At 43.6% G+C, this 72,089-nt stretch overlaps 3 protein-coding genes and 3 long non-coding RNA genes across 9 annotated transcripts; 3 read left to right on the forward strand and 3 right to left on the reverse strand.

Annotated features, from left to right (window-relative positions):
* Positions 1-3,101: 3,101 nt before the first annotated feature.
* LOC143306711 (uncharacterized) lies at positions 3,102-4,287 on the reverse strand. The gene has a single exon (XM_076693087.1). The coding sequence runs from the start codon at positions 4,274-4,276 to the stop codon at positions 3,104-3,106; it is 1,173 nt and encodes a 390-aa protein (XP_076549202.1). The 5' UTR covers positions 4,277-4,287; the 3' UTR covers positions 3,102-3,103.
* Positions 4,288-17,116: 12,829 nt separating this feature from the next.
* LOC143306714 (uncharacterized) lies at positions 17,117-24,922 on the forward strand. Its single transcript, XM_076693090.1, has 7 exons — positions 17,117-18,120; positions 18,440-18,767; positions 18,893-19,650; positions 19,721-19,982; positions 20,141-20,257; positions 20,390-22,677; positions 24,832-24,922. The coding sequence occupies exons 6-7, from the start codon at positions 20,399-20,401 to the stop codon at positions 24,920-24,922; spliced, it is 2,370 nt and encodes a 789-aa protein (XP_076549205.1). The 5' UTR covers positions 17,117-18,120; positions 18,440-18,767; positions 18,893-19,650; positions 19,721-19,982; positions 20,141-20,257; positions 20,390-20,398.
* An 8,391-nt stretch (positions 24,923-33,313) lies between these two features.
* Positions 33,314-34,727, forward strand: LOC117611131 (uncharacterized). Its single transcript, XR_004583081.2, has 4 exons — positions 33,314-33,669; positions 33,754-34,171; positions 34,239-34,513; positions 34,586-34,727. It is a non-coding gene; the product is annotated as an uncharacterized LOC117611131 (long non-coding RNA).
* A 3,365-nt stretch (positions 34,728-38,092) lies between these two features.
* LOC143306709 (uncharacterized) lies at positions 38,093-40,933 on the reverse strand. Of its 4 annotated transcripts, XR_013064049.1 has the most exons (3): positions 40,494-40,933; positions 39,395-39,613; positions 38,093-38,856 (listed from the first exon to the last, which is right to left on the reverse strand). It is a non-coding gene; the product is annotated as an uncharacterized LOC143306709 (long non-coding RNA). The 4 variants fall into 4 exon arrangements; XR_013064050.1 differs by having other exon boundaries at positions 38,093-39,613; positions 40,497-40,933; XR_013064051.1 differs by lacking the exon at positions 40,494-40,933 and adding an exon at positions 40,194-40,443 and having other exon boundaries at positions 38,093-39,613.
* Positions 40,934-41,145: 212 nt separating this feature from the next.
* On the forward strand, positions 41,146-43,123 carry LOC117611474 (uncharacterized). The gene is made up of 3 exons (XR_013064053.1): positions 41,146-41,733; positions 41,807-41,963; positions 42,072-43,123. It is a non-coding gene; the product is annotated as an uncharacterized LOC117611474 (long non-coding RNA).
* A 1,640-nt stretch (positions 43,124-44,763) lies between these two features.
* Positions 44,764-52,687, reverse strand: LOC117611395 (uncharacterized). The gene is made up of 3 exons (XM_076693091.1): positions 50,915-52,687; positions 47,661-50,847; positions 44,764-44,795 (listed from the first exon to the last, which is right to left on the reverse strand). Exons 1-3 carry the CDS (start codon positions 52,685-52,687, stop codon positions 44,764-44,766), a joined length of 4,992 nt encoding a protein of 1,663 aa, XP_076549206.1.
* Positions 52,688-72,089: the final 19,402 nt, after the last annotated feature.

The following is a 72,089-nucleotide window of genomic DNA, read 5'->3' on the forward strand; positions in this document are numbered from 1 at the left end:
TTTTTCTTTTATTGTTCTTCTTGTTTACTACTTCCTTCCTGTTGTTGTTGATCTTTGTCTATTCCTCTCTAACTCCTCCTTATCCTTTAGTGTCTTTGTAATATACGCTAATACTATATTCCTGGATTCCTCCTTCTTTAGGAATTTCATAAGATTCTCCTTGCAGAAATCTCCCTGTAGGGTGGTATCCAGTTCTTCTCTCTGTGGCGTCCACTTGTCGCACTCAAACAGAAAGTGCATGGGGTCGTCTATTGATCCTGGGCAAAAACAGCAGCTTGGCGACTCCTTCTTTTTAATCTTATATAGGTATGATTCAAAACAACCATGCCCTGTCAAGATCTGTGTTAGGTGGAAACTTAAAATACTTGGGCCCCACTCGATCCAATCTGCAATTTTTGGGATCAACTCATGTGTCCACCTACCTTTATCCGAGCTGTCCCATCTCTCTTGCCAGACGTCCATGGTGAATGCCCTGGCTTTTCTCTTGAGTCTGCCAGCTGTTCCCTCATCTTCGATCTCTTTCGCCATAGCTTCTCGCTTGTTGAAGAGATATTCTCTTTCCTTAGCGACCAGGTCTAAAGGCACTTGACCTGTCAGCACACACAGGGCATCCGCAGATACTGATCTATACGCGTGTGCCACCCTTAATAGCGCCGTTCTCTGTGTACTTGTTAAGATACCCACGTTCCCTTTGTTCTCCGTACCGATTGCCCAAATCGGCGCTGCGTATAATATCACCGACTCGATGACTCTGTAGTACAGCTTTCTGGCTGCATATCCCGCACCCCGCGTGTTCGGCATCAGCAGTGCCAGCGAGTTCGCGAATTTCAGAGCCTTGTTGCACACTGTAATTATGTGTTTTTTAAACACCCTATTCATTTCAAGTGTGACACCTAGATATTTAACTGCTTTTGCCGTTTTTATGTCCACTTGCCCGCATTTGATTTTCAGCCCCCCAGCCACCTTTCTGCCGGTCAGCAGGATCGCCTCCGTCTTATGATGAGCCAGGCTTAATCCCTCCTTCTCATACCATGTTGCCATGTCTCTTATTGTTAGTTCCACCACTCTCTTTATTTCTCCTATGTCATGGTCTACCACAACTATTCCTATATCATCGGCGTATCCTACCAAGTGAACATTTCCCCTTGTATTCATCCTCAGTAGGCCGTCGTATACCACGTTCCATAACAACGGGCCTATCACCGACCCCTGTGGTACCCCTCCAAATACCTGGTATCTCAGCTCTTTGTCTTTTCCATTAAAGATAATCCAGCGGTCCTGTAGGTAGCTATGCACGATATTGATCAGTTCTGGCGGGAAACCTCTTTCCTTCAAGTTTCTTACGATGCTGTCCCACCTGACTGTGTTGAAGGCATTTTTAACGTCCAGTAGCACAAGAAGACAATGCCGCCCGTACTCTCTTGCCTTCCGGCAATGCTCCATGACCAATTTCATCGCATCCATGGTGGATTTCCCCTTGCGGAACCCGAACTGGTTTGGGGCAAAATCATTTCCCTCCAGTGCCATTAGCAGTCTATCTTTAACCGCATGTTCAAAAATCTTAGCAATGCAGGAAATTATTGTCAACGGCCTATATGCCTTTTCCGAGGCGTTTGTTGTTTTCCCCTTTGGCAGTAGTACCAGTCTACCGGTCTTCCACTCGGTAGGCCAATACCCTCTACTGTAGCATATATTAAAGATATATGCTAGCCATCGCGAAGCGTTTAGCCCAATCTTTTTGGCTGCCGCTGACGTAATACCATCCGGTCCCGGTGCCTTTTTTGCCGACATCTTTTTCGCTATCTTGAATACATCCTCTTGTGTAATATACACGTGATATACGGATGGTGTGGGTTCCCCTTGATCCTGTCCCCCCCTCTGTGTCTCTTCTACAATATCGTCGCCTGCATTGCTTAATATATCCCCCCAACTCGGTCTTAAGATAAACAGTTCTGATACCACCCCGTCCACCTCTTCGGGGGTTAATATGTCTGGCTTAGTCGTTTTGCCCTTAACTGTCCTCATGATTAACCTATAGGGCCTTCCCCATATGTCCTTATCTACCTCCTGTAGCAAGTTGGCCCAGCTGTTTCTCTTTGCCCTTCTAATCTCTGTGTTAAGATCCAATTTACACTTCTTGTACATCCTTTTCGATTCCTCTATAGCTTCTTGGTCCATTCCAGCCCTATCTCTCGTCAGCCTCCTCCTGGCTTTTTGCGCTATCTTTCTTTTCTCCGCTACATCCTCATTCCACCATGGAACCGGCGTGCGTCCGTTTTTGAATCCACCATATCTAGTGTACCGGTTTACTAACCTGTTTACCTCCTCTATGAACTTGTCCACTTCCAATGTGGTATACGTACGTGGCCGTTTAACAAAGTTTTCATCACCATATTTCTTTACAAAGGCTTCCACGAAACCTTCTTCATCGAGCTTGCCTTTTCCTAGCTCAAATGGTGCTGCACTTGCTCCTTTAGACTGGACCCGCTGGAAAGTATGGACTATGTACTTGTGGTCGGACGCCGAGTAGTCTTCCACGACCACAGATTCTGCCAACTCCTGTAGGGCTTTTTTATTGCAGGACATGATGTCAATTTTTGTGCCTCGTCCGCGGTCGCATGTCGCTCCTCCCTTCGTAACTACCGGGAAGAGATCTACCATGTTGCAAAACTCAAATAACTTTCTCCCCCGGTTACACCATATATCCGCGCCCCACAGGGGGGATTTTGCATTGAAATCTCCCATAATGATTTTCTCATCTGTGCTGTTATTTAGGTTCTTTATTTCTTCAGCCAGCGAGTCCAGCAGATCTTCGTAGTCTTGTGCGGTGCCGTTTGGTGATGCATACACACTAACTATGTACATATTGTTATATTTGATGATCACAAAACCATTCCCACTTCCAATTAGGGAAATGTTTTTTCCCGCAATTATTCCCTTGGTTGTAATGAATATTGCTGCCCTGCCTGTGTTGTCCACAAACCAGTTTTCCGGCACACGGTATGGTTCCGACACTACCACTACGTCCACTTCATATATGTCCGCGGTAGTTATTAATAGGTCCTGAGCAGTTCTGCAATGGTTCGCGTTTATTTGTAGGATTCTAACTTTGCCTTTTGATTTTTAGGGCATCCTTATATCTCTGGCACCTTACTGAAGCTGCCACATGGCCAACCATTTCTTCCGGTAGCTTGTCCGCTACACAGAGCCTACATCTAGGCGCTTTGCCGCATTCCCTCATCTGATGTCCCAACTCTCCGCATTTCCTGCAAAAGCCCCCCCCTTCTTTACTACTTTTGCAGTTTGTGGCCACATGTCCTAATTCATGGCATCTGAAACAGCGAAGTAGGCGTGGGATCTCCTTTACCAGGACGATGGTCCACCCTATCTTTATCCTTCCCTTTCTTATCAATTTGACCATGTCCGTCGCAGGGCCCTCTATCACCGCAATCTTATTTAGTCTTGGGTCTACACGTAGGACCTTTATCCTTATATCTGAGGCCTCGTGCCCCAGTTCTTTACTGAGCGCCTCTACCACATCCTCTTTTTCCACAGAGGGGTCAATTCCTCTCAGTTCCACGTCTATCTTTTGTTGTAGCCTAGCTACCTCCACGTCCGGTCCTAGTTTACCGTCTATTTTCCTCTTGAAACCATCTAGATCCGCACCGGGGGTAAATTCTATTAAAAGATTTCCCGCCCTAGTTTGTTTGACTGTCTTCACCCCCTCAGGGGAGGAGCCAGCCGCCCCTTTGACTTTCCTCAGTATATCTGCAAAAGACGTGTCCTTTTTGAATCTCACCGCTATAGCTTGAGGCTTTGCCGGCCCAGGTCTTCTTTTTGGAGTACCTTTTACCCCCACACTGTCCCCTCTTGACTTCCCGTCCATCTTTTTTCTTTCCTCTTCCCCTCTGTCTTTATTCCTTTCTTTATCGTTTCTTCTCCTCCTGGCCTGCACCAATTCCCATTCCTGGTCACTGGGCCCCCTATCTTCCCTTGGGGTTTCATCCTCTCCCTTCCTCCTCCTCGTATTTCCCTCCGGTGTTCCTTCCGTGCTTGACAGGAAAAACCTCGTCTTTTTCCCCGCATTCTCCGTAGGTGGGGTGATCTCCTTCCTCTTGTGTCGGCTGGTCAGTAAGGGTGGGAAATCCATATCCCGTTCATCCGCTGTCTGAGTCGCCATATCCTTATACTGTCTCTTCTTTTCTTTTTCTTTTTCAGGTACAGGAACAGGAACCTCATCATGGTCCGTCCCCGTCGTCTTCATCCCGGGAACCATCGCCTCCTCCTCACTGGTAAGTATATCTGTGCTCTTTGTTATACCTTTACCTTTACCTACTCTCGTCTTCATCTTTTGCTCGGTCTGGACTTCCTTCATGCCATCCACCGCATCCGTCACGTCCTCTAGGCAACATCCCATAGATATGAACGCATCCCTTATTTCCGGGGCCACACTTTTATTCTTTAAAATATGCTCTTTAATCACCATGTTGTGATCCTTGATCACTTCTAGCATCCTCGATATCATATTGATGCTGACGTCGAGCTTCTCCTCCACCGTCATTACCTTATTACTGGGCTTTCCTTTTCTCTTGTTTGTCGACGTAGCTACTTGGGGGATAGCTTCTTCCTCGTCGCCGGTGAGATCCACCGAGTCCAAACAACCTAGCTGATTTACCGTATCCATACTATATCTGCCCATACCGATTGGTGATCGCGACAGCCTTGGTTTTCTGGAGAAGACCTCGTCCTTTCCAGCCGCACTCAACCATCCGTCCATTTCTTCGCCAGTAGCTTTTACAGTCACAGCGGCCTGGCGGTCTGCCGTCTGTGATGCACAGTCGTCGGATAACGACGCGGTGGGGCCTGTACACACACCCCCAACCGCGCCGGTACTGGAGCTTCCGAGCACTCCTGCACCGTAACCTTTATATTTCGATTTTGTGTTGTCCATATTTATTTTTTATAGAATAGTCCTTTTGCGTACCTAACCTAACCTAACCCTAACCTAACCCTAACCGTAACCCTAACCTAACCCTAACCCAACCCTAACCTAAACCTAACCCTAACCCTAACCTAACCCTAACCTAACCCTAACCCTAACCTAACCTAACCCTAACCCTAACCTAACCCTTTTTTTTTTTTTTTTTTTTTTGTTTTGATAGAAGAGGAAAATGCTTTTACGCACGCGCAGGTTATCCCCTTGTCGCACTATTCGGCTAGAGGGGGCCCGGGCAGTGTGGGACTCATATCCCCTGAAGGGGGGCCTGGCTCCCGTTGGTGAGGGCAAACCCAAAGAGGCAACCCAGAAGGGGCAACCTGATAGCCCAACCCTAAAGGGTGGGCACAAATGATAACGGTCACAGCCCGGAAGGGGCGACCCTGCGGCGCCCAGAAGGGGCATCCGCGGCCTGATATACTACCCACTAAAAACCTCTCCCCTGACGTAGGCCGCCGGTACCCTTTCATCCGTTGAGGATATCCCAGTTGTACCGGCGATAGCCGCGACGGCGCTTTAGCTCCCAAGCTTTCATGTTTGCTTTCGTCTACCCTCAATCCGCTATGCGCTAGGCACCACAGGGGATTGAGGAGCCACGCCGTAACACCTCCGATCAAGCGGTAGGATATTTTAACCTGCACGGTTTATGCGCAGGATTTTTCTTCGGCCACGACCAGGAACCGGAGCTCCTGCTCAACGGGTGATCGCGCCCCTACTTCACCTGCCTGCCATTAGCGAGGCCAGGAAACTTTCTCTTCGGCCACGATCAGGAACCGGAGGACTTTCCCACTCATCGGGTGATCGCGCCCCTACTTCACCTGCCTGCCATTAGCGAGGTCAGGAGCTTCCTCTTCGGCCACGACCAGGAACCGGAGGACTTTCCCACTCAACGGGTGGTCGCGCCAAATTTCACCTGCCTGGCACTACCCAGGACAGGGCTTCTTCTTCAGTCGCAATCAGGACCGGGATATCATATCACGCGGGTGACCGACCAATCTTCGTCCACCATGGTAGGTTGATAATGATGATGTGGCTTATCCTTGAAGTCATCACGCCCACCTGACCTTCCACGAGGACAGGCCATTTTTCTTCAACCACGATCGGCACCGGAGGACTTTCCCACTCATCGGGTGATCGGGCCGTGTCTTCACCAGCCTGCCATAAGCGAGGTCAGGAAGCTTTCTCTTCGGCCACGACCAGGAACCGGAGCTCCTGCTCAACGGGTGATCGCGCCCCTACTTCACCAGCCTGCCATAAGCGAGGTCAGGAAGCTTTCTCTTCGGCCACGACCAGGAACCGGAGCTCCTGCTCAACGGGTGATCGCGCCCCTACTTCAACTGCTTGCAATGCGAAGACAGGGCTTCTTTTTCGGCCACGACCAGGAACCGGAGCTCCTGCTCAACGGGTGATCGCGCCCCTACTTCACCTGCCTGCCTTTAGCGAGGCCAGGACTTTCTCTTCGGTCACGATCAGGAACCGGAGGACTTTCCCACTCATCGGGTGATCGCGCCATGTGTTCCGCCTGGCATATATGTGAGCACAGGGCTTGTTCTTCGACCACGGTCAGGAACCGGGAAATCCTTTCCCCGGTTGACCGCGCCATGTCTTGGTACGCTGCGACCCTCGATGACTTGTCCCATACGTACTCCAGACACACACACACCGCTCCCAAACATTATAGCATCGAAGTCCGAGCAACCCAAGCAAGTAAAGGAGGCATGCAGAATACCCATGAAGAAAACAGGCACATAGAGTAGCCGTTCCCTACCCAGGTGTAGAACGAAAGTGTAAGAAACAGACTCAGACTCCAATCCTATCGCATGAGTAAGATAATGTAGAAGTAAAAATTGCTGTTGGCAAGAGTGGTAAAACAGGCAGCTGTAGCAGAAAGAGTAGAAAAGAAAGAAAAGTTAGTTAGGGAAGTATAATAGTAAATGTTAGCACACACAATCAACACCCAAACTAAATTAACCACACAACACTGCGTTGAGCTCTACTGCATTGAGTAATAACTAAATAAATAAGCAATGAAGTAAACCGATAATCAAACAAAAGTGTCAAAAGGAAAAAGGAGTATTCCATTAGGGCGCCTTGAGCAATAACAATTCTTATCAAAGTATAAACAAACATTGCTGCGCTCACTTACTTTATTAACAACTGAGCCATATCAAAATGGGTAGAAGAAAGTGCAAAATTATACATACAGTATTGTCAAAGCCGAACTAAGTAGATGTAAATTTGTAATATATAATTTGTATATGGATTAATATAGTCAAGACACAGCATAATAGTGACACCTAAGTCATCTCATAACACAATGCAACAGAAAACGCAGGATCAAACTGTCCTTAAAATATATATGAAGGTAACGCAGCACAATGAAACGTACATAATATATGCATTCAAACAACAAATCCGTATAAACCAACTCTACCAAATTCTAATAGATTCTAGTGAATTCCATTGAATCCATTATGTTCAGCATGCAATAAGGCCAATTAAACTACACTAAGGCATATAGACATATGTCATCACATAATAATGTAAATATGTAAATACGGCAGGTATGGTGAAATAAAATAAAACAAGCACTTATAAAGTCATTTAATTAATTTAACCTAATTTATTCAATATACCATATGTCACCGCTAATCACCCCATTTGCTTATTCACTCAATTATAGTAATATAAAGAATAGGAGATAGGGAGTTATATAATACAATACAGTACAGTTTACAGTGTAGCGCAAAATACTGCCTAAGTATAACCTAATGTAACTGAAATAACTGAAATGACTGAATATAATCCAAAATCTGAGATAATCTGAGATAATAATATAGTAATATAACATATTCAATACTTTATTCAATACATAGATTGAATTGAACGGAGGTAGAAGGTAATTGAATGTAATAAACATGAATATAAATATAAATATGACCATAATATAAAATAAATAATATAATATAATATATTATAATTTGCACAAAACGGAGTAAATAGCACCACTTTTAAACACATACACTGCAATGGAACACAATGCATCATGGTGGGGCGCGCATTTTCACCACAATCACCTTTGCATCGATTAAATTTTCATTTAAACTTAACTAGCAGAATTCAGTAATTAATTTAGTTATCACTTCACATCACAGATCACAGACGAGTAAATAATGCACAAGTTTGCACAATGCCCGGAGAAGGGAAGAGTAAACACGCGTCACCGAAAACTATGTCACCTAAGACTGAAAACCGGGCCGAGTAAAAGAGCGAGAGCGAGACCATAAAGCATAAAACATATAGAGATAGAACCTAGTGCTCATAAAATTCCCTGGTTCACACCATAATGGTTATCAACCGTAAATTATCCATCAAACCATCAAATTAAGTAATTAAGTAATTATAGAGAATATATAAGTGCTCATAAGCGAAAAGCGAAAATGCATAAACAAAACAGTTTGAACAAATCAAAATGACCAAAACCAAAGACAATGTACCTACAAAAGATGGCCATACGCCGCAAGCTATGCCTAGTTGGTAATCAACCGCAGTACCAAGGATATTACCAGCAACAAATATTCCATTTACCAGACAGTGATACTCGGCCGCTCACTCCGTAACGGCTATCCACAGGCAAATTATCTGCCGCGCAGTAGTTGCCTACCACGCGCCAATTACCAGTTACACAGTTACCGACTGCAGAACTGTCCATCGTGCTGCCGCGCAATCCTGGGAAGGCGTACTTACCATCAGACTTACCATCAAAGATAAGTCTGGTATACAATACTATAATCGAAAAGATAATTATGCTAAATCAATTGAATCAGAGATAAACTTCAGACGGGCCAACATCAGGCATTAATTAATTAATATATAAAGAAAGAAATAAGTCAATATTATGATTATAAATACATTACCTATATAAAACATCATATAAGTTTGTGATAAAATAAATAAGATAGAATATAATTATAGTTAAAACGCATAAAGTAGCCTGACACGATGTAAGTCAATAAGATAATTAGAAAAATAATAAAAAATAATAAATCATAAAATCAGCCCGAATAAGTCCCGCAGATTGCGGGACGCACTGCGTTACTGCATGATCACGTCGCAAAGAAACAAATTATACAAAAGGCAATGAAGATAAAGGAAAACAACCGCCAAGGAATGAGAGGCCGAATAAATAAATAAAATAAGGCCCTAAACCAAAGCAGAATCAATATGAAACGCATATAGTCAGGAAACACCCATGGAACCATTCAAACAACACCCAGTCAAATAATATTAGTTAACAAAATAAATAAAACCAGAATAAAATCAAGGCAACAAGGCAACAAGCAACTGGCAGAAAGGAAATATGAATCAGAAAATAAATCAAAATAAATCAAATCTAATCATTGTATAACTATAATCAAACAACATCAAAATGAATAATGAATAATAAATGAATGAATGAATACTGAATGCGAGAAGAACAGCTGAAGATATTCACAAACTGAGGGACTACAGAAAATGAAAGTGTGTAACGCCTAACAGACATAGCCGACATAAGGTAGTAATGCAAAATAGTGTAAAAGAAATTAAGATAAATACAACAAGTGAGTTATATTCTAATTAAATATGACCGTAAACATTATTGACTCCATTCCCACTACTTTATAAATTAGATTATAAATTGTAAGTGATTATGTCCATGCAAATGCAAATAGAAGGTAAAAATTTATAACCGACTGATGTATAAAGATAAATAGTAAATATAATGACAAATAAAAACTAATCAAATATAAGATGCGTGGTTCAATTAGACACCACACCATTACATAGTAAAAGAATAAAATAAGAGAATAACAGATAAATAAATAAATAAGCAAAGAAGTAGAGTATTTGAAATGAAATTCAAATGGCGTGATTATAACAGAAGCCACGCGCTGTCAAGCATTTGAATGGACAAAATCATCTATCCTCTCAAGAAAATTAACCGTACTTAAATCCAAATAAATCTAAATAAATAAACAGTGGATAATAAGCGAATGAATGAATGAGTGAGTGAGCAATAGAGTTATTAAAGAAGTTAAGCAAGTTAAGGCAAATAAAGGTAGATAGAGAGAGTAAGGAAAGTAAAGAAAGTGTAAAGTATAGTATATAGATGAACGTAACTGTCACAAAATAAAATAGAATAGAATAAGATACATTGAAGTGTATTCCACCAACAAGCATATCCATACACTCATTCATACATCGCACATAAACGCAGTCGTCTAGTGAGGCTAAATCAAATAAATTTACAAAATCCATTACGTTGAATATGCAATGAGGCAGATTATATTATCCTAAACAGACATAATATTAAGAAGGTACGGTAAGATAAAGCGAATATACTCAGCACTCGACAAGGCAACCAAGTGTTTCAGATATACCTGTCAATTAACTTTATTCATTAATTAGCCGTAGAAAGATAATGATGCAAAATATAACACAATATTACACAATACTAACTGAATTTATTGTAAATAATATGTAAAATGCAATATGCAAGTTGGGTATAGGTATAAGTATAAAAATATGTATAAGTATAATAATAATGAATATGTAAATATAATCATCTGTACCCTCCTGGCAGACTTGATGATGAAAATGCAGAAAAATAAGAATAAGAAAGAACATTATTATCGACTACGAGAGTCAGAGCGGAAAATTACAATAAGAAGCGATAAGAAACACTAAAATAGGCAGATCGAGCTTACAGAACCGAAATTCAGCCCAAAAGCCAATATCCGCTCAGGCTCACTCTTGTTATAGCCAGAAAAGGTAGGCTGCCCCCTAGCTCCGATCAAAACAATTAAGATACAACCACTGCAGGTAGTGGAACGGTAGTTAGGTGCCGTTGAAGTCAAGACTGCCACCGACAATAGGTGGCAGCACAAGCAGCCACGAGGGAGGAAGGAAAGAACAGAAACTAAAATAATTAGGAGCGCATCTGAGGATATCACGGTGTATATGAGAACATCAGAACACCCAATGCAATATCCAGGTACAGTCAGACGTGCTCAATTGCACTGAACTCCATCGCACTGAGTACTGCCGAAATGGATAACGAATAATATCGTAGGTAGGAAGCCAAGAGGAAAACAGAGCATTCACACAAAAATGTTACATTCACACCGAACAAAAGTACCCATTCCCGATCGTCCATCAACATATACTGCTACATGGTAATGATGCAACCCTGCCGGCACTGGTTTCGCATCTGGGACCCATTCCCAGGTACCCACTCGTTTACTGGTCAATTGTGGATATCTAAGATCCCGAAACGCCTACGCGCTTTGAGAATGAGACATGTGCACACCGACGCACAGCCCCATTGATCACCGGCCAGACTTGCTCGAACGCAGGAAAAGAAGGAAAGAAAATAAAAACCCGTAAGCAAGCCATAAAAGTAATCGTAATGAGGCAGCGTCACCGGCTCGACAGGCAGACAGCCATCCTACACAAGACGAGCACCCATTCAAAGGATGAGTGAAATACGACCCGTATAACCCAGCCAACGAACAGAAATCGTGGAGCCGAGGTCATAATTCAAGTTCCAAGGCGGCCACGAGTCTTGGGACACTGGATACTAAGATAAACAAACAAAACGCCAGTCGAAGGCAGATACAGGCCTATCGACCGATAATCAATTAGAGATATAACTGAACAGCCGTACGACAACGGACGACAGATATCTTAACAACAAGATAAATATACAGGCGCAGCGGATAAAATCAATGCACCATGGCGCATTAAGAAATTGAGAAATTGAATTGGGTTAAAATAAACCATGAGATCGAAGTCAGGATCAACCTCATCAAGATCAATCAACTCAAAAGTAAAATCAGGGTCGAGGTGCGAATCGGAGTCAGGATCGAGAACAGGAACAAAGATACGATAGAAGTAAGGATACGAAAACGAAATCAGCATCACAGTAAGTATTGAAGTAAGGTTGAAATCAAGCCACGACGAAAGTCGAATCATTCTCGGGACGTATTAGGAGTAAGCATCAGGCTTGGAATTAATTAATTACATTGTAATACATAATATCCCCTTAATCGTACCATATCATGCCAAGTAAGCAATCTAAAAGCAGACCGGAGCAAGCTGAGGTCAACCTAAATTTAGCAATACCACATGGCTATCGTCGGCCATAGTCAAAATCCAATCAAGATAATATCCGGGGATAATTTAAGTTACCTGAGAATGAATCAAGGCCTAGCGGAGGCTAGAGATGGACTAAATAAAATAGCAGCAGGTAAGGAGAAGAATAGAATGAATAAAGAATACTGCATTTGAATAACGCCGCGGAGGCTGTGAGAGGATATATGATGGCTAGAGAAAATAATCAGCATTAGGTGAGACGAAACGAGCCGGAGCCAAACTGAGAACAATTAGGACTGATTGAAGTACGATCCATACGACACAATCAGTGACCGCGTCACAAGCCCAGGGTCCCTGAGTTAAGTACCAAGGCGACCCAAAGCCACGGAATGTCTGAAGTACCGAGGCGAGCGAGGGGCAGACAGAGAACACTCCAATCTGTCAGCGAACCAGGAAAGCCCTGAAAACGCCTGTTCGGTAAGAATCACAGTGACGACAGTATTTAGACGAAGGCAAGCAAGCGACAATAGATAGATAAATAAATAAATAAACAAACAGATCACTTAATAATTAAAGGTGGATAATTAATAGATGAATGAAATAAAATAAAATAGATAAATAGAATGAATGATAAATAGAATGAATAATAAATAGCATGAATAAATGGGTAATTAGAAAGGAAAGAAATGAGCGGTAAAGGTAAAGGGAAAGGGGAGGAAACCCAGCTAAATGCTGCCCAGAGCCAGCAATCCAGGTAATAGCACAAATTAGGTTCCGAGTAGAATATGGATTATTCCACCATTGTTACGTCAATGCACCAATCAAGCGGTTCCAGCAAAATGAGTCGCCATGATATCCAAGATGCCAAGATTTCAAGTCAGCCTTCGTCTCACCCTCTACTCCTCTGAAAAGATTAATCGTAAGGTATAAAGAACTACACGATGGCATCAATGCCCCCTGCATAAGTCCATACCGTTGCATCATTGAGAGGGGAATAGGTGAGCTTTAGTACCATTTGTCGAGAAGATATAATTCCACTGTGCCCCTAGACAACCAACAACAACCCCATTACCGCTATTAGATTGACCGATAGGAAAAAGAAAGAGGGTAGGGAATCAACAATCAATCATAGACAGAAACTACCATTGCTGAAAGAAGCAGCAGTTAATCGCTAGAATTAAAGAATCCCTTGTGTATAGGCCATCGAGCAGTTCAAAATCCCCCTCCAACCAACATCGCAGTATACGTTAGTCATTCGTATAGTCATGGGCCATGCGTACGTGAAAGAGTTTCCTCGCCATAGGCGAAGGCGAAAAAAGAGGGTGGGAGGAGTACGCCCCGTCCAGCAACCGACTCCCGATGCTAAGTCCGCGCAGGCGCAGAGAAACGCGCCCAGTCCGGCCAATAAGCGCACAATCCCATCCTCCAATCACTGACCTGTACAATCAAAATCCGCCCTCCAGTCTCGATCACAGAGAGCTTCTTCGCCCAACTCATTCGTGCACCATTCTCCAAGCAGATAGGAAGTCAAGCAGATAGGAAGCCAAGCACGTCAGAGGCAGAGGCAGAAGGATAGCTAGGAAGAGGCAAGGTAAGCCAGCCACAATCAGCCATCATTAATTAATCAGCCAATCAATGAATTGACCAATCAATCAGTCAATCAACCATCAAGTCACCAATTCGTAAAATCGCACAACCGACACAGTCCCCCCAATCAGCGACCAGTTTCATGAGTACACAAAACCAACTTGGCCAATTAGTCATTTAATAATTAAGCAATCAGCCCCATCCGCCCCCAAACCCAATCCAGTACAACCCGCTGACTGAAATTTACTCAATTTACCAGCTGTAGCGGAAAGAAAGAAGAAGGGAAAGGAGGCATCGCACGATCGCCTGCAGCGACTATACTTGCAGCCAAGGCAAGACAATCGTTCACGGAGGTAGCGAAGAGTAAACCAAGAGCGGGTAAGAAAGTTATTCTCGAACCCATCCAACAGTATGTTAAGTAAAAAAAAAAAAAAAAAAAAAAAAAAAAAAAAAAGGTACTAATACTAATAGTAAATAATACGACCAACAGCTCAAGCGACCAGACAAAATGAACAGCATGAAGGCCGATCTGCTACCCGCGATCATAGAGCCAGGACAAGAGGGACCCAGTATCGCAGGACACGTTACTGCCGGATCATCGTGCACGATTCCTGCAGCAGACCAGGACCAGGGAAGGATCTTGCTGAATCCAAATGTAAGCATAATTCAGTTAGTCTTCACCCTGTCGCATTGTCTAGTTAAGCAGACTTAGATTCACCCGAGGACCGAAAATACGGTTGAGTCGAACATCGCGACTAAGTTAAGTTACTAATGAAGTTCAGTCAATTGAAGTCGTGATTCGAATAATCAGAGATAGGGATCAGGATGGCCATGAATTATGATAGGTATGCATTAATGTAGATGAAATGAAATGAAATCGAGTCTCCAAGGTATTTGATAAGGAGCATAGTCAGGTCGGTGTAAACCGCTAGGAAGACCAAAATAAGGAGTTGAATACAACCAAAGCGTGATGCCGTGAGATCAAAACCCAATTATAACAACATCAGATAAGAAACTGATCGCAATTACGATCGCATCGCGTCCGAACAAGGACAAGATCCGATCACGATCGTAGACAAGGTCAAAGCCCGCCCTTTCACCGAAAATGGACAGAAGTGCACTTAACTAAATTAAATTAATTAGACTAATCACTTTCAGAACACAAAATCCTCGGACAAACTAAGCTCATAAAAAATCATTGCAGGTAAATCCCAATAACTCTAATGATAGTCGAATCGCTTGTAATTACAGCAATTAGACGCCGTGATATCCGGGTCAGTTGAAAGGGCTGTATCTGCTCGCGTGGAGCAGATACAAAAGGAGATGATGCGCCATGCAACCGCCGTGGTACATTTGAGCCAGGCTTCGACCAGGCGGCGCAATCAGTATCAATGGACCCGCTCAGGACAGTCACAGTCAAGAAGAGCGCGACCTTCACCAGCACCACCAGCAGGCAGCGCGCCACCCCCACCTTTGATGGAGGTGAATGCTCAGCCACCGAACCCGCGAGAACAGAACCAGTCCAGGAACCCACCAGACCAATATACATCCAACCCCGCACAGCACATGAACCGATCGCCTTATACCCTGCCAGATCACCCACCAGAGCATCCCTATCCTCCGTATTCACCGTACCATCCCATGTTTTCACGTCGATATGGCCAGTATAGCCACCCGTACCCCTTCTCATATCCACCTGCCTATCCCCATCCATACCCATATCCGCCATACCCCTACTAGTTAGTATGATGATAGTATAAGTTAATGGTATAAGATAGATTAATAAGTTAGAAGTAGATTCAATTATAATTTCCTTAAACTTAATATTAAAATTAAAATTAAAGTTATATGTTATTATCTCATTCCGTATGCCCGCCATTTGTAGGCGATTTAGGTTTTATAAAATAATAAAATATATATTGTCATAAAATATAGCCAACAGTATAAGTCAATTTAATTGAAATTAGATTTCATGTGTGCAAAGACTAAGTATAAGCATATTCCTAAAACATAATAAAACAGGCCCGGTCAGGCAAACCGGAACTCGAATCCAAGCAGGTGAACTCGATCCACAGTAGTCTCATCGATATTAATCGAAGTCGAATGTAGTACCAAAATCAACCGCTAGGGCACGCAGCAGTCGCTGCCTACACAGAAGTACATAATGGAGGTAAACAGTAACATACGTCAAAAAATTGCTTAAAGCCCTAACCTTAAAAGGCTAACCTCTGGGCAGTTGGAGTTAACAGCTAAACAGTAATCCAAATATTTCAGTCATAGCTCGGACGAACAAAAGTAAGGAGAATTGTAATGGCAACAAGAAAAGGTTAGTTTAGAATAAGTTAGTAACCAGGTATTGAACTGAGCCAATAAATAAACAACCATCAGCCTGAATAAATATCACATCGATAGGCAACATAAGGGCAAATTATCACATCGATAGGTAACATAAGGGCAAATTACCAAATCCCAACCTTGAGGGTGTGTTAATGTTGAAGGCAGTTACAAGTGCAAAGGCGCACCATATAACCCCATCAGGAGAGTGACAGTGCATCATGAATATATACTCATACCCGTACACATGCACATTCGTACCCGTACTAAAATATACATATGTACCAATACTCAATAGTCGAGTAATATCAGACACGCCACTACTTCCAATTCCGTCAGGGCAGCAGCAAGATGCCGTCGCACTTCAAGAAGCAGGATGGCAGAGCAAATAAAATAGTGTGACCACACAAGATTATAGACAGCATCCGAGTGCAGCCAAATAATCAGTCAAAATGCGACATAACGAATTAGCTGCCATGACCATTTCAGTTATCGAAGGCAGCAGAGGAAGCTGTAATACTGATTAACGTGGCCGGATGAGATGAGCATAAGCAAAGCCACAAGAGCAAGGCAGCCTTGTTGACCATTCAACCATCAAGGGACATTGCCCTGTCAGTAGCGTTGAAAACAATTACAATGTCACCCTCCATGACCACCCTAAAGGTGTAATGAAGGCACGAGAGGTTGAATAGCGTAAATCAGAACTGCAAGAGAGAATGAGAAGAAAAGGGAAACGGAAGGAAGAAAGAAAGAAAGAAAGAAAGGTCAATTAGAAAAGGTAGAATAGTGCAAGAGAGAAGGAAGAAATCGTAATGCATAGCCCAGGGAGCACACCGCACAGTTTATAACTACTAGACCATGCATGACATCATTGCAGAGAAGACAGCGGGAAGAGAGGAGAGCTCCCATTCTCTGTTGCATTCTACTGCACTGAAGGACTGCGGACCCAAGAACAAGTAGGGCAAGTCAAGAAGGAAAAGGTCCCAAAAGGGTGAGTACATAGGTAATAGATAAGGAAAGGACAGTCATCACATCAGCCAATAATTTACTTTTAATTCCAGGCTTTATATTGAATCGGGAAAAGGGAAAGGGAAACATACTTAAGGTAAATAACTAGAATTTAGGAGTCGATTAGGGTTCCAGGTCCCCGAGAAACCCACGCAGGCCGTAACATCAATAGCCAGTACAACAGTGAATATAGTTTGTAATCATCGATGCAGCTACAGGTATGAGACATTGACATACAAGCGTCTGAGGAAGCACAAAGTGAAAAATACAAATGAATTAAATGAGTGAGAGTGTACGCATAACCATACATACGCATTCACACACACACACACGTTCAGTCATCGGCTAAGTAAGAACTGTCATTGTAGTTCAAATAAGCCCTTGACAGGAATCAGCAACAAACCATAAGGCAAGAGCAGTAAACAACCTAGTGAGAGACCGAAATATTAACCTAAAAATTAACATTTGCAGATCACTTCAAATGCGGTAAATGATTAATAACACGAGGCAGGGAGAGCCATCGCGACAAAGGTAGTTCCAGAGTGGCCGTCACGTCCATTCAGCTCCTAGTGGTGGGACAGGAAGCCGGAAGACAGCGACAGATAGCCAATCCAATTGGACGGACAAAATCAAATTCAAGTATTAATTGTTTATTATTACAGGACAGGATTATGCGTAGCATAGAGCAGGCAACCAATCAAAGCACCAGGTCAGCCGTGGCAAAACAAAACAATTCAATCTTATGATCTCTCAAAATACTCAGAGCTAAAGCCACCAAGAGCACACGAAAGAAATAATACCTTAAAGATAAGTGAATGATTAAGCAAGTAAGTGGATACATAGCAGTCAATTACAAATATTACTAATTGGATTTTCAATGCTCTGCAGTGAATCGCACCAAAGCCGAATATCATTAATTCCAGTCAATATGATAGCCAACAAATAGGGATTTCCTGTGCCCTCCATCAACCGGGTAAGGCACCCAGGCCAAGGACTGAGAGCTGATATATAACCCCATGAAAGGGTATTTTACATCAGCGGGTGCAAGGTACAGAGTATAGGTATGAGTTATAAGTTATAGCTATAATTAATGTGGATATAAGCGGATTACTTAATGCCAAGGTGTCGATGCCAAGGTGTTGATACCCCGCGAAGAACTACATACGACGGCGGGCGTACGCCCAGGCAGAGTTCGTTCGGAAATTCAAATAATAAAATAAATATAAATAACATCGTGAATGATCCCGCGTAAAAGCCCAGCACGGCCACCGAGCAAAATTCACACCAATCCAAATTATGATAGTGATTATGATAATGAGAATATGCAGTATATAAAATATATAATAAAATAAATGAATATATAAATACATAACTGTTCAGATCGAACAACCCATAGTCAGGACCCGATCAAGGCAGGGCAGTTCAGTCTCAACCGATGTCAGCCAAATACTAAAACCGGTGAGAACAGGAGTACACCCGGCAGAAGCGATGAACCACATGTATGCGCATAAACATATGCGCACACACCCAACCCAGTAGCAGTTCCGTGAATTAATAAATAAAGAAAGATCGACACTGACCATTCGATTAATGAGTGATTCAAGAAACGAAGTGGACAGGGTAAACAATAAAACGGACGCTATAGCAATAATGAAAGGGCCATTGCCCAGCCAAGGAGGTCAGCCGAGGAGGACCACGAATCATCAAGGTATGCGACAAAAACAATGCAATAAAATAACGCGATAGGGTGAGAGCTAACAACTGTTGTCACACGAGCGTTATATGATCAAATAATCAGTGTAGTAATGGAACGGTGTAAAAGTCACAATATAGCGTTCAGAGCACCGCAAGGCAGCAGCATCCCCGCAATACACCCAGCATCAGCAGCCGGTAATAAGGCTACGGCTACAAGAAGATAGGGGAGCATAGCTACTAAGACATCACGTTCAAGTAATCGCAGCCGCAAATGAATCCGTCGCCGCCCTTGCAGCCGGGCCCGAAACTCCATGCATCGTATCCGACGTACAGACTAAAGGGACAGTGATCGTTGAGGTAGCCAATCAATCAATTTAAAATTGTAATGCTAGGTAATACAACAGCGCACCGGTGCCACCGGCCGAGCGAGAAACTGCTGGTGTCTCAGGTTCTCAATACAACAACAGCAGTACAACAAAAGTACAAAATGTGCCGATAAGATGACATAAAACGAGCGAAAGTGTCGAAAGTGTCATCAAGGTGATTAATAATTGAGATTTCTAAATCGAACAGCACAAGTTATGTGACTTAGCGGGGATGAAAGCTACTAAAAGCTACTGAAACATAAATAAAACCTAAATTCAACCATCAAGGTAAGGTAAGGGTTCTATGTGGCAAAGAAATCAATAAGAAGGAAGCGCTAACATCAATGTAGAATCAATGTCCCATAATAAGCAAACAAGGAGAAATGCAGGAAGTATATACGCGCCCATAATGGAGCTAACAATTCCAATTTGATCGTATAATGAATTAAGTAAATCAATTGAAGTGACCGTCGGCTGAAGGGCACGATGCTCATCAAAATCCACATCCGAGCCACCGCAAACATGCATTTGGTAACTGAGCAAACAATACAGCAGAGCACAAGAGAGTGAACAGATTATAAGATAGGATTATTAATTATAGCGATCACTAACTAAAGACGGACGTGAGGACGAGGAACTCAGGGTAGGCGGACATAGCATCCACCACTCGCCACGCCCCCTCCCCCCACCACTGCTTGAAGCCAGTGCGGGAGCCAATGTCGTGCCGAGAAGAAACGACGTCGCAGCACTAGCTCATTCTGCCAACTAGACGGTTCATAACCCGTCGAACTGCCGTCGAAGCACATTGATCAACTTCCTGGACAGAATTTTGCCTCGAAACTCTTCAAGTGAGTACACAGAAGGTATGTATCAATTGCCAGCTAATCGCCAGCGATAAATCCTCCAACCCCAGTTAGTAGAAATCACACCTGCTGCACCTCCAATGAACTACCGTATTCCATCCCAACAAGATTTAAAATTTGACAAAATCCAAATTTCATCCCGCTCGCGTGCCATACAGGAATCACATAGAAATCTATCGCGAAAAGAAAGAACCAGAGAGAAGAAAAGGCAGGAGAGGGCGAAGGCGCACAGAAAGTAGAAAAGAAAAAAGGGGGGGCCCTATTACAGTCGACAGGTAAGCCAATGAACTGCTCAAAATTAACATAAATCATATATCATAAATCATATATCGACTAGACACCGTTCATGTAACAAGTTAGCACAAGCGTAGAGAAACAACAAACTAAAATCATAATTTAATTGACAGAAAACAGCAATGTCCGCCTTCACTGTGCTGCAAGCGAACCTGAACCACTGCCGCGCAGCACAGGACATCCTATGGCAAGCCGCACACGACTACCGTGCCGACATTGTAGTGATCAGTGAGCCACATCGCCCCCGGCCAGAATGGCACACAGACCCAAGCGGGACGCTGAGCATGTGGTGCGTGCAGCGAACACCACCGACCGCCGAGCTGGGCATGATACGCAAAATACATACCTCCGACGGTTGCATCGGTCTAGAAACTCGCGATTTCGTTATATTCGGTTGCTATTTTTCCCCCTCCCTAACCATGGCCACATATGAAGGCCAATTAGATGGTTTAGCAGCTGGAGTCGCGTCTTCAACGAAGCCCGTGATAATATCCGGAGATTTCAACGCGCGTTCAGTACAATGGGGTTCAGATCGCACCGATGCGCGCGGATACCGGCTACTTCGCGTCTGTGAGCAATCGGGTCTGATACCCGTGAATAGCAAGGGAGGTCCCTCGTTCGTCCGAAACCATCAGCAATCGCGAATCGATGCAGTAGCGTGCAGTCATGCCCTAAGATCCCGTCTAAAGAGCTCGTTCGTATCCACGAAATACACCGGCTCTGATCACAATTACCTGGTGCATCGCTTTTCCGCAACAGACACTTTCGAGTCTTCATCAATGAATTCCATGTGGAATACATCGTACAACCCCCCCGATAAAGAAGCATGGGCTTCGATAATTAAAAACAACCTATCTCTACCGCCGGAAACTGACGCCTGGGTTCGGGAACTACCCATTCACGTATTCGAGGACACCGCCAGTATAGACACCGCCATAGCAGAGCTAGAATCCTGGTATGAATCGGCACGTATACCAAGGTCCCACAACTCCGCCCGGAAGCGAAAATACGTAGCCTGGTGGACCAAGGAAATATCGAGACTTAGATTAAACGCGGCGCGATCGCGTGCAAAATGGCGGCGTGCAGCCTTAAATATGTCGAAGAATAACCGCAACGTATCAGTCGATTCTCAACACCCTTTACGTCAGCTAATGGTATCCGATCGCCGCGCGCTGATTAAGGCTATTCGACAAAGCAAGGATGCCTCATGGTCCGGGATGATAGACGAAATAGCCCGTTATCCGTGGGGAAAACCTTATAAGGCAGTGATGAACCGTCTGAAAGGAAGATCTCCCTTGCTGCGCCTAAATGAAACCGAGTTTAAAACAGCCGTGTCCCAGTTGTTCGTGACCGAACCTCCTGTGACCACTGCCGGGTCAGCCCCTGTGCCTGACGTCACGAACCCTACCCCTGCCCCTCGAAACCGATCGGCCAGTCCACAGCCCGGGCCCAGTCGCACCACCCCGAGCCGATCAACCTCAATAGGGCCTGCCGCTCCACCCTCAGTGAATCGACCGATAACAAATAGTACAAGTCCTACCCCATCGTTTACAGAACCGATTTGTAGAGTAGCCCCAGAGGATCCGCGTATTCCCTACCCATTCAGCACACGTGATGCCGTAGCAGCTCTTGCCAAGGTATCGGGAGGAAAAGCACCCGGTCGCGACGGAATAACCGGAGAGGCCCTCCGTCCCATAATGAGGCTAGCCCCTGAATGGATACGCGACCTATTTAACGCGTGTTACCGCCTTGGTTATTTCCCGAACTCATGGAAGGTTGGCCGCTTGGTTCTTATACCTAAACCCGGAAAACCCTTCAGCTCTTATTCCGACCTACGTCCCCTCTGCATGTTGTCAAACCTAGGCAAAGGTTTTGAATACGCCCTACGCGAACTTTTGGAAGAGGCCGTCCAGAATTCGGGAGATCTATCCCCTTGGCAATTTGGTTTTCGCAAAAAGCGATCCACCATGCAGGCCATGAAAGTTGTAATCTCTGAGTGGAATCGTGCCCGTAGCTATGGGAACCACTGTCTATTAATTGGTCTAGATGTGAAGAACGCATTCAATACTGTCCGTTGGGAAAATATAATATTGGCAGCGCAGCGTCGCCACTTCCCTCCCCATCTGATAGCAATGCTGCAGAACTACCTCAATAGCCGATTCATAGGTACCACCATGCCTGACGGCACGTGGATAGAGCAAGAAGTGTTTGCCGGAGTTCCACAGGGATCGGTGCTAGGACCGTTCCTGTGGAATTTGGCATATGACTCGATACTAGAGGTTGTATTACCTCGCAATGCAATGACCATCGCGTTCGCGGATGACCTTGCCCTGATCATTTTAGCAGCGTTATCCCAGATACGCGAAATAGCCGAGGAAGCTCTTCGTCGGCTCAGTGTGTGGTATCTCCAAAACGGGCTGACCCTAGCGACCCACAAAACCGAGGCAATCCTCCTGACAGGTCGCAGAATACCCGCCGGTCTGATTTTGCAACACGAAACGTCCGTGATAAGGACCATTTCCTCAATGCGATACCTAGGCGTGCTGTTCAATAACAATCGAACCTTCCGTAGCCATATAGTAAAGGTAACCGACAAAGCCACTAAAGTAGCCCAGCATTTATCCTGGCTCCTGCCTAACGTGCGCGGAGGAGGATACGGCCCCCGCATGCTATACTATCGTGTTATGGAGTCGATCGTCCTATACGCCGCACCGGTGTGGCACGAGGCCATGAGATATAAGAACATGATACGCCTTCTCCTCCCAACCCAAAAACTCGGCCTGATACGTATCGCCCGGTCTTATCGAACCGTATCGCACGATGCCCTTACCGTCCTAACCGGCTGTCCTCCCTGGCATCTAGTAGTCCACGCACGCCAAAGGCTGTTTAGCTTTGAAGCCGAGACCACAGATGAACATAGCGAGTACGTAGAAGCCGTGAGAAGAGAGACTTATACCATTTGGCAACACCACTGGGACAATACCCGCAATGGCGCATGGACTCGCCGCTTGATCCCCAACATAGAGGAGTGGGCAAAAAGGAGGGGACCGCTATATTTAAACTATTACTTAACCCAAGTTTTAACAAACCATGGGTGCTTCTCATCTTATCTTTATAGAATAAAACGTAGCAGCACCCCAAACTGTTGGTTTTGCAATCCCCCCGTAGTTGACGATGCCGAACACACCGTGTTTCACTGCGAACGGTGGACCGCTGAACGTGCGCGCGTAATCATGGAGGTAGGAGTATTGTATCCGGAGACCTTAGTAGATTGTATTTTTGACGAAAACCGACGCACCCCGTTATTAACATACTTAGCCGAAATACTGAAGAAGAAGGAGAGTATAGAACGCGCTCGAGAGCGTGGCCACCTCGTACCACCCCGGCGCAGGGTACGCCGCAGACAAGTATAACCCCATCCTAACCAACCCCTAACATTCATTAAATTCACCCTTACCATGAACATGGTAGTTCGTAACCAAGATAAGGAGAACAGCCCCTTTAAAATTAATGTCTAGTATCCACCCCTAAATTTCACTAGCCCCACAATGTACTGAAAAGTACTACCCGCAGTCAAAATGTAGAAGGCGAGGTAAACTGTGGCTGAGAAAAATATTTCAATAAATATCTTTACAACATTATTCAATCTGTCGGAATCATTTAAAGACTCCCGAGCTTCATTCCAAATCCGCAATCCAGCACCCCGTTCAACTAGCATACACATTGGGCGAGCCGGCTGTCTTGAAGACAAGAAGAAAACCCTTCCCAAGGAGGAAGGTCAGGTAAGTAAGGGTAAGTTAGATAACGCAAGTAGATTAAAGTAAGTTAACAATTAATTAAATTAAATTAAATTCACTAAGATTAAGTAATGTAACAAGAATATCATGAGATGTATATACCTGACCTGAAGTCATGCAGGCTTAGCCTGTACCAGAACAACTCAAGCCAGGGTAGGCGGCCATGAAAGAACAAGTGCAATAGCAGGAAAACCTGAAGGATAGGCAATACCAGAGAGAGAGGCCCTGAGGTACCAGAATAATCAGCAAGACGAACGAGCAAAGGCACTCATACCTCAAAGCAGAGAAGTATTCAAAACCCAATGTAGCATAGTGAATTACTCAAATTACATTAAGAGAACAATAGTCCACGCCAATCAATCACGGTAGGTAAGCGGAGGATGAAAGCTATGCCTAGGGGGGGGGGGGTATATAACCAGTGCCGCATCACTGAGCGAGCCTCATCAGAATACGACAAGCAGTTCAATGTGCCAGCCTATAAAGCTGTCCATAAATATACTCCCAGAGAAATTATTAGAAATCCACGTAGGTAATAGCGGATACGATAGCTACGCAATTAAAAAAAAAAAAAAAAAAAAAAAAAAAAAAAAAAGGGGGGGGAGAAACCCATGGTTAACCGAAACAAAGTACAAGCACCATGGTGCTGGTGATAACATTACCTCGTTGGTTAAAACACCAATGCTTCATTGCTAGCAAATACAGCTCCCAACCCTCGAGAGCTAAGCACCTTAATTACAGCACGTCTCCGTCCGGGCAAGGCACATGAATTTAAAGCAAGATCCGGGCGGCCTAGCAAGTAACGGAATGGCAGAATCACATAAACCCAGTATAAGCAGCATGTGGTACTAACAGTAAAGGGAAATTCCATCAACAAAAGGGTGAGTAGATATCTCATGCGCATAATAATTTAGGCAAGACACCCACAGTAGGCAAAATCAATAGTATGTTAATGTTAATAAGCAGATGTATTAGTGAAACAGAAGTGATTGTGGACCATAAACGAAATTTAACGAGGAAGGAATGCATTAGACTTAGGTAAATGAATCTCATAGGAGTAATTCATATATATATTTACGTAGTCACGGTAACACCTAAAGAGTAATAATGATAAATGAGAGGATGATAAGATGACGAAATAACACAATGACAGTGATACCCGATAGTAACGATAAACCAGATACGCAGTACATAATGTAATACAGTAATAGTGGTATAATATATTATGATATAGTGAATGTATGTAATATAATATAAAGTATAATATAATATAATAAAGTGAGTAAATCGCAATACATAATGTAATACAATAATAGTGGTATGATATATTATGATATAGTGAATGTATGTAATATAATATAAAGTGTGATATAATAAAAATGAATAAATGAGATAAACTGAACGCAATGAAATACAACAGAATAATATGTACTATATAAAATATAAGTATAAAATAGAATAAAACAGACCGACATCGTAACAACAGCAAAACACAACAATATAATGTAGATGTAACCAAGTGGCATCGTATAACATTAGTAAATATGCAAGTGATCATTAACTAGTCCTATGTTTAGTATTTAATATGAAAGATACGCAATATAAGATACAGAAGGCAGAAGGGAATGTAAAAACAGAATAAGGCACAATAAAATGAAGGAAAAATAAAAGAAATAAAATAGAATAAAATAGATAAGATACATAGAATCAAAAAATATGCACTTGCACCACCAACCAAACCAGTTGGCCCCTCCCAGCCATTGACAATCGACTTTCGACAATAGCAATCATCATTCATTCATTCATCGAATCGACCTTGCGGCGCGTCGCCGTTGCCGCCGGGATGCTCCCCAAGGACCGCTCTGCCTTCCGACTGCTGTGTTATCGTACCTGGAGCCCCCGGAGACCGAAGGAGTCGCAGGGGTCGCAGGAATTCCACCGTAGCAACAGCCCTCGTCAGTATCAGTGATAATATCAGCGTTATTATCGTTACCATAATCATTCCTTTTCCCTGACGACTCCTCATAACACCGTCTGATACGCACGGCACTCCATCCAATCCGCAGCCCTTTCAAATCAAGAACTCGCTGTGCGAGGGCCTCTTCACATAAAAATTTGACTCGAATTCTACCATCACGATCAAGCCCAGCGTTCAAAAGTCGTATGACAGAGCAGTCATCGTCTCTGACGCCTACCGCGTTTCTAACGACGGACAATACCTCCTCCGTTTCCATCGTCGGATCAATTTCAAAAATTTCCATTGCAACGAATCTATGTTTAAAGGAAGCTTTCCAGCAACGTCCAAGCCTTGTTTCGATCCTGCTGATGAATTCCGATGCAAGATGCCTCTTGCCAGGTGCGAAGGTAAATAAAATCGCTCCGTCCTTGGCCCGACAGATACCCTCTACGCTATTTTCTCCAATGCAGGTGCCGACGTTATTCTTGATTGTACGCACCGTCTCGACGTAGCCATGACCGACACCCTTATCCCTGCGCGTGACCCGCACCACTGTCTTGCGCCCCGCATCCCCAGATTGTTCAGCAATTTTATGGGGCTCACCCACCTGTACAGGCCGTACAGGCTCAGCCCCAACAACCTTATTATTTCCGCTTTCTCTTTCACTTTCAATCGTATTCACACTATCCCGCCGAATAACATTAACGTTAGCCACATTATCGCCCGCATTATCACCCATTACCCCTTCCTTGATCACATTATGAATACTAATATTAACATTCCCGTCAATTTCGCCGGTATTAGCGCAATTAATAATATTATCGCTGTTATTATTATTGTTGTCATTTTTATTGCTATTCCTATTCCTGTTCCCATTATTTCCCCTACCATTGTCATCGTGTTCATTGTTTCTAATTTTAATTTTATTTTTATTTTTATCGCCCTCCTTATCATGAGCGTGGCCGCACTCCCGACCACGACCACCAACCAAAGCACCCGCCGCACTCACAACTGATTCAACTGCAAGCAGTTTGGCACTCGCACCGTCTCCAGAGCTCGAGGGTCTATTTCCTCGCAACGAAGACATGTCGAAATCATCCTCGAAGTCATCGTCCAGGATCTCAATGTAGTGAACAGGGCTGAGGCCGGCCGCCGAGGTCGAAGGAGCGGCCGGGTTCACCGCGGGTCTCGGGGCCATGGAAGTCCTAGATCCCAAGGTCCCTGAACCTCCAGAAATCAGAGCAGCTCCGGGCCTATTAGTCGCTGTAGACACCCGCACAGACGAGGACACTGATGTCGTCGCAGATGACGATGGCGACGCCGTAGCCCCGATCACCGAGCATTCTGACAGAGTCTTGAGCCTTCTTAATGTAGACAAGGATAACCTTGGCTGTTGTTGTTGTTGTTGTTGTTGTTGCTGTTTTTGTTTCCCTTTTAATCCAACTAGATTGCTCAAACGATTTCCTGCTAGGGCGGGTGTGACACCACGGACAGGTGCGATGCTCCGAGCAGCAGCCCCCTCAGCGCGTGGAGGGCGCAGCACATCACACCTTGTGATGACCGGGCCAAGGATTCTTCCCTTTTTCTTTCCCGGGCCGATAGCGGGTGGACCAGGAGAAGCCGAGGCCGTCGTCGAGAGAATTACAGTAGGAGGAGTAAGAATAATATCACGTGGAGGGGCATCGTGGACCTCTTTATTTTCTCCTTTGTTTACTACGTTGCCTCCAATACCGGTGGCCCTGTGTTTCTTAGTCTCCCCTGCGCCTCTATTATTCCCTTTATCGGTGCCTTTGTTGGCACGAGAGTCGGGCCGAGAAGACATGGGCAAAGGAGCCGGTGACCCATTCCCTTTCCGGATGCCCGGGTCACTGCCACTACCAGATTCTGACCATTCAATGTCAAAAATCTCGTTAAGTCCTTCGACCAGGTTCACTTCGTTCACTCTGTCATCCCCTGAACTTGCCATATTGATTAAAGATCGGCAGCGTAAACCGAACAACGAGCTAATTAATCAATAAATTGAGCAGTATAACCGCACGACCTGCTAATACTTAGTACACCCACAGTGCGTAAAAGAATAGTCACACAGTCGCGCAAGTCCAGCACAGCTGCGGAGTGAGATGACCGAGTAGAATATAGGATATAAAATAGCCTAATGTCAAATGTCAAAACGTCAAAATGCAATGTCAACGCCAATTGATGCCGGTACCGAATAATGGCAAAATAATGGCGAAGTTGGTTCAAGCGGCAAACCCTGAGCAGAAAACACCCACAACACACGCAATGTCTAGTAATTTCTTGAGCAGGCCAGCTGATTACAGCACTTGGGAGGTAAGCGTGCACCCCTAAAACCCGCATGCACAAAAACGCACGAAACCCGTTATATGTCCGTTTAAGCAACTACCATTAGTAACCCGTTACAGCAGTATCGATACGCGGCGCAGCCTTTCAACTTATCGACTACGCATCCGGCCATGAGTACGCCGGATCAAGACCGGAGTCCTCCCCACCCCGAGGCATCAATAGGCCGTGTGAGCGCAACTCCCCTCCCGATTCCATGTCACCGCCCACCTCCCACCGCTCACGGTATCCACCGCCTGCGAGTAAGCCCAGCCAAAGCACAGCTCAAGCCCCCACCTCGCGAACCATATATCAATCCCCTATCATAACCGTAGGTAGCCGGTCCGGCACCCTAGTACCGACAAAGGCATTTAAATAAGTAAATATAGTAACTCAGCAAATAGTGAATGAATGTACCGGCCAAACAATCAATAAGGCGAAAAGCAGACGTAATTAAGATTAGAATGTGATTAAAGTGTAATTAAATGTAACAGTTAAGATCAGAATTGTAGTAGGTCGAGAGATAACAAGGAACGAGAACAGCAACATCAATTCAGAGCAAGAATCATCCGATCGGCTTCAAATCAGAGTGCGATAATCAAAACCAAGGTAGAAATCGGGCAGGAGCCGAAATCGAAGTTGAGATCAAGACCGAATCGAATCAGACCGGATCAGAGTGCCAACGAGATGCAACACCCCGAGTCCATCAAAACTGGTGCGAATTACTGTCCAATGAAGACAGCTGTCCAATGAAGACAGCTAGCCTGCTAAGGGATGGCAGAACAAGATTAAATTAAGGCAAGGTGGGGAGGGGGGGGAGAAGAAGAGAACCAGCAAGAAGGTTAGTGCCACGCAGGACAAGCGAATCATATCAATAGGAGGAGAAAACGCAAAGACAGAGGCAGAACGCAGAGCAAACCAGCGCATCATGACCGCGTACAGTACAAGCGCGCAAGCTGCATCACGCCACAGCTAGAAACAACACTGCGATAGCCCACAGAAAACATAGGGAAAATAGCATAAAACCGCTGGATTAAAATAGACTAGTCCAGATGTAGCCAAATTAAATTAACTAAGTAGTTGAATGAGAATTTAAATGAATAAATAAAATAGATAAGATAAATAAAATAAATAAGAAGACAAAATGAACTAAAATAGGGTAAATGAAAGGAGAGTCAGAGTAAGAATTGAACAGGGATAGGCCAGAATCGTTATCAGAATCAACCAGAATAAGATCAAAGCCACAGTCAGATTCAAGATCAACCGAGATCAAGATCAAGATAAAGTCAAAACCAGAATCAATATCAAAATCGAGATTGAAGCCAGATTGAAATCAGAATTGAAGCCAAAGTTCATCCCGGAAGCGAGATCAGGATTGAAATCACAATCGGAGTCGGGATGGAAACCGAGATCGCGATCAGCACGGGGAGCAACCAAATCCATAATCAGATAAATTCAGATAAGATAAATGAGTATCAGAATAGAACAGAGTCCGATCAACTCGATTGAAATAAATTGAATCAATATAGTGATTAGAGTAGTTCAATGTAGGTAAAGTCTGACCAACAGGGGAGCCGAGGCAGAATCATAAGTCGTAATCAGAATTAGGATCGAAGGAAAGTCAAATAAGCAGTACAACACGAATGCTCGGTCACACGAGAATAGCCAGTCAAGTTGCAAACATAAATCATTAGCTAACACATAGTATAAAAGTCAGGAGCGCGGAAGCATGAGAGCGAGGCGATAAACACCGAATCCTGGAATAGGATTAGGATTCCAAATCTTAGCACTTCCAACCCCTAAATCTAATTTAACCACGGAATTTGGATACTGGGATTCAATTTCCAAATTCAGGGTCATAAACGCTAGGGTTCCGACCTGAACGTTGAGACATTAGATGGGACTGGATAACCTGGGTAAACCGGATTGTTGAATACGTAATTACTATCTCATAGTACAAAATAAATAGACACAATAAAATAAACAATCAAAATAAAATAAAATAATAAGCAGATAAACGCGACAGGCCAAAAATATAGAGTGGTGGCCAGATAATTGTAATGGGTTATGGGTCGTAGCTAATAGAGTAATCAAGTCAAGGTTGTCATTAAGACAACGAGATGCAATCTTAAGCAATTAAATAAGAATCAAAATAAAGTAAAATAATTAGGATCAAGATCAAGTCAGGGTCAAGGTCAAACTCGAAACTGATGCATCAGAGTCCCAATTGCAATCGACCCCACAGCATAACTGGGATCAGAACATAACCGAAACCAAGATCATGTTAACCATCAAACAGTACAAGCGCCGGAATTGAAACCGGAGCCGGGATCGCCTTCCCGTCAGAATCCAGAGCAGGGTGAGAATTAAATCGAAGTTAAACCGACTAAGAATACTATTGTAGATCAGAATTAGATAGAGGTATAAGCAGCCAGCATAAACCACGGCCAGAGTCGAATTAATATCATAACCAATTCGATAAGTAGCGATAAAGCAAGCATCTATGGGCACGTATGAGCACAAGCGGGGAATGCCAATTCAAGGCACACATAGTATGGCGCTGTCAAAAGGATAATGTAGGCCTGGGTATAGTGCCGAAGTAGCTAAAATTAATTATAAACTCTGAACCATAGCACTCCCAACCTGGAGATCCGGGAACCTGAAGTTAAGCGTAATTTCGAAATTCCGTCGTAACTGGACTTCGAATTTCCATTTCCAATATGAAATTGTTACAGGAATCGAGCCCTGAACCAGGGTCACTGGGAGCAAAATACTGGGTAAAAGAAATGAATCAGGTCAGGTTGATAGATTCAGACCTCCCGTCATGTATACAATAAAGTAACGCAGAAGTAAATACAAGATGGAATGAGGCAATAAGGAAGGTGTCAAGCGACGCTATCCGCAATAGCGATTTAGCAAATAGATAAGTTAATGACAATTGTAACACGAAGACAGCGATGACGGCCTTATCGAAGGGCGGCGACCCAGGACGGCCACGGGTGACAATGCCACAAATTCAGCCGACCAGGCGTCAACCCGCCCAGAGACCACAAAACAAATAGGGGAGATAGACAGGTATTTGAAATAAATAGGGCAGTGAGTAAGAGACGACCAGCAGGCAGTCGGAGGATCTGGAAAATAATGCGGCGTTAAAGACACAAATACCTGGACGCAGTAAGCAAGAGTATAACGAATCAGGCAGGTATCAGCCATAAAGGCGCACCGCCAGATGCGCCCCACGTGGCTGAGGATGAAGCATTGTAAATAGCAAAAATATAGCAAAAATATAGCAGCAGTTGAGAGTTAAGAAACGGAAGATAGAGCGAACGTAAGGTTAATTTGAGATAGATGCAAATGTAAGCAGGCGCAACCGCCTGAAACTGAAAATGGCCCGTGAAGAATTGCTCAGGATATAAACAGTACTGTCGCGCACCCCTTCAATCCTTGCATCAGCATGCAGACAGAAGGAGGGAACAGAATAGATCAGCGACCGGGCGAGAATAGGATTAATTCAAGATACAAGTGGGACGAGTACGAAACAAAGCAAGGCAGAACGAGAATCCAGACATTTGTCAGTCGTCACCCGCAGCACCGCATCGTCACCCGAAGCACCGCATCGTGTGAACCTCGCAGGTTACCCGTGCAGAATTTAAATAGACCTAGTCCAAGTCCTCCAAGTTAAACAGGCCATAAATATAGATATAAATATAAATTGAGATTGAAACCAATAAACCGCCTAATGGCTGAAGTCAAGATAAATACCGATGAACAGAATTCAATCCCATTCCCCGACAAAGCCATATCGATAGCCGCATCATTTAAAACAAGTTCGACCCAGGATCCACAACCCTGAGCCGGTCACACGCCGCGGGATTAACGAGTCAAGTGGCCCGAGATAAGGCTCTCGAGAGCGTTGAGTTATGGCGGAGGAGAAACACAGCAAGAGTACGAGACCGCAGTTTCAGTGTAAACAAACGATATATAATCCCATAACGGGTAATGCAAGCATCTGCGCAACAGGAAGCGATGTTGTACGCCATCACCTCTCGGTGTTAGCCCAGCTCGACGCCAAATCAACCTCAATCAAAGACCAGGGGTCGAATATCAAATACATCCCAATCCTAACAAGATAGAGATGAGAATGAAATTGCCCCTTCCGTAGCCACAACAGGTGTATTAACAGCAAAAGAAACTATGAAAGATAAGAGAGAAAGAGAAGGAGAAGGAGACCAGAGAACAGAGAAGGGGCAGAGAAGAGAAAGGAGGAAGAGAAAAAGGGGGAGGGGAAGTTCTCAGAGGTAGCACACCACCCAAGCCTAATAATGTAAGAACAGAGAGGAGAAACCCAGAGGCAATACAATTTCAGTCACGGGGATAATTCCTATAAGAAGAGAAGGGAAAGAAAGAAAGAAATTGTAAGTGAATTAGCTCGGCATATAGCCGGCTCAGCACCGAGCCAAAGTAGCATCCCGGGCTGAGATCGAAAGCAAGTTGAGACTAATCAGATTAAATCAGAGATCGGATTAAAATCAGAGATATATTTGAAGCGAGCAAGCATACGGTTAAACTGCCATTTGAATAAGCAGCAACATAGCAACCCAAGTACTTGCAACAAAACCGAGATGGAATTGGAGGGGACCCATCATCATTGCATATAATATGTAGAAATAAGCAATGTATAATTATAGTTACAAACTGTAGCGCAACCAACGAGTGCCAGACAGGTACAGCCCCCCCTCATGCGCCCGCACAGGTGCCCAATATGACAGAGAAACATGGAACACGGAGCATGCAGCGAGCTTACAGAGCCATCTATGAGAGCCCTCATAATCAAACATCAACGGCAAACAGTCACCTGATCCCGCCACCAGGCGCATATGCACGACATCCCAGCCATCCAGCCGGCCGCAGCCCCGCAGGAAGGAGACGTGGCACCATCTAACAGAGATAGTATTAACCAACAAATCCCTCCGCGAGGCGATACAAGCCGTCCGCAACACAGTGCAAGCCGAGGGCAACCATCACCCAACCAGGCAGAGAACAGTTAAATTAAGTCAAATGAATTGAAACAATTAAATTAAGTATAAGATAATAAATAAAGTGGATACGGGTGGATATGTGTGATAGGCAAGCATTGAGCCAAAATAGGCAGACTAGCGGCAGTTAGCAGCACGAATCAAGCGAATGGACAGTCATCCGCTCATGCCGGCCAGTTTGCAGATGTATAAATAACATATCGTGCAGGATAAAGCGAGATAACATAAGATGAACACAGATGGGTAATACGCAGATAAGTAAATAAGTAAGTAAGTGAGTAAATAAATAAATAAGTAAAAGTATATGAGTAGCATAAGCAATTGAGTAGCATAATCCATTTCCGCCATAGATAAGACAGGACATCAGTAATATCGGATCATGTCGGATGAAATCCGATCCCCGAGCCGTCAACCGGGATCCACTCTCAACTGGCGCCAACAGAACGGGAGCTCACCGCAAACTAAAGCCACCATCAGCCAGATCAATGGATAAGCGTTAGATGACTCGAACCAGGCAATGAATAATCCACAAGTCTTAGATCCACAATTGGATCCAGACTCGTATCTAAATCACAACCATACACAGATGCACCCGCCTCTGCATGGTCCAACATAGAGGAAGGTGTTGCCCTATCAGTTCAGTGATACAACCCCACCACCCATCAAGGCAAAATCGTCTGCCAGCGCTCATGGTCAAGAATGTCAATGTCAATATTAATGTCGTCTATTAGTATTCAATCCCACCCTAAGGGCGTCACATCCCTTCAGGTAACGTTGCCCATCTCAATCCATCCATTAAACTAATAAATTGAATTGAAATAAATTGAACTAGTAGGCCGTCTAAAGCGTAGAATACCATAAAATATAAGATGGAAAGGAAAGAAAAGGAAAGGAAATGTAATCGATAATAACTATGACCGCCAGCCACCACAGCCAATGTCCGCGATGAACCAAGCAAATGTGAGCATGATATTGCAAAACCCATTCCGTGCCAATTAAGAAAGAGAGGGAGAGGGTAGTGATAAACGCAAACGCGAAGTATAGAATAGACGTGAATGCGTTTGCCAGCATAATGCGCAGCAAGTGCACCCAATGCAATGCACGCATAATGTGAGTATGATGTGCCAGAATATGAGTTAAACAGTGAATAGACATGTACTAAGTTAAATAAGAATTCCACAGGAGTCTAATAGTCGAGGTTACCACTTCCTTACTGCAACGTGGATTTAAAGCCAATTCAAAGCTGTAGTTCGTTGACGGTTCTTCCCACCCAAATGCCTCAAGAAATAGGCTGGCCATCGAGCGATATACCGAAATAATAAGCAGCCAGTAATAACTGAAGCAGCAGATTGGCTGGGTCAGTTGCCTGCCGCACGACTCAGTCGGACACCGCACCATAGCTAAGACTTAATAACAGAGATAAGCAATGTAATGGCCAATACGCCAACGTATTCATAATAGGATTGTTGTAAGCACATACCACGAAGGCATTTGCGTGGATGAAACATCTTCAGTACGAAGGAAACCAAGACCAAAACCAAATAGGCCAACAACCAAAACCAGGATAAGCAGTAAGAAAAGTACAATCAGCGACCGCCCATCGACCCAGCCGAACTGCGAGCTGCGAGTGAGAAGACTGATATTGAAAACGCGCCAGCAGCGAAGTCGTAGGGTTTAGAGGATTGGAGTAAATAAAATAATTGAGAGAATAATATATCAATATATTGTAATTAATATTAGGTGAAACTGAGTTTGAAACCAATGTGTTCTGAAGATCGGTGTGGAATAAAACATTAGTGGGTGAATTCCAGTCTAAGCTCCCCCAGAGTCCCAACATCAAGAAATCAATTGCCCGTAGGTAAATAATGGGATCCGGATTCACCCCGGTACAACATATTGAGCTCACAGAGTAACTTCAATCAAATGCCCTTATATGCAGTTATATTAATTATAAGATTCGAGTATCGTAGAGTAAATATCGAACAAATATTGAACTGTACTGTACCGTCATAACCGCGTGAATGCGTTATCAATGCGTTAAGTGAGTGGAAAACGCAGTACTACAATGCGCAATCCGATTTTACGTAATTCCATAACTCCCACAATCTGCAGCGTAATGATCCAGATCCAGATCCAGATCCAGATGCCCATCGAATTCATTAAGCCTGCATGGCAATGGCGCGCAATAATACGGATCATCGGTAAATAAATAGATAGAGCAGCAGGAAGCTGTGCCATGTAGGATGCATAGCTCAGCGTAACCATTAAGCCACCTAAAATATATATATATAAATAAATTCCAGAATCAACTTCTTATATTACATTACAATTAGAGTAGCCGCTCCTTAACCAAACAAGATCAAGCTCCGATTCCATTACCTAACGAATAAGAATAAGAATAGGGTAAAATAAAATAAGTTAAATTTAAAGTTGAGATTGAAATTGAATCAGCGTCACCAGAAGAATAATTAAAATGGCAAGAATAATTAAATGGCAGGGATGTTGTACAAGAAAATTATACAGAATAATATTTCAATAGATTGTAATTAATATTGAGTGAAGTTGGATTTTAGGGCCAATGTATTCCAGCAATTGATATGAAGTAAAACATTAGTGAATAAATTCCAGTCTAAATTCCCCCGAGGTTCCAAGCACCAGGAAATTATTTGACCATGGTTGAATAATATGGTCCGGATATACCCTGGTACAACATATAGAGCTCACGGACTAAATTGAATCAAATGCAGTTATATAATTTAATTATGAGATTGAAATACTGTAAGATAAATATTGTAGATATTGTAGACATAGTACCGTACCGTAGCAACAGCATAATTAGTGCATTAATTAGTGCATTAAGCGAGTGGAGAGCGCCGTACCATAGTGCGCACACCCGTCTCTACGTAACCTCTGTAATCTGCAGCACGATGATCCAAATCCAGATACAGATACAAACATCCATCAAATTCCTTAGGCCCGCAATGATACCGCTCAATAATACGGATCACCGGCAAAAATACGGATAGGGCAGCAGGAAGCTGTGCCATGTTAGATGCACAGCACAGCGTAACCATTAAGCATCCTAAAATACGATTCCAGAATCAACTTCTTCTTACATTACATTACAATTAGAGTAGCCACCCACTAGCCAAACAAGTTCAAACTCCAATTCCATTACCTGAAGAATAAGAATAAGATAAAATAAGTTAAATTTAAAGTTGAATTGAAATTGAATCAGCGTCACCAAACGAATAATTAAAGTGGCAAGGATGTTGTACAAGAAAATTATACAAAATAATATTTCAATATACTGTAATTAATATGAAATGAAATTGGATTTTGAAACCAATGTATTCCAACAATTGATATGAAGTAGAACATTAGCGAATGAATTCCAATCTAAGTTCCCCAAGGTTCCAAACACCAGGAAATTAATTGACCGTGATTAAATAATAGGACCCGGATACACCCTGGTACAACATATAGAGCTCACGGACTACATTGAATCAAATGCAGTTATATAAATTAATTATAAGATTGAAGTTGAAATACTATAAAATAGATATTGTAAATATTGTACTGTACCGTAACAACAGCATAATTAGTGCATTAAGTGAGTGGAGAGCGCTGTACCACAGTGCGCAAATCCGACTCTACATAACTTCTGTAATCCGCAGGACAACCAGATCCAGATCCAGATACAGATACAGATACAGATATAGATACCCATTGAATTCCTCAAGATCACATGGCCCTGATACCGTGCAATGCGAACCACCAGTAAATAATAGAGCGACGGGGAGGCTGCGCCGTGTAATATGCAGCGACACATCGCAGCCATTAAGGAACCAAAAGTATAAGGAACTAAAATATAAATTTCAGAATCAAGCTTCTTATATTACAATGAGAGTAACCATTCCCTGACCAGACAGATTCAGACTCTAATTTATCACCTGAAGAATAAAATAAAATGAAATAATAAATAGAAATAAGTTAAAGTTAAAGCTGAAGTTAAATCAGCGTCCCCAGAAGAATAATTACATGACAAGGATATAAAACCAGCAAATTATACAGAAATAATATTTCAATATGTTGTGATTAACTTGGATGGAGTTAAATCATAAATCAATGTATCAATGTATCCCGACAGTTGGTGTGAAGTAAACATTAGTGAATGAATTCCAATCCAGCTTTCCCCAGAGCCCCAAGCACCAGGAAGTTAATTGACCGCAGATACATAATAGGATCCGGATACACCCCGGTGCAACACATGGAGCTCACGGACCAAACTGAGTTGAATCGAATCAAATGCAATTATATAAATTAATTATAAGATTGAAAGATTAAAGTATTAAAGTACTGTAAGATAAATATTGTAGATATTGTAGACATTATACCGTGCCGTAGCAACAACATAATTAGCGCATTAATTAGTGCATTAAGTGAGCGGAGAGCGCCGTACCACAGTGCGCACACCCGACTCTACGTAACCTCCGTAATCTGCAGCACGATGATCCAGATCCAGATACAGATACAGACACAGACATCCATCAAATTCCTTAGGCCTGCAATGATACCGCTCAATAATACGGGTCATCGACAAAATACAGATAGAGCAGCAGGAAGCTGTGCCATGTTAGATGCACAGCACAGCGTAACCATTAAGCATCCTAAAATACAATAAAAAAAAAAAAAAAACAATTCCAGAATCAACTTCTTATATTACATTACAATTAGAGTAACCACTCCCTAACCAAACAAGTTCAAACTCCAATTCCATTACCTGAAGAATAAGACTAAGATAAAATAAGTTAAATTTAAAGTTGAATTGAAATTGAATCAGCGTCACCAAACGAATAATTAAAGTGGCAAGGATGTTGTACAAGAAAATTATACAAAATAATATTTCAATATACTGTAATTAATATTAAATGAAATTGGATTTTGAGACCAATGTATTCCAACAATTGATATGAAGTAGAACATTAGCGAATGAATTCCAATCTAAGTTCCCCGAGGTTCCAAACACCAGGAAATTAATTGACCGTGATTAAATAATAGGATCCGGATACACCCTGGTACAACATATAGAGCTCACGGACTAAATTGAATCAAATGCAGTTATATAAATTAATTATAAGATTGAAGTTGAAATACTATAAAATAGATATTGTAAATATTGTACTGTACCGTAACAACAGCATAATTAGTGCATTAAGTGAGTGGAGAGCGCTGTACCACAGTGCACAAATCCGACTCTACATAACTTTGTAATCTGCAGGACAATCTAGATCCAGATACGAATACAGATACAAATACTGACATCCATCAACTCCTTAAACCCGCATGGCGATGATACCGCACAATAATACGGATCGCCGACGAATAACGGATAGAGCAGCAGGAAGGCTGTGCCATGTTAGATGCACAGCACAGCGTAGCCATTAAGCGACCTAAAATACAAATTCCAGAATCAACTTCTTATATTACATTACAGTTAGAGTAGCCGCTCCCTAACCAACTAAGTTCAAACTCCATTTCCATTACCTGAAGAATAAGAACAAGATAAAATAAGTTAAAGTTAAAGTTGAAATTGAATCAGCGTTACCAAAAGAATACCTAAGATGGCAAGGATATTGTACAAGAGAATTATACGAAATAATATTTCAATGTATTGTAATTGATATTGATTGAAATTTGAATTCTGAAACCAATGTATCCCGTCAGTTGATATGAAGTAAAGCATTCGTGAATGAATTCCAGTTTAAATTCCCCCAGGGTCCCAAACACCAGAAAATTAATTGCCCATTATTAAATAATAGGATCCGAATACACCCAGGTACAACATATGGAGCTCATGAACTAAATTGGATTAGATGCAATTATATAAATTAATTCTAAGATTGAAATACTGTAAGATAGATGTTGTAATATTGTACTGTACCGCAATAACAGCATAATTAGTGCATAAGCGAGTGAAGAGCACTGTACCATAGTGTGCAAATCCGGCTCTACATAACCTCTGTGATTTGCAGGACAGTCCAGATCCGAATACAAATACAGATACCGATACCCATTGAATTCCCTACGACCACATGGCAATGATACCGCGCCATAATATGGATCGCCAACAAATAACGGACAACGGATAGAGTAACAGGAAGGCTGCACCGTGTAATATGCAGCAACACAGCGCAGCCATTGAGCAGCCTAAAATAAATAAATAAATAAATGAATGAAATAAATAAATAATTATAAATAAATAAATAAATAATCAATCATCAATTCCAGAATCAAACTCCAACTTCAATATTACAATTAGAGTAGCCATTCCCTGACCACGAGGAGAAGAGGGGCAAAGGACACACTCAGACTCTGATTTCATCAATGAATAGGTTAATGTGGAAAGGTATAAGTTAAATCCACGTTACCAAATGGCTTAGAAACGGCAAGGATGTTATGCAACGAAATTAGGAGACCATAATAACCAGGATAGCCAAGGTATCCCTTTCAGGAAACCGAGACTGAAACACCGGCATCGAAACCATGCAATATTCTGCTGCCTTGAGTAGGTAATTAACTAATGAGTAGGTAATTAACTAACTAATGGGATAGCAAACACCGAATCCAACCAGTTAAGCAAATTTGTCGATAAGAGAACATATTGTATAAATAACCGGTTAGAACAATTAAGAAGGATAATTAAGAAGAGTAATAAAAAATAAAAATATAAATAATTAAGAATCTAGGCACGAGAACACCGATCGCCAGTCGTCCCAATCTGCCATACCTCCAGTCAAGCTCCCAATTAACAGTGAATTGGAGGCACAAAACACTGCATTGCGTGAGTGCCAGCAATAATAACCGGATACGATATAAATCAATAAATGCAAATTAAATGCAAATATGAGCGATTTAAATCAAATTAACAGTTAGCAATATAATACCCGAGGACGACAATTAACAAAATATAATCTCGTACACCACACAACGCACCAGAAAAAGCAACAGGTTACACGCGTCACACACACTACACACGCCGGCAGGCCGGCAGAGTTAACGAAAACAAAACAAAATAGTATAATATTACAACGTTTAACATTTAACAATCGAGATTAAATTCTGGTTTAATCATTTGTTCATTTGGTGTAATCAACAATCAATGTGACTCCTTCACATTCAGCAGGTTCAGCAGGTACGTGGCACAAGGAGAAGCGGAAGTAGCCAACATGGTTAGTGAGTACTACAACGAGGAAGATCGGAAACCGAATCAGTCCCGACAAGCAGCGACAAAGCGGCGAACCAACGAACTACTGCACCATAGACTAGACCGTCCGCCATTCGGAATTTAAATCCGGAGTTTTACCTCCCGTTCAATTCATGATCCCGATTAATTATCAGATAGCATGTTAGATAATAAAGTATATGAGTAACACAACCCACCATGCTATGTTCGCGATAAAGAACAACACTTGTAATATGTTGGAAAATTGAACTTTGAAGTTGAGGTAAAATGGTAGTTCCTTCCCTCCCATTCCATCCAAATACCCGGTACGTGTACGAGAGGAATTAACAAACACAGCCAATGGATACTGCACACGAGATAGGGAACCGAGTCAGGTTAGATAAGCAGCGACACGTGGCGCAGTGTCGAGCTACCGAACTAAATAGTAACCATAGACTACAGGTCCGCCATCTTGAAATTCAAACTGCAACTAAATGCATCTCACCTCTGGATTTGTTATGTAACAGATAGAACCCCAGACGGATTAAAATCAAAAATAAATCAGTTAAACAATACCTCGGCCATCACTTATCTCTTATAAATTTATAAATATATAAATCATAAATCGAACATACATACAAATATATACATACATAAATATACAGATATATAAATCAGATACATAAATCATACATTTGCTATAGTGTCGGATGAAGTAAACATTGAGTATAAACAATGATAAAGATGGAATGAAATGAGAGAAATGAATTCAACCCGAATAAGATCCGCAGATTGCAGGACGCATCATGTTACTGCCTATCGCGCCGCAGGAAACTACGCAGAACAACGAAACAAAGAAACCGCCACAGAACGAGAGGCCGAATACATAAACGAATGACCATTCAACCTAAACAGAATCGGAATCATATATAACCATCCGACAACGCCAAATGACGCATATAGTCAGGAAAATCCCGTAAGACCAATCAAGCAGCACCCAGTCAATTAATAAATAAATGAAACCAAAGTAGAATCCAAGCAACCAAGGCAGCAGGTACTAGCAGAAAGGAAATATAAAAGACAAGAAAAGAAAGAAACAAACAAGGTAATTATAGTAACGCATAATAAATTTAAACAAGAGTAGCACAAGTCAATAACATGAATATTAATTCCTACAGGAACAGCACCCTGTCATCAAAGAGCTATACTATTATTGAAGAGAAGCGGCTCGAATAAATTAAATTAAAGAATACCAGAGAAGAATATCATAATGTCAGAATGCCCGAGGAATGTCCAAGGATAGAGGTGACAAGAAATAAAATAAGATAAATGATGGTAGTAAACAGTGATACGTGGCGCAAATAAATTAAATATAGAAAAATATATGTAGGATAATCATATGCAAACAAACCGTAATTATATTAATATTAATACCATTTACAGAACCTTGTACCATAATGGGTCAGAATAAACTAAATCTTAAATCTTAACAGTTACCTTGATTCAATTTAACTCAAAATGAACAATGACAGCATGAAATGAACGACTGAACAATGAAATCGATTAAAGATATTAAAGAAGAATGAAGTAAATAATGAGGTAAATAATAATAATAAGCATAAAGTATAAAGTGGAGGCCGTGGCCAACCTAATGTAAATATTGTAGTGTAGTGCACTGTAATATAAGTAATGCAATATAATGTAGAACAGAATACAGTAATAAACTGAATACAAAATACAAAATACAGGACGTGAACTCAATAACTATAATCGTAAAGATTATTAGCTGCAATGCTCTATTTTACCAGAGTGAATTATAAGTTAGATTGTAAACGATAAATGGCAAATGGCCAAAGATAAGTGATCGTGTCCATACAGTTGCAAATAGGACTAAAATAGAACTAATTATTGAATGAAAAATCAAATAGAGTAGCTAAACAACAAATAAATGAAATGAGGTATAGAGTACGTAGTTCAAACACTGTATCGGTGTATAAACTAAAGAATAAAAGAAATAACATAAAAAAGAATAAATAGATAAGCGAATAGATAAGAGTAGTGGTATTTAAATGATAAGACTATAATAAAATCACGCACAATCAAAGCATTTCAAGCATCTCAAGCATTCGGATGGACAAAACCACTCATCATCGTAGAGAGAGCAAACTTGATTAATGTAAATAGAGTAAATAAATCATAAATCATATTCATTAGCTTTAACCTTAATTGGTCAGAGCGAATGAGTGCGTGAATAATGAATAATGATTGATGAATAAGTTGGAGGAATGATTAAAGAAATTAAAGATTAAGGAAAATAAAGAAGGTAAGAAGGCATAAATGAAAGCAGGAAAGCAGGAATGTCAGAGCGAATAAACAATGAGAGAATGAAAGAACGACTAAACAGTGAGATAGTCAATTAAAGATATTAAAGAAGGATAAGATACTCCAGATAAATAAAGCATAAAATATAAGGTCTAGGCTGTGATCAGCATAATGTAAAGAATGTAATGTAATGTAATGTAATCTAATGTAGAACAAAATGGAATATACTAAAATAGAATACAACATACAACATACAAGAAGTGAACTCACTAAAATATAACCGTAGAGATTATTATTATTAGCTACAACACTCCATTTCCTCACCAAATAGGTTATAAACTGAATTATAAATTATAAATTATAACTTATAATGGTAAATGAACATGCCAATGCAAATGCAGATAGGACTGATTATTGGATGACATATCAAATAGGGTAGCTAAAGCAGCAATGAAGTCAAATGTAAATTACGCAGCCCAATAAACACCATACCAGTGTATAAACTGAAATAGGAATAAAATGAGATGAACCAAATAAGATAAATAAGTACTTAATAAATAAGAGTACTTGAATGATAGTGTTATAATAAAATTCACGCACGATCAAACATTTGGATGGGCAGAACCACTTGTCATCGTAGAGATAGCAAAACTTAATTAAAATAAGTAAAATAGGGTAAAATAAATCATACCATATACGATAACCTTAATTGATCAGAATGAGTGAGCAGATGAATAATGAATGAATGAGTGAGTGGAACGATTAAGGAAGTTAAAGATTAAGGAAATAGAGAAGGTAGGCGTGGGTGAGAACAAAAGCAGGGATGTGTCAGGATGAGTAAACAATGAGAGAATGAAAGAATGAGCGACTGAACAGCGAGATAATCAATTAAAGATAATAAAGAAGAATGAGGTAAATAACAAGATAATAATAAGGCATAGAATATAAAGTGAAGGCTGTAACCAACATAATGTAGATAGTGTCATGTAATGTAATGTAATATAATATAACAAGATGGAATATACTAAAATAGACTACAACATACAAGATACAAGATACAAGAAGTGAACTCAATGAAATATAATCGTAACCGTAAAGATTATTAGCTACAACATTCTATTTCCTCACCAAAGGTTATAAACTAAATTATGAATAGTGGTAAATAGTGGTAAATAGTGGTAAATGGTAAATGGTAAATGATAAATGATTATGCCAACGCAAATGCAAATAGAACTGACCATTGAATGACCCATCATAATAATAAAGTAGCTACAGCGACCAATGAATCAAATCAAATATAAACTGCGTGATTCGATAGACACTATACAAGTGTATAGACTGACAATAAATAAGTAAGTAAATAGGTAAACAAGTGAATAAAGATACTTAAATGATAAGGTTGTAACAAGCCATGCACAATCAAAGCATTTGGATGGACAAAACCACTCATCATCATAGAAGTAACTAAAGTAAAATAAGTCAATCATATCATGCCCATCAAGTTTGACTTTAATTGATCGGAATGGATGAATAAGTCAATGAGTAATGAATGAATGAATGAATGGGACGATTAAGGAAAAGGAAATGAAATGAAAGATTTAAAGGTAAAGAAGGTGAAGACGTGAGTGAAGGCGCGAATGAAACCAAGAGAGCGTGAAAAGCGTGAATGTAATACAGTATTATAAGTAAGTAAAGGAAAGGAAAGGAAGGTAAGAGCAGCCACCCACCAAGTAAACTACACAAAACAATTTACACCAAAAGCACAAAGCAGTCAAAGCAATCACTCATCGCACCACACCATTAAACAAACACATTAGATCTGAAATAAACTAATCAAAACTGGAGCTGAAAGAGAAACCATTAAGAATAACACAAAATAACACAATAACTCGATAACACAACCCGAATTGTCCAATTTAGTCATCCATTTAATCAACTTAATCTATCCAAGCACGTGACACCGCTGCATCGTCGTGAATAAAAGATCAAGATGAAATATGCAAATCACACTAAAGGAATAGGGAAATGAAATAAAAATAGGATAAATACGAAGATAATCGAAAATCAAATCAAATCAAATCAAGAGAACAAAGAGAACAAGGAAAACAAGGAAAGTAAACCGCGTAATCGCGTAAACCACGTAACCATTAAACATGTTAAATGCGTTGTACCACGGATATGAATCGATAAAAATGTAGAATAGAAAAGCAGAATAAATAAATGAACCGAACTGAACAAAACAATAGGCCGAACAACCGGGTGACAAGCAAACTCCGTAAAATGAAATAAATGCAATACCCGTACTGACGCGAGGACATGAAATAGTATGACCATAAAATATGAAATATGAATGCAGATGGCAAAGTAAAATAAATAATATAGAATACGGTGGATAATGAAATAAATAAGACAAGACAGCAATGTAAACCGCGTAAACCATTAACACGTCAGACAACGATATTAACCAGATAAAACGGCAAATACGATAAGACGATAAATAAATAAATAAATAAATAAATAAATAAATAAATAAATAAATTGAACAATTAAATCACGCAATTAAATCACGCAAGGGACGTAAATTGCGCAGGTTTATTAATCACACAAATATACTGTTGCAAATAAATAAAAAATAAATAACTAATAAATGAATAAATAAAAGACAAGAATGGGATAAAATGATATTACGGTAATGAATGGGTAAAACGAATAAAACAAATAAGAATATAACGCAAGTTGCATAAATCATCAAGGCACACTACCCCACTGTACCATAGTGAATAAAATAAAATAATATAAAATAATATAAAATAAATATAAAATAAATGAACAAACGCAAGGTAGCACAAGATAATGTGAAATATCAATATGTAAGTATAATCAGCGAAGGAAAAGTAAATAAAATATAAAACACTATAAACGATAAGCGGAACATAAAATAAAATGAATGAAATTTGAACGCGTTAAAATGGTAGTAGAAAATAATGATGAGTAATAAAATAAGAAAAGAAAAGAAGAAAAAAGAACAAAATACGATGAATAAATATGTAAAACCGGGAACACCGAACAATAGAATAATCGAACAATCGAATCGATTAATCGAATGTGTCGATAAATAATAAATTAGATAAATTAAATTAAATAGTACAGCGGAATAACGGGCCAGTCAAACACATGCAACCATAAAGTAAATTAATATTAATAATAATTATTAATAATACACACACATAACGATGGAATATCGAAAAAATATTGAAAATATCAATGCACTCTACACATTTTACACAATTCACTTAATAAACCGACGCAATCAACGGAAAACAAATAGATCAGAATAAAATCAGAATAAGATCAGAATAAAATCAGAATAAAGGAATAAAATAATACGTCACCAAACCGTTGACCTAATTTCCCATCGTCTGTCCTCTTCTATTCAAGGCCCGGGCCGCGCGTGCAGGTTGACTATCCTTGTCCAACCACAGCGGCCATTTCGAAAACCTGTCAATCCTGTCTGATCTTGCATGCGTTGTCTTCATTAATTTAGTCGAAAAAAGTCGCAAAAAACGCGGAATTTTAATGCGAAACGTTCCCGATTAATCAAAATTATCCGTAAATAATGTCTAATGTTCATAATTAACGCCACGAATACCGGGAACACACGTGGAAATGCCGCGTAACACGCACATCACATTTTCGTTATTTAACAATAAATTAACACATTATTTAATCACCAAACACAACAATAGCACTCCCGAACACTTAATAAACACTATTTAACAAAAAACGCGAATAAATAAGCCGCTTTTCACCGCGTTGCGAAACTAACCACGGAGCGACCACGAAACACGTCCGCTCTCCTCGACGCGTCGAGCGGGACCCTAACCTAACCCTAACCTAACCCTAACCCTAACCCTAACCCTAACCCTAACCCTAACCCTAACCCTAACCCGAACCCTAACCCTAACCCTAACCCTTTTTTTTTTTTTTTTTTTTTTTTCGTTTTAACGAGGTGGGAAAAATGCATTTATGCAGACCGGGCTACGGTGTTAGATGCCCGGTACTGTGGGACTCCCAGACACTGGTATACCCACTAAAAAACCCACCTCGATTTCTCGTTCATGTTTCCGGCCTCCTCCCTGCCAACCCCCGGAAAAGCCGCGATCTAGTGATCTATAGCATTACTTCGAGGGGGGGGGGTCAAATGGTGCACTAAACCTTTGGAGCAGCTTATACTTCTCTCGGCACTTCTTCTGTATCTCTTGCTCCATCCGATGGGCCACGCCCTGTTCCATCGGGACACGCCCAGTGGGCGTCAACAAATGCTGGAGGCGATGCAGACGCCTATTTAAAATTCGTCAGCTTATAAAAGTATGCATGACCATACTCCAGGGGTAAAACGATAGTCGAGCTAAAGTGCCCTTTGTCAGATTTAAACTAAAATAAAAATACTGCACATAGTTGCGTCTGTCCAATAAAAATCTCATAAAAATCGGATTGCATAGCAATAATTACTATTAAATAAATAAGTAAAATACGTAAATACTTATAAACAAGCACTCAGTAACATAAAATAGGCGTGTATAGGGCGCTCTGACTAGAATCTCCTCGTTTATGTAATATCTATTACTTGGGTGGGCATATCATTGGGATTGCCTTGCGCTCTCCTCTCTTTTTCTCTATCCCTCTCATATTTCTCTTTCTCTCTCATACAGCTGGTTGCAAACATGATTATCTGTTCTCTACTTCTGCTGTCACCAAATAGCCTGATGAAGTTTCCAACACCTAGATTTTCACCTATGGTGGCATTCATTGTTGCTCTTTTTTCCCTCCAGCGACTACAATGAAGTAGAAAATGTTCTGGATTATCTTCGTGTCCCTCACAGAACCAACAGCATGCGTTTTCTTGTTTGCCAATCCTCAATAGATACGACCCAAAACACCCATGACCCGTTAAAACTTGGGTCACATGGTAGCTCAGAACCTTTGGTCCCCATGTAACCCACTCCCTTATGTTGGGAATCAGTTGGAAGGTCCACCTACCCTTCGTCGACGCTGTCCATCTGCTCTCCCAGGTATCCATTGTCACCTCCCTCTCTTCTTTCTTGATCCTGACGATCTCCTCAATACTGAGTTCCCTATTTTCCTTCCTTTTCTCGTAAATGCGTGCTCTTTCCTTCACCAGCAGGTCGATGGGTATCTGTCCTGTTATTACACAGAGTGCATCCCATGATGTTGTTCTATAGGCTTGCGCTACCCTTAGCAGCGCGGTACGCTGTGTGCTATACAACAACTTGCAATTTGTTCTAAAATCCAGACCCCCAACCCATAGCGGGGCCGCGTAGAGTATCACCGACTCTACTACTCTATAGAACAGCCTCCGGGCCAGGTTTCCTGCACCACCAAGGTTGGGCATCAGGTGAGCCAACACACCTGCATATTTAAGAGCCCTGCTACAGGCGGTTTCAATATGACTCTTAAAACCATGGTTCATGCCCAGTATAAGGCCCAGATACCGTGCCGTACGTGCAGTTCTGATCTCCGCATCCCCACATATCACGCTAAGGCCACCCACTACCTTCCTTCCCGTCAACAAAATGGCTTCCGTCTTATGGTGCGCCAGACTCAGCCCCTCACTCTTGTACCATACCCCCAGGTCTTTGATGGTCTCCTGTGCTACATGCACCATTCTAGCCAAATCGACATCAACGATGACAATACCAATGTCATCCGCATACGCCACCAGGTGCACATCTCTGCGCAGTCTCACCCTCAGTAAGCCGTCGTATACCAAGTTCCACAGAATTGGGCCGATGACGGAGCCCTGTGGAACCCCCCCAAACACCTGGAAATTGAGTTCCCCCTCCGCCGCATCATAGACTATCCACCTTTCATCCAGGTAGCTTCTTATCAGGTTAACAAGCTCTGGTGCAAATCCTCTTTCCTCTAAGCACCTAATGACACTGTCCCACCTGATCGTGTTAAATGCATTTTTTACATCCAACAGGATCAGGAGGCAGTGCCTTCCATCTTTGCGGGCCTTTTGCCAGATGCCATCCACTTTGTCCATTGCGTCGAGCGTTGAGCGACCTTTCCTAAAGCCATATTGATTATCGGCCAAGTCATTATTTTCTAATTCTCTTAAGATACGCGTCTTAACAAGTTTTTCCAGTATTTTCGCCAGGCAGGAGATTACCGAGAGGGGCCTATATGCCCTCTCATCTGCTCTTGTCGCCTTCCCTTTAGGTAATAGGACCAAACGTCCGGTCTTCCACGACCTTGGCCAATATCCTCTAGCATAACAGGTGTTATAAATATACGCTAGCCACCTAGCCGCTCTCAGGCTGAATTTTTTTGCTATTGACGTAGGCATCCTATCAGGCCCAGGCGCTTTATTAACTGGTAGACATCTAACCACTGAGGTAATCTCTTCGGGGGTAATCCCTCCCACTCTTCGGTGCTCAAGCGTGACAGGTACAGGTACAGGTACATCTGGCAGTTCTTCTTCCACATTAATTTCTCTCTCTCTACTTTCTGTTTCTCTTTCAGGTATCTCTCTCAGTCCCCCAGGTAAGTATCCCGTACCTCTTCTCTCTCCATTCTTATCATTGTTATTTTCTTTTTCAGGTGCTACAGTACATCCGCGTTCATCAGGTAAGTATATAACTTCATCTTCATTTTCAACAGTTCTAACCACTATTTCAGTGTTTTTTTCAGGTGTATCCGGCCTCGGAGGGGACAGGATAAATAATTTCTTTACCACTGACCCTACTTCTTCGGCACTTAGTATATCTGGCTTACTACCCTTTCCCTTCAGTTTCCATGTGACCACCTTGTACGGTTTCCCCCATATATCCTTGTCAATATCCGTTAGCATATTTTTCCAACTAGTTTTTTTGGCTTTTTCCACCGCACGCTTCATTGTTTTCCGTGCCTTCTTATATACCTTATACGCCTCCTCTATATCTCTCTCATTACCCTTAGCCCTTAACCTAGTGTGTCTCCTCCTCGCCTTGTTTACCTCTTTTTTGCATCTAGCTGTATCCTCATTCCACCAGTATACAGGTGTTTTGTTACCCTTGTAAGGGCCTCTATAAGAAGTATACTTGTTAACCAGTCTATCCACGTCCTCAATAAACCTGTCTACCTCCAACGTAGTGCCCGTTTTAGCTCTCTTGTCATAGGACTCGTCACCGTATTTCCGGATAAGTTCCTCCAGGAGTCCAGCTTCATCAATTTTTGGTTTTCCTAGGTCAAACGGGTCCTTCTCCCTCATGGAATCCGTCTTAGCCCTGCCAAACTTTTGCACAATATATCTGTGGTCCGATGCCGTGTATATGTCCAATACATCCGATGTTACGTGGAGTTTCATGGCGTCGTTGCTACAGAAAAGGAGGTCAACCACTGACCCCCCTCCCCTATCACAAGTAACACCTCCTTTTGCTATGGTGGGGGTCAGTCCCAGCCCATTACACCACTGGTACAGAGTCCTGCCTCCACTGCACCACTTCTTCGACCCCCACAGTGGCGATTTAGCGTTGAAATCACCTGCGACTATGACCTTGGTTAAAGTCCCCTTAATACCAGCTAGAAACATCTCCATCAACGCTAGTTGTGCCTCAAAAGCTTGGCTACTATCGTTGGGGGAGGCATATACGCTCATTATGCATATATCATTGTAATTGATGCAGACAAAGCCCTTATCACAGCTCAGGACCGTTAACTTCCTGCTTTTTGCTATACCTGTGGTGGTGATGCTGATGGAAGCCCTACCCGTTAAGTCCGTAAACCAGTTATCTGGCGTTAAATACGGTTCGGACAGCACCAGTATGTCCGCTTCCTGCTCCCTTGCACTGACAGCTAGCAGGTCATGCGCCAGTCTACAGTGGTTAAGATTCACCTGGAGAATGTTTATATTATGGTCGCCTTTTATTTTTAAGCGCCTCCTTGTATCTCGGACACCTTACAGAGGCCGCAACATGTCCGGTCTGACTCTCGGCGAGACCGTCTTCCACACAGAGCCTACACTTTGGCTCGTTTGAGCAATCTTTCATGTGGTGTCCTACAGCCCCACATTTCCTACACAATCCGCCATCTCCCACAACGAGCTTGCAGCCACCCGCTATGTGGCCAATACCATGGCATTTATAACACCTAAGTAGCCTCGGTATCTCTCTCGCAGAAATAACCGTCCATCCAACCATAATCCTGTTCGCCCTCAGAATCCGTTGCATGTCCGCAGCAGGTCCCTCAACAACCGCTACTTTGCTCATTCTTGGGTCTGTGCGGAGAACTTTGACCCTCACACCTTTGGCCTCGTGTCCAAGCTCAGCCCTGATGGCTTCCAGGACCTCCTCTTTCTCTACCGAGGGATCTATCCCCCTCATTTCTACATCCATCATTGTTTGTAGCTTGGCTACCTCTACATTCACTCCCAGCTTACCAACTAAGTTTTTCCTTAGTTCATCCAGGTCAGACCCAGGTGCAAACTCTATCAGCAGATTCCCTGCCCTGGTCTGCTTAACATTTCTAACCCCATCAGGGACCCTACCAGTTACACCCTTAACTTTTTTGAGTACCTCCGCGAAGGAGGTCTCTTTTCCAAACCTAACCGCGATCGCCTGCGGTTTCACGGCCCTCCTGGGCATATTCTTAGAACCGCCCCCTCTCTCGTTCGCGTTTATCCCCCTAGAGTTCCTATTCGGTGTTACCGTTTCCTTCCTATCAGAGTCCTCCAGGTTAGTTTTCCTCCTTCTCCTTCTAATCTCCGCCCATTCCCCCTCTCCGGAGTCTTCTCCTACATCCTGTACTCTACCTTTGTACCTATCAACTGGTCTCCTCTCTCTAGGTGTCTCGCTCTGTGTGTTGAAGAACCTTGTCCTCTTCCCCTGATTATCCGTGGGGGGGGTGATCTCCTTTCTCTTCTGTCTATTCGGAAGAGGGGGGAAATCACCCCTCCCATCACTTTCTGTTTGCGTCGCAATTGTCTTTTTTTCTTTTTCAGGTGGCTGTTCAACACTCATTCCTCCTGGCGTCATCATTGTCTTCGTCTTCATCTGGTAAGTATCACTGTTCTTCCCGCTCCTTGTGTGGTCCGTGTGGGCCATTCTTAGGTCAGTCACCGCCAACATCACCTCTCTAATGTTGTCTTTGAAAGACACGTACGTGCTCCTGAGTGCACAATCTGTATCACCTCCCTTTTTCAGGATCAGATTGTCAAAAACTGCGTTGTGATCATTAATCACGTTGAGAACCCTCTCTAGGACCGCCAAACTCGCGTCAACCTTTTCCTCCAGGGTTAAACTCTCCTTTCTTTGTTGTGGAGGGGGTTTTCCTATTTTTCTTCCTCGCGCAAGTCTTCTACTTACATCGCTATCACCATCTGTTTCCGACTCGTCTCCCGTCAGGTCGACCGACTCCAACCTTTTTCTTGGTGCTTTAAAAACACTGTCCTTGTGGATACTCGGAGGAGTTCTGCTCACGCGCGGCTTTCTCACAAACGCACGCTTTTCATCCGCTGATCCTTGATTGGATGCAGATGCTTCGCCAGTAGCTGTTACCTTTACGGGGGCCTGGCGGTCTACCACCCGTATTGTGTAGTCGCTAGATAACGACGCGGGGGAGCCTACACACAAACTACCCGCCGCGCCGGTACTGGGGGGTCCGATTCCCCCTGCACCGTAAGTCTTTTTGCTTTCTTTAACGTGTTCCATATTAAATTTATAATTAGAGAAGTCCATGTTAACAAAGCCAAGTCGTCATAATTTAATACCGTCCGATACCAGTCCATTAATCTTAAGCGTTATACCGGGAAACAAGCCTATCCGTCAACAATTTCCTCAGCACACGAAAAAACTCAAAACATGCTTATATTGCCATAAAATCGTTAAAAACCACCTTAGTAACACTTCACAAGCCGGGAATGATGGGGAGTATCTTGAACAATCGAAATCCGCGAACTCGTCAGGAATTGTTCAGAAATCGTGCGCGGTTCTCATATTTCCATCCGCACTTTGATTTGTTCGTTTAAACCCATCACTATCGCATAAAAACCGTGTTTCGTCACTTGGGGTCTCAGAAACCCCAGCCCCTGTACGACGAGAACCATCTTGTTGGGTGCTTCAGCGCCCCAGCCCCTTATAGGCTGTGGACCATCTCAGCTGGGTGTTACAGGACCCCAGCCCCTTAAACACTCGAGGTATACATCGGGTTCTCTACAACCCCACGGGGTAGCAGGCGCCCCATGGAAAGTCAAAAGTCACTTCACAGCCGTAGTTACGGAGATCCAGTGCGCACACCTCGCCGCGCATTACGTCACAGTGACGTCAAGGGGTATCAAGAAACCCACTGGGGTCTTTAGGTCCCATGGAAAGTTATAAATCGACCCATGGCGAGATTTTCGAAATTCATCGCGCACTCTTTTCTGCGCACTGCGTCATAGTGACGTCATGGGGTCGCTAGGTCCCCCCTGGGGTCTTCAAGACCCTGGGGGTCCCCAGGACCCCATGGGTCAAAATGACCCCCTGGGTCACCCAGGACCCCGAAAATATATTTTTCGAATTCCGGTGAGAAAATTTTCGCGACCAGTATATCGCCCACTACCGTACCGCGACATATTATCGTCAACATGCTGTAAGTATACGAGCATCGCGCACTTCTGCCGCGCACGTGGCGTCAGAATTAGCTTACCAACGCTCACCGAAGTACCTATTAAAATCCGTAGGGTGCCAAGAAATGTTGAAGTAGCTGAAAACGTCTAAAAATCGCCATGGAAACTGTATTTCCTGGGAGTAAATTGACTAAAAGACAGTCTCGGCACACTCTTTGTGTCTTTTTATAGCCATATAAACCGTTTTAATAATATTAAACAATTTCTCATATTTATTTCCGTGCCTCGGGCCCGAGTCACGGTAGGTCCTTCGGTGTTCTTCTTCACTCGACTTGCCATTGCGCCGGCGCAAGCTGTTTCAGGCGTTCTGATTGGTCGAGAGGCTCTTCACGCATGCGTATCTCCCGGGAAGATAGTTCGGAGAGCCGCGCTAGTCGTTTCCGGCCATCTTTTCGCGCATCCGCCATTGCCACGTGTATTTTCTCGATGTTTAACTTCTAATATCATCGATAATAATAGTTTTAAACCACTCACCGGTGCTGGGATGATTACCTCGTGTATATTGGGTGTTCTCGATGTGTTACCACTGTGTGTAGTACCTCTCCAAAGTGTCCAAGTGCATGCGAAGTATTCCATGTTTCGTGTCAGTGCACGTGGTTCCTCCATTTTAGATTACCTCGTGTCATGTTATAATTTGTGCCGTTTCTTCGTTAATTGTCCACTTCCTTCCTATATATTGTTGTCAAAATGCTCCGTACACGTTCACCAATGTTATTTTTTTATAACCTAATACTCGTTCTTGTGGAGTGCAGTGTAATTATTTATGGTGTTATAGTTTCACCTGTCACTTTCATTTTCCAGGGCTCTTTAAATGTCAATAACTATGTTTCTGTTGGTCCTTTTTCCACTCACAATATTCTATAATGTACAATACAACAAAATACACAAACCTAGTTATAAATAATTATTTTACGAGACCCCTTTACCGCACTTATCCCGATATTTGCCGGAGCGAACCCGACACACGTCCGCTCGGTACGGCAGCCCGCACTGCACAACCCTAACCTAACCCTAACCCTAACCTAACCTAACCTAACCCTTTTCTTTTTTGTTCTGATAGAAGAGGAAAATGCTTTTACGCACGCGCAGGTTATCCCCTTGTCGCACTATTCGGCTAGAGGGGGCCCGGGCAGTGTGGGACTCATATCCCCTGAAGGGGGGCCTGGCTCCCGTTGGTGAGGGCAAACCCAAAGAGGCAACCCAGAAGGGGCAACCTGATAGCCCAACCCTAAAGGTTGGGCACAAATGATAGCGGTCACAGCCCGGAAGGGGCGACCCTGCGGCGCCCAGAAGGGGCATTCGCGGCCTGATATACTACCCACTAAAAACCTCTCCCCTGACGTAGGCCGCCGGTACCCTTTCATCCGTTGAGGATATCCCAGTTGTACCGGCGATAGCCGCGACGGCGCTTTAGCTCCCAAGCTTTCATGTTCGCTTTCGTCTAACCTCAATCCGCTATGCGCTAGGCACCACAGGGGATTGAGGAGCCACGCCGTAACACCTCCGATCAAGCGGTAGGATATTTTAACCTGCACGGTTTATGCGCAGGATTTTTCTTCGGCCACGACCAGGAACCGGAGCTCCTGCTCAACGGGTGATCGCGCCCCTACTTCACTGCCTGCCATTAGCGAGGCCAGGAAACTCTCTCTTCGGCCACGATCAGGAACCGGAGGACTTTCCCACTCATCGGGTGATCGCGCCATGTGTTCCGCCTGGCATATATGAGCACAGGGCTTCTTCTTCGACCACGGTCAGGAACCGGAAAATCCTTTCCCCGGTTGACCGCGCCATGTCTTGGTACGCTGCGACCCTCGATGACTTGTCCCATATGTACTCCAGACACACACACACCGCTCCCAAACATCATAGCATCGAAGTCCGAGCAACCCAAGCAAGTAAAGGAGGCATGCAGAATACCCATGAAGAAAACAGGCACATAGAGTAGCCGTTCCCTACCCAGGTGTAGAACGAAAGTATAAGAAACAGACTCAGACTCCAATCCTATCGCATGAGTAAGATAATGTAGAAGTAAAAATTGCTGTTGGCAAGAGTGGTAAAACAGGCAGCTGTAGCAGAAAGAGTAGAAAAGAAAGAAAAGTTAGTTAGGGAAGTATAACAGTAAATGTTAGCACACACAATCAACACCCAAACTAAATTAACCACACAACACTGCGTTGAGCTCTGCTGCATTGAGTAATAACTAAATAAATAAGCAATGAAGTAAACCGATAATCAAACAAAAGTGTCAAAAGGAAAAAGGAGTATTCCATTAGGGCGCCTTGAGCAATAACAATTCTTATCAAAGTATAAATAAACATTGCTGCGCTCACTTACTTTATTAACAACTGAGCCATATCAAAATGGGTAGAAGAAAGTGCAAAATTATACATACAGTATTGTCAAAGCCGAACTAAGTAGATGTAAATTTATAATATATAATTTGTATATGGATTAATATAGTCAAGACACAGCGTAATAGTGACACCTAAGTCATCTCATAACACAATGCAACAGAAAACGCAGGATCAAACTGTCCTTAAAATATATATGAAGGTGACGCAGCACAATGAAACGTACATAATATATGCATTCAAACAACAAATCCATGTAAACCAAACTCTACCAAATTCTAATAGATTCTAGTGAATTCCATTGAATCCATTATGTTCAGCATGCAATAAGACCAATTAAACTACACTAAGGCATATAGACACATGTCATCACATAATAATGTAAACATGTAAATACGGCAGGTACGGTGAAATAAAACAAGCACTTGTCAAGTCGTTTAATTAATTTAACCTAATTTATTCAATATACCATATCCACCGCTAATCACCCCATTCGTTTATTCACTCAACTATAATAATATAATGGAATAGAAGATAGGGAGTTATATAATACAATACAATACAGTTTACAGTGTAGCACAAAATACTGACTAAGTATAACCTAATGTAACTGAAATAACTGAAATAACTGAATATAATCCAAAATCTGATATAATATAATAGTAATATAACATATTCAATACTTTATTCAATACATAGATTGAATTGAACGGAGATAGAAGGTAATTGAATGTAATAAACATGAATATAAATATGACCATAATATAAAATAAATAATATAATATAATATATTATAATTTACACAAAACGGAGTAAATAGCACCACTTTGAAACACATACACTGCAATGGAACAAAATGCATCACGGTGGAGCGCGCATTTCACCACAATCACCTTGGCACCAATTAAATTTTGATTTAAACTTAAATAGCAGAATTAAATAATTAATTTAGTTAACACTTCACATCACAGATCACGGACGAGTACATAATGCACAAATTTGCACAATGCCCGGAGAAGAGAAGAGTAAACACGCGTCACCGAAAACTATGTTACCTAAGACTGAAAACCGGGCCGAGTAAAAGAGCGAGAGCGAGACCATAAAGCATAAAACATATAGAGATAGAACCTAGTGTTCATAAAATTCCCTAGTTCACTCCATAATAGTTATCAACCGTCAAATTATCCATCAAACCATCAAATTAAGTAATTAAGTAATTATAGAGAATATATAGGTGCTCATAAGCGAAAAGCGAAAATGCATAAACAAAACAGTTTGACCAAATCAAAATGACCAAAACCAAAGATAATGTACCTACAAAAGATGGCCATAAGCCGCAAGCTATGCCTAGTTGGTAATCAACCGCAGTACCAAGGATATTACCAGCAGCAAATATTCCGTTTACCAGACAGTGATACTCGGCCGCTCACTCCGTAACGGCTATCCACAGGCAAATTATCTGCCGCGCAGTAGTTACCTACCACGCGCCAATTACCAATTACACAGTTACCGACTGCAGAACCGTTCATCGTGCTGCCGCGCAATCCTGGGCAACCGTACTTACCATCAGACTTACCATCAAAGATAAGTCTGGTACACAATACTATAATCGAAAAGATAATTATGCTAAATCAATGGGATCAGAGATAAACTTCAAACGGGCCAACATCAGGCATTAATTAATTAATATATAAAGGAATAAGTCAATATTATGGTTATAAATGCAATACCTATATAAAACATCATATAAGTTTGCGATAAAATAATAAGATAGAATATAATTATAGTTAAAACGCATAAAGTAGCCTGACACGATGTAAGTCAATAAAATAATTAGAAAAAATAAAATCATAAAATCAGCCCGAATAAGTCCCGCAGATTGCGCAGATTGCAGGACGCACTGCGTTACTGCATGATAACGTTGCAAAGAAACAAATTATACAAAAGGCAATGAAGATAAAGGAAAACAACCGCCAAGGAATGAGAGGCCGAATAAATAAATAAAATAAGACCCTAAACCAAAGCAGAATCAATCTGAAACGCATATAGTCAGGAAAAACCCATGGAACCATTCAAACAACACCCAGTCAAATAATATTAGTTAACAAACTAAATAGAACCAGAATAAAATCAAGGCAACTAGACAACAAGCAACTGGCAGAAAGGAAATATGAATCAGAAAATAAATCAAAATAAATCAGATCTAATCAATGTATAACTATAATCAAACAACATCAAAATGAATAATGAATAATAAATGAATGAATGAATACTGAATGCGAGAAGAACAGCTGAAGATATTCACAAACTGAGGAACTACAGAAAATGACAGTGTGTAACGCTTAACAGACATAGCCGACATAATGTAGTATAATGCAAAATAATGTAAAAGAAAATAAGATAAATACAACAAGTGAGTTATATTCTAATTAAATATGACCATAGTTGACTCCATTCCCACTACTTTATAAATTATAGATTATAAATTGTAAGTGATTATGTCCATGCAAATGCAAATAGAAGGTAAAAATTCATAACCGACTGATGTATAAAGATAGTAAATAATAAATATAATGACAAATAAAAACTAATCAAATATAAGGTGCGTGGTTCAATTAGACACCACACCATTACATAGTAAAAGAATAAAATAAGAGAATAACAGATAAATAAATAAATAAGCAAAGAAGTAGAGTATTTGAAATGAAATTCAAATGGCGTGATTATAACAGAAGCCACGCGCTGTCAAGCATTTGAATGGACAAAATCATCTATCCTCTCAAGAAAATTAACCGTACTTAAATCCAACTAAATCTAAGTAAATAAACAGTGGATAATAAGCGAACGAATGAATGAGTGAGTGAGCAATACAGCTATTAAAGAAGTTAAGCAAGTTAAGGCAAGTAAAGGTAGATAGAGAGAGTAAGGAAAGTAAAGAAAGTGTAAAATATAGTATATAGACGAACGTAACTGACACAAAATAAAATAGAATAAGATACATTGAAGTGCATTCCACCAACAAGCACATCCATACACTCATTCATACATCTCACATAAACGCAGTCGTCCAATGAGGCTAAATCAAATAAATTTACAAAATCCATTACGTTGAATATGCAATGAGGCAGATTATATTATCCTAAACAGACATAATATTAAGAATGTACGGTAAGGTAAAACGAATACACTCAGCACTCAACAAGGCAACCAAGTGTTTCAGATATAACTGTCAATTAACTTTATTCATTAATTAGCCGTAGAAAGATAATGATGCAAAATATTACACAATATTACACATTACTAACTGAATTTATTGCAAATAATATGTAAATTGGGTATAAGTATAAGTATAATAATAATGAATATGTAAATATAAATATACAAATATATAAATAAATATAAATAAATAAATAAATAAATATAATATATCAGAAAACGGAGCACAATAGCACATATCACCACTCATTGCAATGGGTACACGCACAAATCACAAACACACACGCACCGATATTCAATATTCAATATTAATGGCCTAATCAAAACTCGGCAATTTAACGATTCAATTAATTTACGATCCTCCTCCATGTCTCAACCGAGTATATGGCACATGGAGATGGAGTAAACCAGTGCCGCCGATGATCATGTCAACCAAAGATAAGAAACCGCGTGAAGCTTAAGCCATAAACCATACGCCATATAGATGCGTAACCTTCGAGGAATTTCGTAAAACTTACAGTTCGTCCCATTATGTCTGTTGTCTATTAAATTAGTTATCAAATTAATTAATTGATTATTACACGGAACGTACAAGCGCCCGCGACCAAATGCATCAATAAAACACTTTCAATAAATTACAGTGAACGAAACCAAACAGGAATAGAATGCAACGGAAGGTAACGATAGCGGAAAACATTCCGGTATCTCACTAAATAAAGTACGCAACACTATCCGTTGATAATAATTACAAATTATCCCTAGTTGGTAACCATCCGCAGCACCGGCAGCCAAATATTATCGGCCACAAGCATTCTACTTATTTACCATATAATACTCGGCCGTTCATCCCGTAACGGTTATCCACCGACCAACTATCCGCCGCGCAGCAGTTACCCACCGCGCGCCAGATATCTGCTACATCACAGTTACCGACAGCTAAACTATCCGTCGCGCAACCGCGCCATCCTAGGAAGCCATACTTACCATCAGACTTACCATAAAAGATAAGTCCGATGTCCAATACTATTCACGGAAAGGTAATTATAAACGGACAAATAAGACCCCAGACGGATTAAATCAAGTATAAATCAATTAATAAAACAATACCACGGCTAACATTTATTATTTATAAATATATAAATCATACGTTTGCAATAGTGTAGGATGAAATAAATATTAAGTATAAACAATGATGAAGATAGAATGAAGTGAATGAAATGAAATCAACCCGAATAAGATCCGCAGATTGCAGGACGCATTATGTTACTGCCTATCGCTCCGCAGAAAACAAACTACGCAGTACAACGGAACAAAGAAACCGCTACAGAACGAAAGGCCGAATAAATAAACGAATGAAACACTCAACCTAAACAGAATCGAAATCAAATATAACCATCTGACAACGTCAAATAACGCATATAGTCAGGAAAATCCCGTAGGACCAGTCACGCAACACCCAGTCAGTTAATAAAATAAAATAAATGTAACCAAAATAGAATCAAAGCAACCAAGGCAGCAGGTAACTAGCAGAAAGGAAATATAAAAGAAAAGAAAAGAAAAGAAGCAGACAAGGTAATGATTATAATAACGCATAATAAATTTAAACAAGAGTAGCACAAGTTAATGACATGAATATTAATTCCTACAGGAACAGCACACCGTCATCAAAGAGCTATACTATTATCGAAGAAAAGCGGCTTGAATAAATTGAATTAAAGAATACCAGAGAAGAATATCAAAATGTCAAAATGTCCAGGGAATGTCCAAGGATAGAGGTGTCAAGAAATAAAATGAAATAAATGATGGTAAACAGTGATACGTGGCACAAATAAATTAAATATAGAAAAATATATATAGGATAATCGTATGCAAACAGACCATAATTATATTAATATTAATACCATTTACAGAACTTTGTACCATCGTGAGTCAAAATAAACTAAATCTTAACAGTTACCTTGATTCAATTTAATTCAGAATGAATGAACAATGACAGCATGAAATGAACGACTGAACAATGAAATCAATTAAAGATGTTAAAGAAGAATGAAGTAAATAATGAGGTAAATAATAATAATAAGCATAAAGTATAAAGTGAAGGCCGTAACCAATCTAATGTAAATAATGTAATGTAATGCACTGTAATATAAGTAATGCAATATACTGTAAAACAGAATGCAATAATAAACTGAATACAAAATACAAAATACAAGAAGTGAATTCAATAGATATAACCGTAAAGATTATTAACTACAATACTCTATTTCATTACCAGAGTAGATTATAAGGTAGATTGTAACCGGTAAATGGTAGATGATAAATGGTCATGTCAATACAATTGCAAATAGAACTAATTATTGAATGACATATCAAAATAGAGTAGCTAAAGCAACAAATAAATGAAATGAAATATAAAATACGTAGTTCAAACACTGTAACAGTGTATAAGCTAAAAGAATAAAATGAAATAAAATAAAATAGAATAAATGAATAAGCAAATAATAAATAAGAGTAGTAGTACTTAAATGATAAGATTATAATAAAATCACGCACAATCAAAGCATTTGGATGGACAAAACCAGTTATCATTGTAGAGAGAGCAAAACTTAATTAAAATAAAGTAAAATAAAGTAAAATAAATCATATCCATTAACTTTAGTTGATCAGAATGAATGAGTGAATGAATAATGAATAATGAATGAATGAATGGAACGATTAAGGAAATTAAAGATTAAGGAAAATAAAGAAGGTAAGCAGGCGTGAGTGAAAGCAAGAAAGCAGTAATGTGTCAGAACGAATAAACAATGAGAGAATGAAAGAATGAATGACTGAACAGCGAAGTAATCAATTAAAGATAATGAAGAAGAATGAAGTAAATAACAAGATAAATAATAAGGAATAAAATATAAGGTGAAGGCCGTAACCAACATATTGTAAATAATGTAATGTAATGTAATGTAATGTAATATAATGTAAAACAAAATGAAATATACTAAATAGATACAAAATACAAGAAGTGAACTCAATGAAATATAACCGTAAAGATTATTAGCTACAACACTCTATTTCCTCACCAAAGTAGGTTACAAACAAAATTATAAATTGTAAATGGTAAAGGATAATTAAATATGTCAATGCAAATGCAAATAGAACTGATTATTGAATGACGTATCAAAATAAAGTAACTAAAGTGACCAATAAATCAAATCAAATCAAATGTAAACTGCGTAGTTCGATAAACACTATACCAGTGTATAGACTAACAATAAATAAATAAATAAGTAAATAAGTAAATACTTAAATGATAAGATTATAACAAACCATGCACGATCAAAGCATTTGAATGGACAATACCACTCATCATCATAGAAATAAAACTAAAGTAAAATAAATCATATCATATCCATTAATTTTAACTTTAATTGATCAGAATGAATGAATGAGCCAATGAATAATGAATAAATGAATGGGACGATTAAGGAAATGAAAGATTTAGAAAATAAACAAGGTAAAGGCGTGTGTGAAAGAAGGCGTGAATGAAAGCAATAAAGCGTGAATGTAATACAATATTATAAGTAAGTAAGTAAGTAAGTAAAGGAAAGTAAATGAGCACCCACCACCCAACAAATAAACTACACAGAAGAATTTACACCAAAAGCACAAAAGCAATCACTCATCGCACCACACCATTAAAACAAACACACTAAATCTGAAATAAACTAAAACAAAACTGGAACTGGAATAAGAGGAACAATTAAAACACAACTCGGATTGTCCAATATATTTATTTATTAATCAATTTAATTTATTTAAGCACATGTCACTGCTGCATCGTCGTGAGAAGACCAAAATGAAATGAAATGAAATATGTAAGTCACAATATGAAACGAAGTAAAGGAATAAGGAATAAATACGGTGACTGATATAATCGAAAATCAAGAATCGAGAGAACAAGAAAAGTAAACCGCGTAACCGCATAAACCACGTAACCACGTAACCATTAAACACGTTAAATACGTTGCTCTCCCCGTCTCCTCCTCTTCTGGGGAAGGCTGGCGCCTCCCCCTAGTCCTCTTCGGGGAGCCGATGCTCCCCCATCCTCTTCTACCGGTGGGGGCGGTGGGCCTGGTATGTAATAGCTTCACGGCCCACCGCCCCGTCCGCCTCATCTGCTGTTGGTGCCGTCGAGAGGCCTACCCCGACGGCGCGTCCTCCTGCGGGCGGGGTCAGCTCTCTCCCGACCCCGCTCCGCTTCCTCCTTAAGTGCGATGACCTCCTCACAGAATGAGGTCACCGCCCGCCACTGATCCTCGCCGGAAAGCATGGCTCTCACTACAGCCTCCGGCGAGAGATCAGGGCCCACCTCGCACTCCAGGGCGTGACGGGCCCGCGCAAACACTGGGCAATGCCGCAGTGTGTGCTGCGCGGAGTCCCGCCCCGCCCCGCAGTGGTGGCACATCGCCGTCGCCTCGCGACCTATCCGGCACAGGTAGGCACCGAAGTAGCCGTGCCCGGTGAGTACCTGCGTGGTCCGGTAGGTGACCCTTCTGAAACCGCGGTCCCGCCATTCGTTGATAACCGGCAGGACCGCCCCGACCGCTCGCCGGCCGGCTGCGCCGCTCTGGATGAGCTCGCGGCGCCACCGGTGCAGGGCATTTTGCCGGGCCTGGTGCCTCCACTCCTGCTCGACCGTCGGCTCTGGCGGTGCCTCGCCCGTCTGGCGGTGGCCGCGCAAGCGCCAATGCAACGTGGCGCCGGCCCCCGCCTCGTGCTTAAAAGGCACGACACCGGCCAGAGCCATCGCCGCCGCGTGGGAGACCGTGCGGTACCCCCTCACGACCCTGATGGCCATCGTCCTCTCTACCCGCCGCAGCACAGCTTGGCTGCGACGGGACGCCATCAGGCCCTGGGCCCATATCGGCGACCCATAAAGGGCCATACTCCGCACGATCCCCGTGTAGAGGCGGCGAATCTTTTCGCTAGGCCCCCCGATGTTGGGCAATATCTGCCCGAGGGCGTTTGTTGCCCTTTCCAATCGGGGGGCCAGACGGTCGAAATATCCTCGAAGCACCAGTGGCTGTCCAGGTGGAGGCCCAAGTACTTGGAGCCCTTGCCCACCTGGACTTTTGTGTCACCTACCCGGATCCAAGACTGGGGCGGTGGCGCGACCCCACGTCGAGGCGAGTAATGCCACATCGCCTCGGTTTTGTGGGGTGCTAACTGAAGCCCCAGCCTCCGGATGGTCGCTGCGACGGCAGCCACACCAATCTCCATAAGACGACTGGTCCTGCTCCAGTCCCGGTCGATGGCAAAGATGTGGGTGTGGTCACAGTAACACCGCACACTTACCCCGTCCGGGACGGCGACCCACAGAGTCTTGTTGTACCCCAAGTTCCACAGCGGCGGTCCCAAACGGGACCCCTGGGGTACACCCCTCTCGACGCCCCTCGTGAATATGCGTTCGTCCCGGTCCACATACATAATGTACCTATCCCATAGGTAGTGCCCTATGATCCTCGTCAGGTATGGGGGCGCTTCGTGATCGTTTAGCGCCCCCATTATCGTCCCGTGGGGCAGGGTGTTAAAGGCGTTCACTATGTCTAGTGAAACGCCCATCCCCACCCCGTCCCTGGACGTGGCCGAGTCGCAACAGGAGCCCAGCGAGTGAATTGCATCGATGGTGCTGCGCCCCTGTCTAAAGCCAAACTGCGACTCGGCCAGATCAGGGCCCACCAGGGATAGGTGCCGGGCGAGGCGGTCAGCTATCACCGCTTCGAACAGCTTCCCGACCTCGTCCAGCAAAACAATGGGCCGGTACGCAGAGGGGGCTCTCTGCGGGCCGTCCTTCCTTCTTCAGCAGGACCAGTCGTCCCACCTTCCACTCCCTAGGGAATGTCCCCTCCTTCAGACAGGCGCTGAAGAGGCGCCTCAATCGCGGTCCAAGGACGCGCAGGGCCAATACCCAGGCTCGGCCCGGGATGCCGTCCGGGCCCGGAGCGGTGTTCCGGGCCGCCATACGTTTGATTGCCCCGGCCAGCTCCTCCTCCGTGACCCCCATTTCGTCGGTCCATTCGACTTGGACCGGCAGGGGGCAGGGGTGGTCGCCCTCGTCACGAGGGAATAACGTGTCCACCAGCTGCCCCAGGAACTGGGGATCGAGGCTCTTCGTCACGGGCGGCGCCCTGGGCCTTAGTTTACTCATGGCCCATCTGTAAGGGCGCCCCCACGGATCCTTCTCCAGAGAGCCGAGGAGCTCTTGCCACGCCCGGGATTTGGCCTCTCTGATGGCCTGCTGCCGGGTTACCACTAGCACCCTGTAGCACCCGCACAGCGTTTCCTCCCTCGCTGGGTCGCGGTTCCTTCTCCGACGGGCTCTTTGCCACTGGCGTCGGGCGACGTCACAGTTACGCCAGATGTCGGCGATTTCGCCCGACCACCAATAGGCGGCCCCTCTGGGGAGGCATTTGGCCCGGGGCATAGCAACATCGCATATTGCTTTCATCGTGCCCCGGAACCACTCCACTTCCTCCCCGATATCCGCGACCGGCCCGGCCGGTTGCTCCGGCCAGGTCACAGCGAGGGCTGCGGCCATCAGCGCGTCCCTATCCAGCCTCTTCAGCGCCCATCTCAGCGGTGGCGGGCCACTCGCCGGGCGGCGGTTGGTGGTGGAGTGAAATTCGAGGCGGATGTATCTGTGGTCGCTGAGCGACTCCGCCTCCTCCACTACCCTCCAACTCTGCACCATACGCACGGCCGAGGGAGTCGCGAAAGAGAGATCGACTACCGACTCCCCCTGTGCACGTACGCAGGTGCTAACAGAGCCCCGGTTCAGCAACCGGAGCTCGTTTTTCGCCGCCCAGTCGAGCACCGCCTCACCCCTCGCGTCTGTCCTCGGGGACCCCCACGATTGTGCGTGGGAGTTAAAATCCCCGAGAACGAGTGCCGGCCGGGGGTAGCAACGGGAGATCACATCTCCCACCCGGCCTAGGCACTCTTCGAATGACGCAAGGGATAGGCTGGGCGGACAACACATGCCCACCACCGCTATTTCTCCCCACTGCACCGCTACGTAGCCCCGCCCCCGTTCCATTAGTGTTGGGGGCGGGGAAAACGCGGTGCCAATCACGGCCACGGAGCCGACCTCGTCCCCGAACCAGTCGTGTCTGTCGGCGACCCTGTACGTCTCCGCGGCCACCGCCAATCCTACTTTCCACTTGGCCAGGTGGTGCAATAATAGGTCTTGCGCCCTGGCCGAGTGGTTCAGATTACTCTGAAGGATGGGCCCTTCGGGCCCCATTACTTTTTAGAGGCTGCCGCCTCCGCGGCTTTACCTCTCCTTGGGGTGGCGGATCTGCCACCCCTCCTCTTCTTCGGCCAGCCTCAGCTGGCTGCTGCTGCGCCTGTTGGGGGGGGGGGTGCTACTTCCCCCTGATTGGCGCCCTTCTTCTTTTGCCTCTGGGATTTGGGGGCACACGACTTTGCCCCCAACCGGTGCCCCGCGGGTCGTCCCAAATCTGTGTATAGGGGGCACCGCGGGGTGGCGCTGCACGAGCTGGCCTTATGGCCCGACTCGCCGCAAATGTAGCAGCGGTCGGACCTGTCCAACTCGCAGGTGCATCGCTGCCTCACGTGGCCTTTCTCGAGGCAGCGGAAGCACTGCAAAGGCCGTGCCGGCAGCGCCTCGACCCTGGCTGACGACCAGCCAACCAGGATCCTCCCAGAGGCGACGATCTTGCTGAGCGCCGTCAGGGGGCACCTCGCCCAGACTGTACCCAGCCTGGCCGGGGAGATCCTAATTTCCCCGACCTTCACTTCTGCTGGGGTACAGCCTCCAACAGCCGCAAGGGCGGCTGTAACTTCCGCAGGGAACACCGAGTCATCCAAACCGGATACTCGTACCTCGCCCATTTTGACTGGGCGAGATACCCGGACCTCGGTGCCCCGAAACACCCCCTGGAGGCAACCCTCCAACGCGGTCGCCTTATCCGTCTGCCCCTCTCCTGGAATCCCCAGGACCAGGCCGCCTGTTACCGCCCGCCGTGGTCGAATCTCGGTTATACCGATGGTCTTCAGATCGACCTTTTCGCGGGCGGTGGCCATCACCTCTGCATACGTGACCTTGGCATCTGGTGCCAAGGTCAGGGTGACGGCCGCTGTCTTCGGCGGCCTGGCAGCCTTCGCCTTTTTCGCGGCGGGGGCAGGCGCTTTCTTGGGGGGCGCCTTAGTTCCCTGTTGCCCCTTCTTCGCCGCTGGTCCGCCGGTTGTTGGTGGTGGCCCCTCCTGTTTTTGGGACCTCTTCGCCTTGCGGCCCACCACCGTTGCCCATGTTTCCCCCTGGGCGGAGAGGCGGGTCTCTTCCTGGATGCCCCGCATCCTCGCCTCCAGAGGCGACTCCTTTGTTCCCGCCTGGGGTGTGGCCTTCACCTGCCGCTCACCCTTAGGCTTGGGCTTCGGGGCGGTCTTAGCCCCTCCAGCCCTCTCCTCCTTCTTTGGGGGCGGGTTCTCCCTACCTTTGGCCGAGAGGACCCCCATGAATTCCTCCCTGAGAGAGGAGACCTGTTGCATCAGGGCAGCTATGCACACCCTTATGTCCCCTCCCTCAGGGTCTACCTTCTCCACCCGTCTAATCTTGGGCACGCTCTTGATTGGGACGGGTGGTTCCATCTCCATCCACGAGGGCCCTGCCACTGGTTCTGACAGGGTCGCCCCCTCGTCGGGCCGGCTCCTCTTGTTTGCCCCCACTCGTTCCAAGAACGGGGAGGCCGATCTGATGGGCCTCTCCGCATGAGCTGGGGCCATAAAGATTGGGGCCTCGACGGCTCCCAAGCGAGCTCTCACCTCCGCGAGCTCTCTGCTAAGGTTGAACATCTGCTCAACCTGCTTCGCCAGCTGCTTGTCGCGGAGGCGTAGCTGACGCCTCAGCTCAGCCACCTCGTCCGCTGCGTTGTCCAGCGCTCCCCTCTTGGCCATCTCGACGTTGATGGCCCTGATGCGCCGGGCGGCTACTCGAAGGGACCTTTGGCACGTGCCCTTCAGGCCCTTCGAGATGGAGGCGACCCTCTCCACGTCCTCCGTGAGTTCCAGGGACTGGGCCGCCAGCGCGGCCATCGGCTCGTAGCGGAGCTCCCTCTCCAGCTCCTCCTGCTCTGGCAGAGGGATGCTGCTCTTGCTTGGAGGGCGGGGCGGAAGGGAGCGGTCCAGAGATCGCTCCTCAGCGCGCAGCTCCAACTCCTTGCGCTTCGCCTCCACCAGCCGCTCCTTGGCTTTAGCCATGCCGACGTACTCGCCGGTGGTAGGTGGTCTTCCCCTCCTGGTTGTGGGCCTGTCGAGCGAGACGACGGATGCGGATGCGATAGACTCATCAGAGTCATCCCCGCTTTCGCAGGCAGGAGTTCCCCTCCCCGATACCGAGGAACACCTACTCCCACGGGAGGTGGATCCTCCCCTTCTCGCCCTCTGGGGGCGGGGGGCAACAAAAAGATTGTTGTTGCCCTCCGTGCTCGTGTACACGTCCATCGCCGTGTCCGTGTCCATGGTCAGAGTCCTTGCACTTGCCGTTACCGTCGCCAGTTCATCCCGTCCGTATACGTTTGGTTTTTGTTTTTTAATTTCATCCATATTTGGTCCCACGAGTGGGTCGGTCCGTGGGTCCACCCGGACAGAGCCGCCTTACCCGGGTAAGGGTGATACACCCGGGGGGTCGCCAAGTACCCCGGGGTTGGCCGCTACCGACTGATGCACCCATCAGCCATCCCTGGCGCTAACTCCAGGGGCACCCTCCTCACTTTTTATAGAGGTTGTCATCCTCACGGGCCGGTCAATGAAGACGAGCCCCCCGTTCCAGCGAAACGTGACCACTGGTTTACGGTATAATTCCTAGGGCACTCCGGGTTCGCTACCCGCACCAGACCGCCACGCAGCCTGGCCCCTGGAGAACTCAACGACGCAGCCGCCACCTTTTCGCCTCTCCGACCCAGGCCTTGCCGGCAAGGGAGGCCCTGCCAGGATCCGAAGATCCCACCGGCATCGCCCCGGGTCATCTGCGAGGCTACTCCGACACCAGCAAGCGCCCCCCTTTTAGTCGCCTCCTACGACAGGCAGGGGTTACCGTGCCTGTATTCTATCCCCCAGTCACAGGGGAGGTTTTTGATGGGTTTTTCCTTCCCTTGGTGTTTGGTCCGCGGGAGCTATTTTATTTCACTCCTACCCTCCATGCACTCCGAAAAGTGCATGGCGAGCATTCCCCTATCCGCCACCTGGGGACGCGCCACGTCGTTGTATCACCTCCCCGCCCAGCCAGTACACTTGGCCACGTCCGTGGAAATAATATCACCCTAACCTAACCCTAACCTAACCTAACCCCAACCCTAACCTAACCCTAACTTAACCTAACCCTAACCCTTTTTTTTTTTTTTTTTTACGAGGTGGGAAAAATGCCTTTATGCAGACCGGGCGAGATGTTATTTGCCCGGTACTGTGGGACTCCCTACTAGGTCTACCCACTAAAAAACCCACCTCGATTTCACTTCCTCGGAGCCTAGGTCTATTCCAAAATTTCCTCCCCCGGAACCGCTATGACCAGTAGTCATCAGCACTACTTCGGGGAAGGGGCGGCACCAGCAGGCTACTCATATCCCAGAGGAGCTCCCCTCCTCTACACTACGGGCGGGCGTACGGCGATTTCGATAGTTATATCGTTTAAACACATGACACTCCCACTCTGGGCGTGTCTTAAGGTTGAGCCTTGGGTGCATAGCACTTTTCCCCCTCCTGGACCCGCCGTCCGGGTATCTCTATGTCTTGGGGGCGTGTCTAGCCCTCCCTCGACATCCTTCCACATGCGAAAGGTATATCGCGTCAAAGCAGGTCACATAATAAAACCATCGAGTCAAATAATTAAAATAAATGTCAAGTCAAGTGATAAAATCCATTAAAATAATAAGTCTGGTGTCAAAATCTGCTCCCAGGTAATTAAAGTCATTCAGCGTCAAAGGTTAAAATAAATAAATAAATAATTAAATAAATAAGACAATGGTCACATAATAAATAAAAGAATAATTCACACCCACAGGTCTGGTGTGTAAAGGGCACCAAGACCACACAACCACAGTTAGATAAATAAGTCAAACACTGAACATCATACACTGTACTTAGGGAGGGGGAGGAGCAGGAGGAGGTCTTCTCCTACTCCTCCGTGTTGCCTCTCTACTCCTCTCGTAGGCTTCCTTTTCCCTTAACGCCTTCGTGATGAAGTCAATCACCGCTCCTCTCTTCATGGTGTCCTTCAACAGACCCACGAAGTTTGCCGCGTTAAGGTCGACGTTCAATTTGGTCACTAGGTCCTCTCTTTCGTTGTTCCACCGCGTACAATGAAACAGGAAATGTTCCGGATTATCCTCAAGTCCGGGGCAGTACCAACATGTTGCTTGTTCTTGTTTACCAATCTTCATCAGGTACGATCCAAAACATCCATGTCCGGTGATTGTCTGCACAAGATGAAAGTTCAACTGTTTCGGTCCCCACCCGATCCATTCCCTGAGGTGGGGGATCAGTTCGAAGGTCCACCTTCCTTTGGTGGACTCCTCCCATTTCCGTTGCCACTCCTCCAACGTCGAATCACGAGCCTCGGTCTTTATGTTTTTTACTGCTTCATACGTGCAGGCCCCCATCTCTTTTCTTCTATGATAGATACGCTCTCTCTCTTTTATGAGTAGATCGATAGGGATTTGTCCAGTGATCACACATAGCGCATCCGCTGAGGTGGTTCGATATGCCTGAGCCACCCTTAAAAGGGCCGTACGCTGTGTACTAATTAGCAGGTTGATGTTAGTCTTCATCTGCAGGCCTGTAGCCCACATCGGGGCGGCATAAACGATCACGGATTCGACAACCTTATAGTATAACTTGCGTGCCTGATTTCCCGCTCCTCCTATATTAGGCATAAGTTGCGCCAGCGTGTTACATACCTGAGTGCCTTATCGCAAGTTGTGGCCACATGCGCCCGGAAGCTCCTATTCATCTCTATTATTACTCCCAGGTACCTAGCCTGTCTAGCCGTCGCTATCGTCGTATCTCCACACCTGATATTTAGGCCACCTGCCACCTTACGCCCGGTTAATAGAATAATTTCTGTTTTAAGATGGGCCAAGCTCAAACCTTCCGCCCCGTACCAAATATTCATATCTGCGATCGTCCACTCCGCAATCCTCACCATTCTCTCTAAATCTTCGTCAATTATGACTATCCCTATGTCGTCGGCATAGCCTATGACATGGACATCTCTACGGAGTGTGAGCCGCAGCAACCCATCATACACAATGTTCCACAGTATTGGTCTGATAACAGACCCTTGTGGCACGCCCCCGAATACCTGGAACCGCATTTCCCCCTTTTTGGCGTCAAATACAATCCATCGATCCATGAGCCGTATTAAACACCTGACCGTATTAAACGCATTTTTCACATCCAGGAGAACCAGAAGACAGTGTCGCCCGTCCTTCCGTGCCGTTTCCCAGTACGACTTCAGCCTGTCCATCGCATCCAATGTGGATTTCCCTTTTCTAAAGCCGTACTGGTTCTCCGCCAGGTCGCACTTTTCTAGCTCTTCAAGTATTCTGTCCTTAATAACTTGTTCGAGCAGTTTAGCCAGGCATGATATTATTGACAGAGGTCTATAGGCCTTCTGTTCTCCACTCTTGGCTTTTCCTTTAGGTAGAAGAACCGTTAAAGTTGATTCCTGTGAATCCCTCTCCACTACCCACAATGGTGACATTCTTACTTTTGAGCAAGCCAGTCCTGGTAACATATATCGCCGCCTTGCCCGTAGTGTCACAGAACCAGTTGTCGGGGATGGTATAGGGTTCCGCCACTACTACCAGGTCTGCTCCCTGATCCGTCGCGCTAGCC

Source organism: Osmia lignaria, unplaced genomic scaffold (assembly GCF_051020975.1).
Source record: "Osmia lignaria lignaria isolate PbOS001 unplaced genomic scaffold, iyOsmLign1 scaffold0035, whole genome shotgun sequence".
NCBI classification, from domain to species: Eukaryota; Metazoa; Arthropoda; class Insecta; order Hymenoptera; family Megachilidae; genus Osmia; species Osmia lignaria.

Bases quoted from the DNA above. Each gene is read 5' to 3' on its own strand.
- LOC143306714 (XM_076693090.1), top strand. From the start codon at position 20,399: ATGTCCGCCTTCACTGTGCTGCAAGCGAACCTGAACCACTGCCGCGCA. The intron at 22,678-24,831 runs GTATCTCCAAAA...CGTCCGGGCAAG, and splicing joins CTTCGTCGGCTCAGTGTGTG to GCACATGAATTTAAAGCAAG.
- LOC143306711 (XM_076693087.1), bottom strand. From the start codon at position 4,276: ATGGTTCCCGGGATGAAGACGACGGGGACGGACCATGATGAGGTTCCT.
- LOC117611395 (XM_076693091.1), bottom strand. From the start codon at position 52,687: ATGGACTTCTCTAATTATAAATTTAATATGGAACACGTTAAAGAAAGC. The intron at 50,848-50,914 runs GTAAGGTGTCCG...AACATTCTCCAG, and splicing joins CCGGACATGTTGCGGCCTCT to GTGAATCTTAACCACTGTAG. The intron at 44,796-47,660 runs GTATGAGAGAGA...TTTCTCTTTCAG, and splicing joins AATCATGTTTGCAACCAGCT to CTCCAGTTTTGATTAGTTTA.